Raw genomic sequence first — 72,089 nt, forward strand, 5'->3', positions numbered from 1 at the left:
GAAGGTTGACACAATGCAATAGTTGTGTGGGTTAATGTCATAAAGAGTTGACATAATGTAATGGAAGGTTGACGCAATGCAATTGTTGTGTGGGTTAATGTCATAAAGAGTTGACATAATGTAATGGAAGGCTGACAGAATGCAATAGTTGTGTTCTCCTATAAGGCAGTGACGGCGTTCCATACTTGTGCCTTGTTTTTGTTTACATACAGAAAATATCATATTTATAACAAAATGAAATTCAGCAAATCAATAGAAACTGTCGAATCGTATTTAAAATTAACTTTAAAAAAATATCTACTTTGAACGAACATATATTAGTATAATAACCTTTTGAAACTAAAACATGACACAAACCTTGTTTACATAAGGTTTGAAGCTCTAACGCTGTCTTGTATCTCGACAACTGACTTTCAAACTTTGATGCTCATTTGAAAGACCCTCGTTGAATATTTGTAAAAAATGGAAATTTTGAAATTTTAGCTGAAAGTGTGTCCATGCCCTTTACAGATAAATTGAAACTTAAGCTGATACCTATTTTATCCAATCAACGACTCTCTTTTAAACACGCCCAAACATAAATATAAATGCGCATGTGATAAATATGTTGAAGACTTTCGTATTTTTCATCAGGTGTTAATCGTCAATATCAAACACAATGTGTGTCTACAAAGTTTTAATTTTTGTTTTTATTGATTTTTGTACCGTTCATTGTCAGAACACAACTAACATAACGGACCAGAAAACCGTGACCGACCTGCGGAATAGAGTGTCCTTATTAGAGAGAACTATTGAAAAAATGTTAACCGGAAAGGACAACGTAAACATTACAACTATTAATAGGGCCAAAAAAGGTAATATGCCAAAATTTGTTCCATTGTTATATATCTATTTTATTGCTATACAAATGCCTGTTAAACAAATTGACATATTATCATATATATTTACATTTTATAGGAGTCCCCATGTTCAATAACACACCCGTGGTATTTTGCGCTTCGTCTAGTAGTAGTGTCAGCGGAATTAGCGATGGATTCATCCTAAAATTCTCTTCTGTCAACATCAACCTGGGGAACCACTACAACCCGACCAATGGAATCTTCATCGCACCTGTTCACGGCCTTTACATGTTCCACTGGACAATGCAATGTTACTACAGTGGCAGTATACATTGCAGTACCGGTCTAAGAGTTAACAATGCACTGAAAGGTCAAATACGATCTGGTGAAGAGGCTAGTGGTTATCTCCATATTGGATCCAACACAGTGTTCGTAGAGGTTGAAGCAGGAAACCATGTTTGGATTGAAAATGAGAGCTATGATAATGTCTACATTTATCATGATTCATCATTTGGAGGATTGCTTTTGCGGATCCTTTAGACAAAATTGAAAATGTTTTATGGTAACTGTGTGGTCGAAAAACTATTACCACTTCGCATTTTCCAATACTTTCTTGGGAAAACTGATGCAACTACATATACATGTGGTGTCATTGTATGTGACATGAATCATATAAAATGTATCGTTATATAACAACTGAAGCATCAATTGTTTTCCTCATTTTGAATTTTTGTTGCACAGAGTATCTAAAACGCATCAAATTGTCTTTGTTTAATTATAAAGGATGAATGCATCAAGAATTGAAAACAAATAACAATGATTATAATCTAAAAAAGGCTTGGTGCTCTTAAGGTATACCTTTACTCAGATGACTAAAAATTCCACTGATAAGAACGAAAAACCACCTATTGCACATTGTAGACCTATGATTCTTGTCTTAAATTTCAATTTTAAATAGCTAGGTCAATGACCTCGTTTTCATGCTACTGGCCCTTGAGTATTTCTCGGGAAATACTTCAATTTTTCACACTATGACCAATTTTTTCTTCACTCAGAAAATATTACAAGCAACAAAACTCTTTAAATAATGACATATTATAGCAATGAAAGAGAGTTGCTCCATATAAAGAAATGAGTAGAGTTTGGGCCTTAAACATGATAAATATTACTGTCCAAATTTGCTCTGTCATATTTATATTTCTTTCCTATTTTTAATCGAATCCTACAAAAATCTAATTAAGAAGGATAGGGAGATAACGAACAGTATTCAATCTCAAAGTCCATTAAACAATATATACAAAATCAGAGCAGAGCAAACACGGACCTCCGAAACATCAGAGGTGGGATCAGGTGCCATGGAGGAGTGAGCATCCCCTGCCGACCGGTCACACCCGCCGTGTGCTCGTTGTCATGATCAGGAAGTAATGGAAAGAATTCGTCGTCAATTCAATGTATAAATAATGGACTAACAATTGGTATGAAAAACGTCAGTCAGCATTTGACTCAATGATAAATTGTATTTGCTGACAAGGTCATTGTATCGACCATAGAATTTACGAAATGACGACTTTAAACGAGACTGCTGATATTCTTGTTTCGTCAACTTGCTTGTCAATAATTTACCTCGTTTAAGAAATTGTTCATACGTAGAGCATGCTCTTGCGTATCGAATCAACTGAGATATATATACTCCGTAAGCATGTTATGAAGGTATATTGCTGCATAAGTAAGGGACGTTGACGATAGAGACGTTAAAGTCATCACGTTTATCGTATAGCTTGGTTGTTAGATAACCATTAGTGTCTTTTTCAAGTAAAATATCCAAATATGAAGCAGAAGTGTCGGACTCTGTGGTATCTTTTATCACAAGCTCACCAGGATATATCGTATCGACGTAGGAATGGAAATTATCATTACTAATTGACAATACGTCGTCGATATATCTAAATGTCGAGTTGAAGGCCACAGCAAGTGTTTTCTTCTTTTCACGCATAAGATTTTGTATAAATTCTGCTTCATGTGAATATAAAAATAAGTCTGCTAATAACGGAGCACAATTTGTACCCATGGGAATTCCAATAGATTGTTGGAATACCTGGTCTCCAAATACCACATAGATATTTTCAATCTGAAATTCAAGCATCTTCTTGATGTTAACTTCAGAGTACTTATGTATGCAATCAGAATCTGTTTTAACAAAATAATTTTGCAAATAAAACTCTAAATTATTGATAGCCTCAGGTTTCTTTTATTACCCTGATTCTCATGGTATTATTGAGATATGTTGTCCGGAGTGGTTTTTGTGCAATTTTTTAAATTTCTTTTTTTTCATAGCATTCAATTATTTGAAACAATTTATGAGCTTAAACACATATAATATTTGCATAATGATGTCTTAAAATATATGTAACCTTTACTTTGTGATTAATATTTCAAGAAATAAAAATTTTGACAGAATTGAAAAATTAAGAAATTTGGTACGAATTTCCTCTGCATAACCGTACATTGATTTTTGTTCCTGTATATTTTCTTCAATTACAAACGTATTAAATTTTTTAAATGATATTGATATAAATCTTGGTTATTTTATCCATTTAGAACAATTTTTGAGTTAACATATTATAATTTATAAAATTTTCTTTCTGATTTCTCAAACCTGAGTAAACGTCATCCTTAATCTTAACAGTTTTGCTATGAAAGGGAGTGATAAATAATTACTAGTTAACTTGCCTAAAAGAAAGTCAGGTTAAGGCCATATGTTCCAGGAGGTGGCGTGTCCCGAAAATTTTGCCACTACATGTACAAAATTTCTATAGAAAATATTGACTTCTACGTTATGCCTGTACACCGTCAATAAAAACGTCTGATGATCTTTTCACTTTGCTTGTCAGGATTTTGTAACTTACAAGTACTACTCCAATTAAGCTGAAAATTTGTAGCTGTGTCCCAAAACTGAAATGATTGCTTTTTACTAACAGCACACATATTGGGTTTTTGAAAAGGTCGAGGCTTAGATGCCTCAAGAATAATGAACTATTCAAAAGAGTACTTTTTGTACAAGAAAGTACAAGAAACATATGGAAATAACGAATAGCTTTCAAGCTCAACAGTCCATTAAACAATACAAAATAGGAGCAGAGCAAAGACGGACCTCCAAAACATCAGAGGTGGGATCACGTGCCATGGAGGAGTTAGCGGCGGCAGTGTGCTCCTTGTCATGATCGGGAAATAACAGTTGTCAATTTAGTATGTAAATAATGGCCTAAAAGTCAGTATGAAAAAACTCCGGTCAGCATTTCACTCAATGATAAATGTATTTGCTGACCAGGTAATTGTATCGACCATAGAACTAACGAATGGTGACTTAAAACGAAGCTGCTGATATTTGTGTTTCATCAACTTGTTTGTCAATAATTGATCTCGTTTTACAAATTGTTCATACGTAGATCATACTCTTGCGTGTCGAATCAACTGAGAGATATAAACTCCGTATGCAGGCGATGAAGAAATATTGCTGCATAAGTAAGGGAAGTTGACGATTGAAAAGTTAAAGTCATCACGTTTATAATAGAGCTTGTTTGTTAGATTACCATTGAGGTCTTTTTCAAGTAAAATATCCAGATATGACACAGATATTTCATACTCTCTGGTAGCTTTTATCTCAAGTTCATTGTTATATCGTTGGGTCGTATTTAGGCTGACTTGTTTCATACTAATTGTTTTGCTTTATTATACTGATTTGACCACGGAAAGTTCCATCTGTCTAACCAAGAGACATGGCTCCTGGCAGGTGTGACCGGTCCTAATGGGGACTGGTGTCTATGGGGACTTCTCCTAGACATCTGGTCCTACTTCTAGAATGCCTAGAGCTCTGTGTTTTATGCCCTTTTAGCATTTTTGTGATGTTTATAGAATTTCATTATTAGATCGACCAATGTTTGCAATCATCACTTTTGAAATGAGATATGCAGATAACAATATTAATATTCAATTTCAAAGTCCATTTAGACAAAATAAATCCTGAGCAGTTCATGCATGCACCTCGAAAAAAATCAGAGTTGAAACCAAGAGCCATGGAGGAGTAAACATCCCCTGCCGACCAGTCTGACCCGCCGCGTGCTTCTTGTACATGTCATTATCGCAAAATAACAGGAAAAACGTATACAAGTAAGTGCGTAAATAATGGTCAACCATTTCAAAAGTCAGTCAGTATGTGACTTAAAGAAAAGTTTTTTTTTTTCCTGACATGGTAATACTGTATTGGAAGAAGAACTAGCAAAAATGATGAATTCAAACGAGACGGTCAATAGTTTCATCAACTTGTTTGTTTTTATTGAACATGGTTTAAGTCTATTAGCTCTAAATTATTTTTAAATGAGGATTTGATTATACATTACACATATCCTTGAACTTTTACGATGTAACTTTTTCTAAATACATAAAAAAGTAGAAACTCTGATGTGCATTATAATGAATTATTATTTTTCGTTATTGTTCTAACTATCTGATTGACTCAAACTAAATCACATGATCAAGTATAAAAAGTGTTACAGACTGGATGTTTCTATTTTAAAAAATTATAAACCTGCTGTTTCTGTTTCTGTGAAGCAACAATAGTGCTGACGTCACAATAGTCGTTATAAACTGCATGTTTCTAAAAACAGATACTGCAGCTGATATTCATTACTGTGAAGTCATAATGCAAATGAAATAACAATGCCTTATATGAGAAGGTTCTGAGTATTAGAAAGAAGGATTTAAGACATTTCTATTAACTGATAAAAAAAAAATAATAAAACAATTGTAGACTTTTGATTCGGTACAATCCCTCGATATATAGACCTTAGAGAAAGCATATTCGTGCTCGGTCGACCTGCTTTCTCTAAGGTCTATATATCGAGGGATAGACCTCATCGAAAGGCTATAATTATATAATATGAAAACTGTATTTCATAAGTTTATAAAAAATATTAAATAGCAAACCAACTCACTAGTGTTCTTCTGTAATGATATATACAAAGTAAACAAATTAAAGACACGGTAAAACGTAAAGGTTAATTAATAGCTAAGTTTATGCGCTGCCTATAGCCATAAGTGTTTGATGGTATGATTTCAAGAATATAGTTGCTATTGCGTTTTAAAAATGTTCTTCTCATTCATCAAACTAAAATATTTATTTAAAAAAAGTAACTGAACCTAAGATCCTCATGAAACACTTTGAAAACGTGTAAAACTTTCAAGACATTATTAATGTGCTGCCAAATTACTTCTCGAAATTTAATCTGGAGCATCTCGAAAAAATTAAAAAGCAAAAAAAAAAAAAAAAAAAAAAAAGACAAGTGTGTCCTTCTCATCTACATTGTCCTTAAAATTAAAATAGAAGTGGCAGTATGATACATGTTTAGTCTCTTTATAAAAAATACTAGATGTTTTAAGTCTTACATCAAGAACGAGGAAAACCGAAGATATTTTTAAGACTAACATCTGATACTACTGAGTGTTTCTATATGTCTAATGCTTTTGCCTAACTAACGATTGGGTTTGTTCTTGTTTTATAAGATTGAAAGCTGTTCTCTATCTACAAACATAACCAAGAATCTAACCTTGTAATTTTTCTAAAATCGGAAGGTCGTGGATTCAAGCACAGCCGCTCCAAACCTAATTCCACAAAAATGGTTAGAAACTGTACCTTTAACCAAGCGAATCTTTGAATTGATAGTTGTTGGACTTTCGAATGAACATTTCAAAAAATTTAAACCATGATCTTGTGTTATCAAAGCGTTGACATATAAAGATAACACTACCTGCTTAATGGTCCTGAGCGGTCCGTGTAACACTTAACAATTCATAAATTAATTCATTGATTCTTTGATTAAAAAAAAAATTCTAAAACCTGTTTTGAAATTTGAACATTTAATATTTTTGAACTAAAATATTAAATTTCAATATACCAAATCTGTTTGGGTTTTTGAAATTTAAAAATGTGAACTAATCTATCAACATTCTAAAACTCTACATCATTTTTAAAATTTTAATTGTTAAGTGTTTACACTGACCGTGAGCATTGATGAAAAAGGTATCTAACAGTGATCCATCTCATAATAACTATGAACAATACAATAATGTTCACAGAAACGAGACCCCTTAAAAATTCCAGAGATGGGTTTAACTGTATTGGAGATGTAAACATCTCCAGTTGACCGGTCAGGCCCGCCATGAGCCCTATGTAAGGATCAGGAAGGACGGAATTTTCAGTAAAAATACAAAAGCCTAACAAATGATATGAAACAGCCAAAATAAATTTATTTACTATGTAATTGATAATTTGCAAAATTATTATGTTAAAAACATTCTGATTGTACACATAGGTGCACTGAAGTTGACATCAAAAGGGTGCTTGAATTTTTAATTGACAATATCCATACTGTTTTTGGAATTCATGTCTCCAAAAAATCTACTGGAATTCCCATGGGTACGAATTGCGCCCGTTACTAGCATATCTATTTCTGTATTCTTATGAAGTAGATTTTATGCAAAATCTTATGCGTGAAAAGAAGAAAACACTTGCTGTGGCCTTCAACTCGACATTCAGATATATCGAAGACGTATGGTCAATTAACAATGGTAATTTCCATTCTTATGTCGATTCGACAAATCCTGGTGAGCTTGGGATAAAAGATACCACAGAGTGTATAACAACTATTTAATATTTTAACATTTTACTTGAAAAAGACTTATTGTTAATCTAACAACCAAGCTCTACGATAAACGTCATGACATTAATTTTTCTATCGTCAACTTCCCTTGCTTATGTAGCGATATACCTTCATCACCTGCATACGGTGTTTTTATATTTCATTTGATTCGATACGCAAGAGCATGATCTACGTATGAACAATTCCTAAAACGAGTTAAATTATTGACAAACAAGTTGATGAAAAAATAATATCAGCAGTCTCGCTTAAAGTCATCATTTCGTAAGTTCTATGTTTGATACAATGACATTGTCAGAAAATAAAATTTATCATTGAGTCAAATGCTGACTGACGTTTTCATGCTAATTGCTATTACATTATTTATACACTGAATTGACTACAGATTTGTCCGTTATTTCCGGATCATGACAAGGAGCACACGGCGGGTGAAACCTTTATTCGTAATTGATTCTGAAGCGAATATGGTTCTGATACCTTAAAAAGCTGTAACACCATCCAGGCTATCAAATTTAAATATATTTTTCAAACTAACAAATGGTTGCAACTTTCAAGAAGCGCATATATCAATACGAGATTAATCTCTCAGACGTTCCAAACAATCTGACAATTTCCTGGGCTGGTATCCTGGAATGCAGTTTGAGATCACTGTCAATTATTTTTTATGATTCTTGCTTCTTCGTCGACAGCATCAACAACATCACCATCGATATCTTTATAAAGATTATCCTCCTCGTCATTGAAATCATCGTCATCATTAACTGCATTGTCATCAACAGCAGCATTCAATACGTTGTGCACCTCAGCATGGTGCTAAATATTAACCCTCCTCAATTCTCAAATAAATTGGAAGATTTGTTTTGCCAAATAACAATAAAATATAAAGACAGAATTGTCTTAAAAAGTAAATATTATTTAACAAACGTAAAATTGTTGACAAAGAAAACCATTTCGAACATTCTCGATGTCGTCACATAAATACTGGTAGTTCACTTATTGATTGCCTTCGAAGGGGAATTAAAACAACGACTTGAAATGTACATTCGATAGAAAAAAAGAAGAAATACAATAAAATATACTCAGTACGGTCTGCTTTTCGTGCAAAAAGGTACAAACTGTTACTGTTAACCTTATTTAAGTTTTAGTTATAAGCAGATGCAAAATTTAGTTTCTGTCTGTTACAATGGGTGTATTGATGTGAAAAGAATTTTTAAATAATTTTAATTCCTATTTTACTATAGCAATTTCAGTCTTTATTATATAACATTTTAAAGTAATCAGAGATTTTAAATATGATTTATAAGCATGCTCTACGTGATTTTTCCAAATTTAGGATTCAAATATCTGAAACAGTTAAGTTTTAGTAGTGGTAAAATAAATGCGTTCTCGTACACTTGATATAGATAACGCCTTACCCAATCAGGTTGTAAAACAACTATTTGTTAACGCCTTTATTAAATGGATGCAAGGGAAACTATAAATAAAATACGAATTTGCTTTTCCCTGCTTAAATCCTGTTCTTTCAACAAGACATCATGCATTTAAAACTTTTAATGATATGCTTTCTGTTCTTAAGTGTTAATTGTATTTATAGTCAGAAAACAACAAATATTACCAACCAGGAAACCGTATCCGATCTACAGAATAGAGTGTCCATACTGGAGAGAACTGTTTCAAAAATGCTGACCGGAAGGGACACGACGAACCTCACAGGAATCAACACCTTAAAGGTAGCAAGTGGAGGTATGATGTCATGATATTTGCTATAATTTTTGAAACTTTTTACCGCTTTACAGTTTTGAGAATGGCCATTAACGGATACAATATCAAGTAATTTCTTTATATTGCAAATCAAAAAATACTTTCGGCAAATTATAATACTCTTTAATTCATAACTAAAAAGTTAAATAACACAAAGGTTAATTTATCAAATCTGCTTAAAACATATAAATTGTAGGGAAATATTTCCATTTCTATTTTTTTTCTCTGTGATTACTCTTTGAAAGATAGCGGAGTTGATTTCTTGATAAAAGTACCGGAATGTAAATTAGGCAGGTCGATAGGTCATGAGCTAAGGAGGCCTAATATACATGCAAATCTCGTACGCATCTGTCTCTTTGTCTCACGGTAAGGAGGCCAAATATGCATGTAAATCTCGCGCGGATGCCTTTGCGTTTGACGTGAGTGGCCAAAGACTTTTGAAATTGTCATGGGAGTCCTCGTATAGTTTAAATCTTCGCCCGTTATGCAAAACATCCTATTTTTCCCACTATAGTTGATGCCCTGACATACTATAGTACTAGGCAGTGATTCCTTAAATATTGTAAGTGAGATATTCCTTTATTGCATTCTTAAAAGAATCTTTAAACATAAAGTTTTGGAAATATATCTACAAGCAGAAGACTACTTAAATGCATGCATAAGAGTAACAAAGCTGAGCTAGAGGTCTTTATCTGCATATAGACACTTGTGTAACTTTACAGGGAAATTTTATCCTCTTTTAAAGAACATCATTCATATTCAAATTTCGATTTAAAAATCTTAATATGGAGTATTACATTTATGCATTCTCCGAGAAGGAAGACCAGATAACAAAATGATTTTCGAAAATGTAGGACAAAAATGTGTTATACTGGTGGAAAAGTATAGATCTCGATCTTTTCAACTAAATTTATTTGATACAAATCTCTCCTTCTTATCAATGCCGCCTACTTTCAGTTTTCAGGATTTTATTTCATTAAGAAATGACTTTTTTAATACATGTAAGACTGTATGTATGCATGTTCAATGTTGCAATTGAACAGAATGTGTCTGAAATAGTTTCTAGACATTTTAAAAACTTTTTAGGGATTCCTATCTTCAATAACACTGCTGTGGTATTTTGCGCTCGGACCAATAGTAATATGGGTGGCATAAGCACCGGATACATCCTGAAGTTCCCTACAGTCATAACTAATGTGGGAAAGCACTACAACCCGACGGACGGAATCTTTATCGCACCTGTTCACGGCATTTACCTGTTCTACTGGACCATGCAGTGTTACCACAGTGGAAATGCACACTGTGGAACCGCTCTCAAAATAGACAACTCACTAAAAGGGAAAATTCGATCCGGGGAGAATGCTGGAAGTTATTACCATACTGGGTCCAGCACAGTCATCGTTGAGGTGGAGGCTGGAGAGCATGTGTGGATTGAAAATGTAGATTACTCAAGTGCCGACATTTACTCTTATTCCTCATTCGGGGGATCTCTTTTGTCCATTTTATAAAGATTGTAAACGCCTGTAAATTATTGTGATCATGATATTACAAGTCCCAGATTAATTCTAGTTTTGGTTTAAATTTTGAATATAGAGTTTAAATTGTTTCAAATCATTTAGCAGGTGTTGTCAGTGTAACTCTATATGTTTTAATAGAAAATCTGAAATATATATATGTAAATAGTGTTTTCTCTAAGAAGATAGCAGCATAATTTTTTCTCAGAATTTGTGACATAAATGTTGCAAATTATAGGGTGCTGTCCGTTGGTTATTAAAATAAAACAAATGCAATTTACACTGACGAGAAAGTACAGCTGATTAAAAATCTATTCAAAATTTTTATTCATTCTTCTCTTTAAAGCTGCTGAAGGACTGCAAAAGTTATTTCAATAAAATTGTCTTAATCTGAAAATTGAAATTTTTACTTTAATCTGAAATATACTGGTATGTAGATAACGAACAATATTCAAATCCACCGAAACAATGCAAACACGGAACAGAGCAGACATCGACCTCTGAATTGTCAGAGATGATCAGATCCAATGGGGGAGTGAGCATTCCATGCCGACCGCTGTGTGTTTGTGAAAATTCCCCAACAATTAAGATGAAAAACGTCGGTCAGTATTGTGATTGCTCCGGTCATCGTATCAACAATGGAACTAAAACTATAATGATATTAATTATTGATATTCTTGTTTCATCAACTTTTTCAACAATAATTTGTCTCAATTTAAAAAGAAAATGTGAATTATAATACATGAAGCTTATATAAATAAGCAGAATTTAAAACATTTGACACGTTGAATAATTAGAGAAACGTGGCAAACTTTAAAAAAGATATTCCAGACTGGCTACTTTATAAACCACTCATTCATATGAGCTTTATTTGTAAATGAAAATCCTCCATGAACCGTGAATTTTCAAATAAAATAAAAAATATCGAATCGAAATGTAATCCTCTAAGTCCCGAGGATAGAACAAACCGACTGGAAGCAAAACAAAAACATAATTTATTTCCAATATATTCATAGAAAGTTTTTTTTAAATTAAACTGAAACTCGTAAAATAGGTCCCCTGTCAACATTCAATGTATCCCTTTGAACTCTAATTAAATAAAAAATACATCTATCACAATTTCTATGACTTTTTTTTTTTGATATTTACTATGAAAAAAGCGTTAGTTAAAACAAATAAAACAAAACTCTAATATAAACATGATGAATTTAAATTCAATTCAATTAAATTTAAGAGTCAACTGAAATAATTATAATTTGGAGTAAAGGAAAACACGGACTTCTGAAAAGATTAAAGCAAGGATCAAGTACCATCAAATGCAAGTAACCATTCCTTATCTGTCGGTCCCATCTGCCGTTTGTTTATTGTATGTTCGAGAAAAAGGAAATATGTGCATATTGTAGAAAATTCAGTGTAAAAATAATGAACTAATAATTTGTATGATAAATTTCAAACAAACTTCAACTAATACATTATAGAATTCATTTGTTCGTTAACTCATTGTATCAATCATAGAATTTGATATTTTCAACATATCTTTCAATGATAACGTCGCCCGCGTGGCGCAGTGGTTAGAGCATCAGTCTGCTCTAGAGTCACGGGGTAAAGAGTTGGTTCTTTCGTTACCGGTTTGAATCTACTGCACTGTTGAACGTGTAAACTGGTCTTTCGGATGGAACAGTACTGAGGTAACGTGTAGCTGTAGGTGCTGGCATTGGCAAATGGCGGCGTCTCCGTATGTGCCAAAATTCTTCAGATGGCATTTAAACGAAAAACAAACATATTGACAACATTTACGAGGGCTGTTAAAAAATTAATGTTCTGAGCTCTATGACATACAAAAAGAAATCATATGACATTAAGCTTGACTATCTCTCTTGAAAAAATCGTTAGTGAATTTATAACAGTTTATTTGACCACTTTTCATCACATAGTTTTTTTGTGAGAAGCTGGAAAACAAGGGCTATTCGAATCATTGCATTAAAAATGAATGGTAAAGAATCAGTAAACAAGAGCAAAGTTAAACGCTACATGAAAGCTGCTGTAAGACTCGTAAAGAATCCCAAAGAAAATTCCCTGAAATATGTATTTACAGCAACTAATGTCTGTTTTATAGACATATAAGTAGGTGGATTTCAATAAAAAAATGATATAATGGACATCAAAAATTCGTACCGTCCCTGTCGACAAATACTTACAACAACCAATGTACTGTTTGCGAAAATTCAAAAAATAATCACTGATGATGTTTAATTGAATTAAAAGCCTAGTACTTAATGGTCACCTTATTTTTGGAAAAACGAGTGAAAATAACAGCGTGTAAGAATATCTTATATTTTAAAAGAAAATCAAAAATTGAAGTTATCTACGTTTCTGAACTTCAAGCAGATAGTGAAATTTAATTTCATTGCTTTAAACCCTCAAAACAAATTAACAATCAGACGCATTTGACAAAAACAATCTAGGTCTGAAGAAAGCAACGGATGTCAAAAGCACAAAATTATTTTTATATATGTCATTTTCTTAAATATTAGTTGTCTTATTGTTTAAATTCTTATTTGGGGAGGCAGTTTAATATCTGGAGAAGTCAAGAAAGCAAATTTTTGTAGAAAAATCGAAAGGTTTTTGAGAGGATGGAGCCAGAATCAGGAATCCACTACTTCAATTTCGTCATGACAGCGTCAGAACCCACAGGCCAAAAAAAGTAAAGTAGTTTTGGGGATAAACAGAAAGTTAATATTATGTCAAACCAACAATATTCGCCAGATCTTTCATCCTTTTACTTGTTTCATTTTCCAAATTAAAAAAAAAACACCATTCAGAACGAAGAAACAAGTCAAGGATATCATAGGATCTGCCATATTCCTGTATACGAAGGCCAATACTCAAAAATGCGTTATAAAAACAATAAGAAATTGGATAAAAATGTTACGGACATGTGTTTCAATTAAAAACAAATATTTAAGTAAAATCATTAAGGCTAAATCCTTAAAAAGCGCTCTTTGTTGCTTTCCGAGCACCGAGGACATTATTTATTGAACAGCCCTCTTATCTAGATAGTATGTAAGAAGCAATTCCATCTAATGATTAACTGCGAACGACTTCCAAAACAGTATCTTATAAATAAATATAATTTTTCCATCTTAGTAAATGATATACATATTATGGAGAAAGTAAAGTGAACAATCAGTTTTCAGGATACAAAGAGACATATCAGTTACTCTTTTAAAAATAAATATAAATGTCAATTTTCCTGAGCTTTTTTCTTGTATCTATTTTTCAAATTTTTATATCATAGGATACTAAATAGAGTTTTGAAATCCGATTGAGAAAAATCCTGAATTTTCATTTGATCTATTTAGTGCATAGAAAAAAAGGAAATTGTGTTTACACTTTTATTTTGTTACATATAAAACAGAGGGATTACTTGGAAGAATTAGTATCAGAATACAGCACGTTTTGTTCCAATATACGAGGGTTATCCCACAAAAACGCGAACATTTCAATATCTTTTGTTTCACTAGGACTATAAAGTTAAAGATTGGCATATATCATTATCAACATTTTTTGAATGATGCCTAAAAATTCCAATGAAATATCTCTATAAATATTTTTTCCTCTCAGGAAAACGAATCTAACAAATCAGCTGTCGGCGCAACACTGACGACGTCAAAGCTTATCTTATAGTGTTTATAAATTTGTTCTGGAAAATGTGCCTATAAAATATTCATTGAAGCATGCATTCGGCAATGTATTTAATTTTGTTTTAGCTACCAAGTTAAACATCTCAAATACTAGTGTTCCAATCCCGCCCATAAACCTTTCTGATCGAATTACTGGTATTTAAAATTAAACTAAAATTAAATTAATTTTAGTTTAATTGATCATAAAGGATTAAGTTATATGCGAATTTATCATAATAACACATTTTAACAACAAAATAAAATTTTCAGAAATGCAGCTCATATTGCTTTAAGTCCATCGGATAATCAGTCGAGTCAACCTCAAACCTCTTCTACTAGAGATAAATCTGTTTCCCATGGTTATGTTTGTGATTTTTTATTGTTAGCATCTCTTTTCTCTATATACAGGAGTCGTATCCCTCTCAACATAGTGTTGCTTGATAATTTGTTGCACCATATACCACCGCTTAACGTCACGATTTACAATGTCTATTTTAAAGCGCTTTGGCACATATCGTCATATATCTATCATTACTGATGTCAAATAAAGAGTACATCAAATTACTGAGTATTTATGTTGGAATTTTTTTGGACATTATATTGCCGTATTGCCCGATGACGAAGAAATCTTCAATGACAATGCCATTTGTAAAAGTCAAACAATTGTCGTGCGCCGACCACCGATATTTAACATCATTTAAATGCTGTTTTTATATGCATATGGCATCACAAGCCTATAATATTTTGTCAAAATATCTAAAAGATGATTTTCCAACAACATGTAAAAAAAGATATTAGTTTGGGTTGAATAGTATTTGGAATATTCAAAAAGTCTTTTCTGGGCCTTTTTAATTATCAAATCCATAATACCTTTAAGACATATGGTGGGATAGAAGGACAGACGAATAGACACACAAACAGACGACGGGCAAAGTGTTTATTAAGTGTCACTTTGTTCTGCAGGCGTCACAAAAAGAATGAAATAAGACATTGTAAAGTATACTGAAATTAAACAACATAAGGACTTCAGGGAAGTAAAAACATGTACCTGGGATCTTTACAATTCACGAATGTATTTTTTATGTATTTCCTTAAAGATTGTATTTCGATTTTACAATGAGGAAATCCTTCAAAAATATGTTCAAGAATTTTTTTTTCTTAAGATATTTTCCTTAAAGTGTCGTTTTTATTAAAAGTATACATCTTAAAACCATTTGTCAAAAAGAAGCACAAGATTATTTCAACATACAGTTGTTAACTCAAAAGACTCTAATCCGTCTAATAATACGAATGAAAACAAAATAAACAAACAGAAATAAGAAGATTTGTTCAATCGAGATTTTAAAAGAATCATATCAATATTGATTTCGCAAAACAGATAATCAGAATTTATTCTTTACTTTGTATTAAATTCAAAATAGAATAATCTATGAAAAGAAAATCCTTTTGATGTGATATAATGAAGGTCTAGGAGCGAGTAAAATGGTCAACATACAAGAATAACGAGACCTGTATTGTAATACCTATAGATATTGCATAAAGATGTAACTCACAAATAAATTCAAGCAGACGCTACTTTGTAAATTTATCAAACCCAAAGTATTTTGTTTGTTGTTTGGCGTCCCTTTCAAGAATATTTCACCCATATGGAGATCTCACCACTTGCTGGTGGAGGGTTGCAAACTTATACCTATTCTCGACAGTAAGGGCCTTTGGGCTGCAATTGATCTTTTGCGTGCCAACACGTACTGCGACATGGGACCTCGCTTTATAAGGTCTCATCCGAAGGCCCGGTCTTCACATCCCGCAGTGGTGTAAGGATCAGCTTCTTATTCCGCGACTCCAGAGAAAACACTTACCCATGAGCCACATAGAGAATAGACCCATTTGGTGCAACTATTTCAAATTAAATCTTTCATTAATTTAGTCTTAAACACTTTAAAAATTGATGAAGATATCGTATAAGTGTTGTTGAGATACTTTTATCCAATCAGGATGAAAAACAATGATTGTAAACTCCCCTTCCGAAACAATACAGACCGACCGCTATAAATAAGAAAACAAATGAAGTCCTCCCTAATTCCGATCTCGCATTTGAAAGAATCATGTTTCTCAAACTATACTGTAGCCTTCTCATCCTTTGCATTAGCCGCGTTTTTTGTCAGAATACAACAAACAGTTCTCAACAAGAGACCGTATCCGATTTGCAGAATAGAGTGTCCATACTGGAGAGAACTGTGTCAAAAATGCTGACCGGAAAGGACAACACGAACCTCACAAGCATCAACACCTTAAAGGTAGCAAGCGGAGGTATGATGTTTGCTTATTGCTTTTTTCCACAGCGATAATCTTTTTTGACTTATTTTTAAATAAAATTATAGTCATTATTAGATTTTTTTTCTTTTTAAACATTTTTCTTTGCAAATTATAGCTCTTATAAACATGATAAAAATGCAGATAAAATTTTCTGCAAACTCTGAAACCCTATATCCTAAATGCACAAAAAGAATCCAGAACTTTTTTTTTTAATTTATGGTTCATTTATTATTACATGTAGTTTTTTTTGCATAAATGTTTTAATTTCATTTTCAATTTCAGAAGTATGATAGTATTTGATATGCAACTTTATTAAGATTATTGATATACATGTATATGAAACTATCTTCAGTAAAATTTAAACAAAAATTATTTAAACTGTATTAGGGCACAGGTCTCTTTCGAGAAAAAAAATACTTGTTTCATAGAAATGGTTACGTCTTCTTCTACTAAATTTGACTACGGAATGTTCTGTCTACCTTATAAATACAGAGCATATGTCACTGGCCGACAGAGGTATTTACTACCCCACTGCACCTGATCCCAATAGGAATTTCCTGGAGTCTACGTGTTATGCCCTCTTCACATATTTGTATTGTTTATAAATTATTTGAGATCGATTACCAATCTTTTTTTCACAGAAATGATTTGTATCGCCTTGCTATCTTCCTTTTATATCGTCTGATCTGCAAAGTTGAATTAATACTTAATTAACATTAAGAGAACACATTCCATTCAAGCAGAAAATTTATAAACGGTCAAAAATATACAAACAGGTTGCTATCTTAACCTCGAAGAAGGATTACTCACTTAAAGTAAAAATTACCGAAGCATGAGATTTGAACTTTATAAAATGATTTAATTTTTTTTTTAATTTTAGGTATCCCTGTTTTCAATAATACACCGGTAACATTCTCTGCGAAGTCAAATAGTAAATCTGGAATAGGACCTGGATTCATTCTTCAGTTTCCAAATGTCATTAACAACCGGGGAAAACATTACAACCCGACGAATGGAATTTTTATCGCTCCTGTCCACGGCCTTTATTTGTTCCACTGGACCATGCAATGTCGCTATAGTGGGAGTACTCATTGTAGCACAGCTCTTAAAATAAATAATTCAATAAAAGGAAAAATTCGTTCAAGTGAAAATGGTAGTAATTATTACCATTCCGGGTCTAAAACAGTGTTTGTAGAGGTTGAGGCAGGAAACCATGTGTGGATTGAAAACATAGACTATTCTGACGTTTATATTTATTCCGAGTCCTCGTTTGTTGGATCACTGTTGTTGATCTTGTGAACAATTACACTTGCAACCCCAAGCTCAATGACCTGACAAATAATGCTTTTTGATTATTATTATTATTATTATTATACAATATTCAAAATATCGATAAATATCTAAGATTTCTATTATTATTTTTGGTATAGTCAAAACTATTGTAAAAAAAAAAAACAACAATGTCACAATTTTAACTGTTTTGGAATATAGGTGTAGATATTTTGGGTGAAATATTTATAGACTCATTTGAAATTCGTTTTCTTTTTACATACTTCTAAAACATTGTTAACACAGATTATGAATTACAGAAATTCAATGAAACATCAACATTTCAGTCTTAAATCAATACAGTATTTACCAGAAAGATTAATATATTTTGCTTAGCGTTCAACTTGCACACTGACTGCAGTTTACAAAAGCCAAAGGGTAAATTATTTTGAAGCATAAATCAGATCTCATCCATTTTATATAGTCTCATTATGTTTTATCTTTTTTTTTAAAAATAAATGTGGTTTCTGAAATGACTTTTTTAAGGCAGCATGCGCAGTGGTGATAAAAAGCGCCATATTTTCAGGAGGAATATGATAATGGTTCTCTCCATACAGGATCAATGATTAATGCAATATATCACTAAATCTGTTTGACGTTTTTTTAACTAATTTTTAGACCATAATTTACACACTGATTTACCTACGGATTTTTCTCTGTTTTTCTTAAACATGACAAGGGGTACACAGCGCGTGGGACCAGTTAGCAAGGAATGTTTACTATTTCATGGCACCTGATCCCACCACTTCTTATGTTCGTGTTTTCTCTGTTTCTGATTTTTATTGTTTGACTTATAAGCTTCATACTGTTCTTCATCTCCATGTTTCAATGTAGCCTTTACAACATGAAATATGAAATAAACAAACAATAACTAGGTTTGGAAGTCCATCAAAATGTTGATGTTCTACAAATTATAAAACCAAGTAGTTTTGCTGAAATCTAGCGAGACTACAGCGAGAAATGGTAAATTATTCACCAGTTTAAGACTAGGAAGTGAGTACTACGTCACCCTTGCTAATGTGTTCGGAACCTGCACGTATGCTTATGAAGCTATCTTAAGACAAAGACATTTCTTGTGATAAACATGTCTTAGTTATAAGCGGGGTCAACGAAGATATCTTATCTTAGGAGAATCTTAATCTTCATCTTAGTCCTTACTTTAGGACAACTGCAAGCTTTTCTTAAAACATAATTGGTGATTTTTAAGAAGCGTTGGTACCAGGAAAACAATTTAGCATTAAGTGTTTACGAAATTGAAAATTTAATATCTGTTAATTATTTGATTAATTCATTACTATTAACAAAATAAATTTATAAACAATGTACAGTACAAATGTATGCGTATGCATGTATTAGTGGAAATGGAGAGGGGAATACAAGAAAAAAAGTTGCTTGAAAACATTTATGCATTTAAATTAAAGGTGGAAACATTCTAAAGAATATCTATTAAAACCCTTTCAAAGTATACAAAATACGACAGCGTATTTTAGGGGTTCGAGGGTTGGGGTGGGGGTATAAGGATGCAGTCACTGGCAGGCGTAGCCATTAGGAAGCAATTTCAATTTTGGGGCACAGCCATACATTTGCAGTGGGGGGCACTCTCAACTACCAAAAATCCCTTGCAAGTAAAAAAAAGGCATCAGACATTTTCTTTGAAGGGGCACAAGTATACTGCAGCTATTTGTATGCCACCCTTCGAAGAAGGGATGGCAATTTGCTTTGTTGCTCTCTGTCGTCAGTCTGGCGGTCTGTCCACCATCAGTTTCAGTTCATTCTCTCTGCAGAGGTTGCACATATTGAAATGAAATTTAGTATACAGATTTATCAAAAGAATATCTTGGTCAAGTTTTATATTGAGTACGACCAATTGAAAGCCATTTTTGACAGTTATGCCCTTAAGAAGAATTCCAATTACTTGGGGGAGGGGGCATAAGTGTTTTACAGACATTTCTTGTTTCTATAACTTTGAATATATTGGCAACGACTTTGCTGTCTGAGTAGAATCTAAGAATTACTCTTTATATATATATAGGATTCCGAATCTTCATAAAAATCCTTACAAACAAAGATACATTGCGGGTTCCAGTAAATGTTCAACGAAGCCTCTTTCGTTACTCCTTACTAAGATATTGATAAACAAGTTGATGAAACAAGAATATCAGCCGTCCCGTTTAAAGTCATCATTTCGTAAGTTCTATGGTCGATACTATGACCTTGTCAGCAAATACAACTTATCATTGAGTCAAATGCTGACAGACGTTGTTCATACTAATTGTTAGTACATTATTTATGCACTGAAATGAGGACGGATTTTTCCGTTATTTCCTTTTTATAACAAAGAGCACGCGGCGGGTGTGACCGGTCAGCAGGGGATGCTTACTCCTCCATGGCACGTGAACCCACCACTGATGTTTCGGAGGTCCGTTTTTGCTCTGCTCTTATTTTGTATTGTTTTATGGACTTTGAGATTGAATACTGTTCGTTATTTCCATATCTTTCTTTTATACTATTTATACTATACTAGGAAAAGTAGTAAAAAATATGTTGGGACAAAACTCTATATAAGTACAAGTTAGTAATTTGATACCTGTATATTGCATCAATCTCTTGCATGTATTGGTAGTCGCCGGTGTTAAAGGTGGAGACGAAACATCATAGGAAATGTATGTATTAAAGGAAATCTATGATTAAAGGTGACTTCCTCTTTCCCTCGAATTCAGAGAGAGAGAGAGAGAGAGAGAGAGAAGGGGAGGAAGAGAGCTCTAAGGTTAAAAATAAACATAGATGCTCGACATAAGTGGTTGAACTTATTACTTGATAGATTCGTCGAGGGTTACTAATTACCTTTCACTTTCGCTTGTTAATCGGAAAACCTATTTGGTGAGAGTGTGGAGGCAACCAGTCGTACGTTACTGACTAAAGGTCAAACGTCTGTATTAATTATTCACAAGGAATAAAAAGAAACTACATTCAAGGATTGCAAATTGAGATAATGAATTTGGAGATAATTTTCAAAATAAAAGTGTTGGAAGACAGTTAATTTGGAAGATTAGGAAAATAAAGAGTATGGCACAATTTTATCATAAACTAAGCTACATTTATGACAAACAGAATGATTATAGTTATATGTCGTTAACACCCCTAACATAAATGTAGTAATTATCCCTTATCAAGTATGAGTGCAAATGGTGTTTTCATCTCCCGATATAATATTCCAGCATGCTTTTAGTGCAACTAATTTTTAAGATGAAGGAGAGATAACAGAAGTCTTTTTCGAATGTTTTAAAATGAAACATATTGAGATAAAAAAAACAGTATTAAAGATCAAAATTCCATAAAACAATACAAAATAGGACCAGAGCAAACACGGGCCTCAAAACATCAGAGGTGGGATCAGGTGTTATGGAGGATTGAGCACCCCCTGCTGACCGGTCACACCCTCCGTGTGCTCCTTGTCATCATCGGAAAATAACGAAAAAATCCGTCATCAATTCGATGCTTAAATAATAGACTAACAATTGGTATGAAAAACGTCAGTCAGCATTTGACTCCACGATAAATTACATTTGCTGACAAAAAAAAAAAAATAAATAAAAATTAAAAATTAAATCATGTTTATTAAAGTAAAATAATTAAGTAAATTCTAATAGATTTTAAATGAAATATTCATTATTTCACAATAATAAAATTTGTGTAAAGATTAATCAGAATAGTCGCAAACATGTGGAATTTGAACAATAAAGGAAGTTGCTACTTTTTATATTTTGAGAAATTATTATTCTAATCATGTACACTGTACAGATAAATAAGCTCCAGAAATCCAGGCATCCCTTTCTTGTTTGTGTCATTTCTCCTTCAAGTAATCTACTTACAAATAAGCTGATATCAAAAGACTTTTATTTACAATAGTCTCAGTCATCATTTAGCCAATTGAATATTCCTTTATATAACCATTTTTTTATTTTGAATGTATTCTAATACCATGATTATTTATCGATTGATTAAAGACGGGAACGTTCATAAATCGACGGAGCCAAATCTTCCCTGTCTTTGACATAAGAAGGTAAATTTGTGAAATTATGAAATTGAAAATATGTTTTATCGATTGGTGTTTTGATTTTAATGTTTTTAAATTACAACAGATAAATTCAATTCAATATTTTTTTGCAGGTTTAATTGGAGAATTAACTTTATTATGGCAAAATTTTAAGCCGAGGAAGGCAACGCACAACTAAGTTTATGTTACTGGGATTTCCATATCATCGATCGTTTGACGGAAGTACTACCTAAATTCCATGGTCGTTTTAATGAGCCTCGTAGTAAACATAACCTTTCATGTGATTGTATATTGGCTGGCCTGTATGAGAACAATTGTTAGTTCAAAATGATCGATTCATAAATAACTCAAGGAAGGTAAGGTCGGTTTTAAAGATTCTTTACCTGCCTAGACCCCTAATCCCACCTCTAGATTTTCTGGGGGTCCTTGTTTATGTACTCTTCACAGATTTGTATTCCTTGTGTAATTTTTTCACATCAATAATTATTGTGTGTTTTTGTCAATTTGTATTTTATCAGCAACTAATAAGATTTCAAGTCACACATGTATCTGAAATATGAAATTACAGTAATTATTTAGCCCCATAAAGTTATGTCAATTCAGCTTTTTGGAAAAATTTAATCAGAACCTTGAACCTTGTTCAATAATCAATTTATAAAAAAATATAATATAGAAAAAAAAACTATCAGTATGATGAATGTAATATTTCTAAAAATACCTGATGTAACTCATTTCACAAGTGACAGAATCGACAGTTAAGGTAAGCATTATTAAACGCGAAACTTAAACTGGAACGTTAAGAATTGTAGGCGTAGAATATTGTGCTTGTGTAACATTTAACACAAATGTGTTTCAGGTGCAAGGTTATCCAGGTAAAAAGAGTCAGCAAAGGCATCAAAATAAAAATATAATAGATGAATTAAGCTCTTAAGACAAGAATGGATACATGTGGTTGAATTTTTTACCTGAACGACTCCTTGAGCGTTACTATATATTTGCTTTCACTTTCAGTTGTTAATTAAAAAACTATTTGGTAAACATGTTAGGGCAAACAGTCGTTCATGACTGATTAAAGGTCAGTCTGTTGTATTAATTAATCACAAGATAGAAATGAAAACATTCTAAAAGAGTAAAAAAAAGGAAAAATAATTTATATAGAGGTATAAATGGGTTTTAAGGTGTATTTCAAAATAAAAGTGTCATAAACAAAGCTATGTACATGACAAACAGAATAATGTAATGTATATATCGTCAACGCCCCTTACATACATGTAGTAATAATTCGTTATCACGTACGTATGCACATGTTTATACATGTGTATCTCTTGATATATAAGAGGATGCTTTTACTGAAACTATTTTTTAATTAAGAACAGGTTACGTCACCATTATCAAAATCTTTTTTTAAAATAAATTCTTGAATCATGTAAACATATGTATAATTACGAAAGCCTATTAGGATCAATCTATAATAAATAAAAAGGCGTTATAACGCCTTTCGAAAAGGCGTAATAACGCGAAAAAGGCGTTATTACGCCTTTCAATTCCAAAAGGCGTTATTACGCCTTTCCATTATAAAAGGCGTTATTACGCCTTTTTAAAGGCGTTCTTACGCCTTTCCAAAAGGCGTTATTACGCCTTTTTAAAAGGCGTTATAACTCCTTTCCAAAAGGTGTTATTACGCCTTTTATTTTCAATACATGACTAAACATATTTAGCCAAAACGAAAGGGGGGGGGGTGTAGATAGAAATCTTACCTTTTGGACATGAATTTCACAATTAGATATAGAACTAATTTAATTCTCAAAAAATAATTTAAACAGATAGCAATTAGATTTCTAGGAAAAAGAGATTTTTAAATGCGTTATATATTTTCAATGTTGAACCGAGTCAATCTTTATTTATATACACTGCACACCTCTACCAAAGGTCATTGCTCATTATACCCATGCAAATAGTTTGCCGGCTTTTTTTTTCCAAGAGAGAAAAACATCTTCAAATGACATGAATTTTAATACATGGCAAGCTAAGCTCCAAGATACATCTGCCTATATCCTAGATCTTCGCAAGTAGAGTGTTACCTTCTCTTAATACGAATGCAAACAGTTGTCAGTGAGATGTGCAGGAATATATAGAATTGCATAAATAACGATGGTTTGAATTAAATCTTTCATATATTTATTAACATAAAATAACGCCTTTCCATTTTCCTTTTCAAGTAGGCCATTAGTACGAGTGCGAATGGGGTACCCCCCTCCACACAGACATACTTTTTTGGGGAAAAGTCTTGCTAGAGTTTAAATTTCATAATTAACTATTGGTTGCTTGGTTCCTGAACATTTTCTTGCAGTATGTAAAACTGTGGCAAATTATTACATTTGAATAAAGTTTTACCAAGAAGTCCCTCCACGAGTTTGGCCAGTAGAGGGGGGGGGGGGGGGGCTATTAAAAGCACGAGCCTGTTGAATGCAAAATAATTCTTATTCAAAAAGCGTAATGACCCTTTTGGAAAGGCATAATAACGCTTTTAGAATGGAAAGGCGTAATAACGCCTTTTGGAAAGGCGTTCTAACGCCTTTTAGAAAGACGTAATAACGCCTTTTGGAAAGGCGTAATAACGCCTTTTAAATTGGAAAGGCGTAATAACGCCTTTTAAATTGGAAAGGCGTAATAACGCCTTTTTTATTCTATAGATTGATCCTAATAGGCTTTCGTATACAATGAATGTCTAACCGTTTAGATAAAAAAAAATATAATTTTTCAAAATCTGAGAATAATTAAATGTGTAGTGACAAAATAATGTAAAGATTAATAAAGACGGTCGAAGAAAGGTAAAATTCCTTTTCTCCCTTTATGTTGTCAATCGTCAGCTCTTCAGAAAATTTTGTGTCATATCATTAAGCGTCAAATGTATTTGTTACAATTGAAATTTTCTTTACATTCAGTTTTTAAAAATTGCTCACAAATACACAAGGAAGCAAGATTAGAAAAATAATTGTTAAATTTAAAAAAAAAAGGTCAATCTAATTCCTCCTTAGCTCAGTAAGATGCACACAGACCGCAATGTACAAGATAGGGTAAGAGCCGAATCTGGCTCCCTATTTGATATAAAAATCAGAACACAGGTAAGATTGTTATAGTTTGTAGTTAAAAAGTTGAAATGATGCTTACTTTAAGGCAGGCACTAATTTTGATTCAAAGCTTACATGGAAGCCACTAGAGGGTGCAGAAATAGGACGTTTTTCCGAATTTCCTCAATTTTGGTGGAATTTCATCATATTTGGGATACATTTCTCTTCGGAAAACATAGAGCACACGCTTGCCTATCTGAGATTTTTACACATATACTGCATCTGATATCAGAGTATAAAATATATAAATTTGGTAGATAGGCAAGCGTGTGCTCTATGTTTTCCGAAAGAAAATATGCTGTAAAATTAATGAAAATTTGCATAAAAATGAGAAATTCCAAAAACTGACCTATTTCCAGAGCTCACTGTGACCCCTGTATATTTTAAATCTTAAAACTAACAATCATTTTGTGGCAGGGCTGAAAACAGGTTTTCATGGATAACCTGTTGGATCATTCTGAAAGACACCCAAAATAGGGGGCCAAATAATGGTCTTACCCTATCTTGTCCTTTCCTTGCGATTTTGTAATATGCTGTATGAGAACTTATCTAAATATACTTCCCTAAAAATCCCTGATGTTACTTATTTCACCAGTGACAGAATCGACCTTTTAAAGTGAGAATAGCGTTATTGCACATGAAAATCAAACTGGAAAGACTTAATTTATATCAGTGCAGAGTGTTTAAATAAAGCATCTTTCACAGGTTATTGTTTTGTTTTTGGTCATTTATTTGTTAATATTACTGCGAATGCTGGGATGTTTGGGGGCGTTTTTAAGGTGTATGGGAGGGTGTATAAGGGTGAGTGTGTTAAAGAGAAAGAAAGAAAGAGAGAGATTTGGAGGAGATTAAAGAATTCAAAGTGTTCACAAGTATTTCTATTTTCTGACGTACAATCTAAAGTGTATTAAGCTCTTTGTCATCCAAAATTTCCTACTCATTAATCGCACCAAAGTGGAAATCCCAACATTTATTTCTTCCCTAGAGCTTTCTTTTAAAGCAAAAGAGAAAGAACCAAATTTATTCTGAATACTTAAGCGCAAGGTTGTCAACACCTTAATGTAAGGTAAGGCATTTATATATTTTTCTTTTAAAGCAATTGTTTCAACATGCTTGTTTCTATGCATATCCTAGAATTCTATATCAACAAAGATAATTATATTAAAGCTAAACCAGTGCCGATACCGGCTTCTAATTCTAATTATTCTAATAATTATTTTATTTTGAATTTTAGAAAATGCCTTCAAAAGCGTGTATTTTACTTGTTATCTTCTTTATAGGAAATGCAGGTAATATCTAAAAATATATTTTGTAATTTTTTTTGGTTCTTAAATAATTTAATATTTTTGTTTCTGATTTTGTATTTCCGTTTTTTTATTTAGTTTCATATTTTTTTGTTTGTATAATTTTTTTTATTCACTAATTTTGGTTTTTGTTTAATTCTGTTGTAAAATATTGGTTTATACTATTAGACTTTAATTTTTATGAATTCCCACGTATATACAATTTCTCAATAAAATAATCGTGATTCAAATATCTGGAAAAGTTAGGGCACTTACATGGGAAAATTATCTTCTTTCAACGTTCTTTGCACTTTATAAACTATATTAGAAAATACTTAATTAAAGCTCCATGGCTTCATTGCAGTAATCATATTCCTTTTCTCCTGATAAATACATGTCTCTGTTAAAAAAGATATCGCGATTTCAAATAATTCGAAATGACTTTTTTACATTTTTTTTTTAGATAACAAAGAAGCAGAGAAAGCTGACTCTGTCACACAATCTGATAATTCAAATCACAGCGGTATTGAAAGGTGAGGACCAAAATAAATTCATAAGTGAAATGTATGGAGACAGGAACATAATTTTAGATCAAAATTCCATAAAACAATACAAAATATGACCGGAGCAAACATGGATCACCAAAATATCTCAGGTGGGATCAGGTACCACGGAAGAGTGATCGAGCATCCCCTGCTGACAAGCCACACCCACCGTGTACTCCTAGTCATGCATCGAGAAATTACGGGAAAAAACATCGACAATTCTGTGTGTAAATAATGGCCTAACAATTAGTATGATAAACGTCAATCAGCATTGGACTCAATGATAAATTTTATTTGATGACAAGGTCATGACACTTGATCCCACCTCTGATGTTTTGGAGGTCCGTGTTGGCTCTGCTCCTATTTTGTATTGTTTTTTGGACTTTGATATTGAATACTCTTCGTTATCCCCATATCTTTCATCGACCAAAGAACTTACGTAGTGATGACTTTAAACGAGACATTCTTATTTCATCAACTTGTTTGTCAATAATTTACCTCATTTCAGAAATTGTTCATACGTAGAGCATGCTTTTGCTTATCAGATTAAATGAGAGATAAACCCTGTATGCATAGAAAAAAATTCATAGCCTGCTAAAGAATATCAATTTCCTTCGGATTGAAACGTTGCACATTGCTTGCTTTGATTGCAACACGTGACTGTAGGATGTAAACATGTATTTCCATATGTCTTTTGGATGAGAATTCATATCCGAGTAGTTTTGGCGATACTTTCTGCAATCACTTGTTCTGGGGAGAAATTCTGTTAGTTTTTTGAAATTATGTCAAAATAATGTGATTGCGTCACTAGTAAGGATAGCGTCGATATATAGACTTGGACAATACCGTAGTTAAACAGAATTAAACAAAATCAAATTATTTAAGCAATTATTGGTTATTGGTTGCTCACATATCTATCAACATTACGTGTATTAAAAAAGGACATAGTTCTTTTTGAAGAGTTAAATGGCATCTGAGCCTTGACATTTATGAAATTAAATAACCTGATTTGTTTATGAAGATGGCCAGTAATTATATTTTCAGCTATTTAAACACATCAAAAACAGTACATGTAACTTGTCAAGTTCTTTCAACATTCATATACAGTCATAGTTATAGAGGGGAGTGGTTTTATGTATGTTTCAATGTCGTAAGATCCTTTTTTTTCAAACGATCATAATTCATTGTTGTCGGCCTCAGCAGCAGCAGATCTATTTGTAGTTTTGTTGTGTTACATTGTGCACACGGGGAAATGTTTTTATTGTTTTGATAAAAAAAATTCTTTATTGAAAAAATACTTATTTGTAATAAATAAAAGATATTAAAAAAAAACCTTATGCTAAATTGAAAATTCGTTAACATGCTTCAATTTGTTTTTATTTTATAATTTTAGAAAAGTTGTTACATGAACTGCTCCCAAATATGAGTGTGCGTAAAACATATATTAAAAAAATTATTTAGCTTCCGAAAATGAATAACAGTAAATAAAAAATAAATGAAATTTAAAAGAAAATAGTAATATCAATATGACAGTCCAATTATTTATTTTGATTAATGATAATATAAAAATTATCACTATAAAATATAGTATTAAACAGTTAAAGATACGCAGAAAAGTTAGGTATGTGTTATTATCATTTTACTTTTTCTGCATGTAATTTTTTCGTTTTTGATGTAATTCTTGTGAGAAAACTTCAAAATGCTAAATATATTTTTGTGGATTATTTAATTCAATTTTCTTTTCATTCGTAATGTAATGTTTTATATAATATAATGTAATATTTCATATGATATATTATATAATATTATATATAATACTCGTAGATCCTAGCTAGGTATTACCAATCTTTGATATCCTGAGTAATGAATCCATTTCGCAAATTGTAAAGCAATTCATGATTGCTATCCGTAAAGTTGTAAGAATCTTCTGTTGTAGACATCGATATAAAAGGGGTCTTTTTGGGGCTGAGGATCAATACTTCCGGCAGTATTTCCAAGATAAAGGACTTCTCCAAAACTACATTAACGCTAGAACATCAGATGGTAGAATAACAAACTGGGCTTCGCTGGGCGATGGATCGACTTCATACACTGACGCCATTCGAAAGTCTACAAATTATTACAAAGTCCAAGCAGAAAGCGGTGTGTATGATGTAAACTTTAAATAATTTATATAATCAATTTAATAATTGATAGTATGGAAATAAGATAAAAAATTTTAAACCTAAATGAAAATAAATGTTGCTTCAAATACTATGTTTTAATAATTATCCAAGGGACTTTGATTTAGGGTGCATTTTTATCTATATTAAAATCTAGGGTACAGGCAAACACAAGCTTTTTTTACCAACACCTAATCTACAGAAAGGAATACCTTATAGTGTAACGTAATAGAATCATGAAATTCATTCTGTTCACCTATAACAGAAATAGAACTAGAAATTGGGAACTAGAAAAACGCCATATCAATAGAACCTCATATAATGTATATAGTTGTGCAAAATATCAACCCAATTAGTGTGTGTACCAGCCACGTAGCATCGTTTTTTAACGTAGGGGGGGGGGGGGGCAGTCCGAGAAAAATGTTTTGACTTGAAAAAGTTGACAGGCAAAAAGAGAGAGAGAGAGAGAGAGAGAGAGACTGCCCAAACTCGAAAATTGTATGTCGGGAGGGGGTTGAGTAGATGCAACATTTTTTCCAATGACAACTTTTTCTGGTACCAATTTTTTCCCATTCCATACCACATTTCCCTGATATCAATTTCCTGTACTATAAGGTGGGCGGGGGGATGCAACCAGACTTTAAATGAACATTTCCAATAGTAAAAGTATGGTTGAGGAAAAAGTTGGGGCCAGGCACCCCCTGGCCCCCCTGTTGCTACGTGCCTGTGTACCGATTATATCGATATGTTTTGTAATTTTCAATGAATTTTAAAAATTTTACATAGGTCAAAATGTGGATGCTCAGTTAAGACGAGTTCAGCAGATTGTAGATGATCGGGTCGCCCGGGCTAGCCGTCATGGAGGCCCAGATAGGGGACATAGCCACGCAATCAACAACTGGCGAAATGGACAGGAACAAATTCAAGGAGGCCAGCGGACCTATTGGGCCAGGTGTGGTGGCTCTAATGGGCGCAAAAAGAGAGGGATTGGTGCATTATTCCGGGGTATTGCACGAATTTTCGGTCGCCGAGGTTTAAGACGTTCACGTAATGGATTTAGACGCACAAGCACTGTCAGAAGAATTAGATGTTAATTAAGACGAGAATGAGATTTTGAATCTTGCAACATTGCCAGAAGCTTATATATCAACATATAAAACAACAATATTCCAGACTTTACTCTGATATACTAATACTGGAGTACTATGTCAAACTCTCAAATGGATAGACACATTATTTTCTTTTCTCAACTATTTTTCAATTATGTATCTAAACATTTTTTGTGTAATTAGCTTCTTCAAATTTCATTTAAAATCATTTACTCAATAAAAGTTTGCTATGAAACAAGTTTCGTTGTTAATTTTTCATAGAATCATCGGGAATTAAAGGATAAAACAGAGAATCCTTATCATACCTGGATGTTCAATATCCTAGATTTTTTATAGGAGCTTCTAACTCTAAAAACAATCATAATGACAAGAACCTTTTATATAGGAATAATTGAAGAACATTAGTCTTTCCATCTAAGCAACCTTTCCACCAATTGTTGCCATAAATCTACAATTTACAAAATGTGTGTGTGTGTGTATGTTCAGATTAGTCTGTAGCCGTTAAGACCTTAAAAATAATAAACTAAGAGCCGGTGTAAAATATCTGAAGTTAACAATAATAATTTGATCTTAAGATGAGTTTTCTAAAGAGGGTTTAAAAAGAGAAAAAGTCAAATGTTGTTTTTTTTTTAAGTTTAGTTTGTCAGGTGCACGGGTATTATTCGGAATTGCTGAATTGTTTTCAACCGATTGAATGTAATTTTTAATGCATGGTAATTTAATGTGAAATTTAAAATGTTTAGATACCATTTAACATGGCGGCTTTCAAAAATTATATCCATTTGGGTTGAGTAAATCTCTTTTCAAAGCCATGCACACCTAATAAACTTCTTCAAAAACAACTACCACCACCAATTACCTGTTTTTCATGCCATGTGCAGATAACACAGGATTAAGTAATTATAAAATATATATGCTGTACTCACACAATAAATATTTACAGAACTGCGCCTAATTTTCATCAGCCTGTTTCTGCTATTACTTTACTAACTGTATCGTATGGTGTCAACTGGTAATATTAGTAACATAGTGTTTTAGTGACAAAGCTCGAGATTATACCTTTAGTTATTAGTAAATTTCATTCCTGCATGGGGAGTCGGAGAACGTAATGCTTTTATCAAAATTTGAACAGAATCCGAACCATGGTCACTAGTAAAACACATGTAACGGATTAAACCCATCGATGAATCTGTGATTACCTGAGATTAGCATAGGACAGTTAGAGTTTTCTCTCGGCGAGAACAGTTTTGACGGTGATTACTTAGATTTAATAAAATTAAGACAATCGTGGCATTTATGGTTGTGTCGATAAATTATTTTCTCCTTAACACCAACCCCACCTCTTATGTTTTGGCGGTCCGTGTTTGCTCTGCTCCTATTCTATATTACAGATATGTCAGCAGTCTCGTTTTAAGCCATCATTTCCTACGACTTAGTTCTATGATCGATACAGTGAAATTAGAGCAAACTATCATATGTCATTCAAAATTTACTACCAAAGATGAAATTTTGTAAATTAGGTCAATCGTGCAAAACAAGGTCATGGGTCAGAAATCATAGTTTGTTCGGAAATACCTTGGCATAGGTAATGCATATTTCAAATGTGAAAGCCCCATCTCTTCTCAATCAAAAGTTATGAAGAACGCTTAAAAAGAAGGTCAAACTTCAAGCTTAAGGCCCCGAGATCAAAACTCAGTTTACTTAGAAAGAACTGCTCACGAGTAATACACAGGCATAATATGAAAGCACTATCTCATTTCTTTAATCAACATTGATAATCAACTGTTTTTGGAATGAAAAACTTGATGATTTGAAACAAAGCTGGAATTCATTATACAAATAATACTTTTATTGTCTTTGACGATAGAAACGTAATGATCTTCGCTTTAATTTATTGGAAAGAACACTTCTTTCAATGTACTTGTCATAGAGTCTGAAACATCTGTTTTATATTTGGATATTTTAACAAACAGGCTCTATGATGAACAGGATGACTTTAACTTCCCTTACTTATGCAACAATATACCGGTAATTTCATCACCCACATATGGAGTTTATGTACCTCAGTTGATTCCATACGCAAGAGCAGTCTCTACGTATGAGCAATTTCAAAAGGAGGTAAATTATTGACAAACAAGTTGAATCAAGAATATCAGCAGTCTCATTTAAAGCCATCATTTTGTAAGTTCTTTGGTCGATACAATAACAGCAAATACAATTTATCTTTGACTCAAATGCTGACTGACTTTTTTCATACTTACTGATAATTCATTATTTATACACTAAATTGAATTCCGTTATTTACCTATCATGCCAAGTAGCACACGGCGGGTGTGACCAGTCGACAGGGGATGCTCACTCCTCCATGGCACCTGATCCTACCTCTGATGTTTTAGAGGTCCGTGTTTGTCCTGCTCCTATTTTGTATTGTTTTATGGACTTTGATATTGAATATTCTTCTCCATATGGTCATTTAATTGACTGGTTCTTGATAATCATTTTTCAATACTAATGTAGGCTTTTATGGAAAAATAGATGAAATATTTTAAAGCTCAATACTAAGGTATTTGAGTGTCCTTTTTTAACGAATCGTTCACCCCTCAGATTTTGTGATTTCATTTTTGGAAGTTATTCAATTTTTTTTTCATTATTTGAACCCTTTCCTACTAGAGTTTATTTTCAGATTGTGCATGAAATCCATCCCTCACTTCTCATTTTTAGCTCACCTGAGCCAAAGGCTCAAGTGAGCTTTTCTGATCAAAATTTGTCCGTTGTCTGTTGTCGTCGTTGTCGTCGTTGTTGTCGTTGTCGTCGTTGTAAACTTTCACATTTTCTTCTTCTTCTCAAGAACCACTGGGCCAATTTCAACCAAACTTGCTACAAAGTATCCTTGGGTGAAGGGGATTCAAGTTTGTTCAAATGAAGGGCCACGCCCTTTTCCAAGGGGAGATAATTATGAATTAGAGAAAAATTAATGGCATTTTTAAAAAATCTTCTTCTCAAGAACCACTGGGCCAGAAAAGATCAAACTCGTGTGGAATCATCCTCAGGTAGTGTAAATTCAAGTTTGTTCAAATCATGACCCCCGGGGGTAGGGCGGGGCCAAAATGGCCGATCAAAGTTTTACATAGGAATATATAGGAAAATTCTTTAAAAAAATTTCTTCTTAATAACCACTGGGCCAGGAAAGATGAAACTCATGTGGAATCATCCTCAGGAAGTGTAGATTCAAGTTTGTTCAAATCATGACCCCCGGGGGTAGGGCGGGGCCAAAATGGCCGATCAAAGTTTTACATAGGAAGATATAGGAAAATTCTTTTAAAAATCTTCTTCTTAATAACCACTGGGCCAGGAAAGATGAAACTCATGTGGAATCATCCTCAGGTAGTGTAGATTCAAGTTTGTTCAAATCATGACCCCCGGGGGTAGGGCGGGGCCAAAATGGCTGATCAAAGTTTTACATAGGAATATATAGGAAAATTCTTTAAAAATCTTCTTCTCAAGAACCACTGGGCCAGGAAAGATGAAACTCATGTGGAATCATCCTCAGGTAGTGTAGATTTAAGTTTGTTCAAATCATGACCCCCAGGGGTAGGGCGGGGCCAAAATGGCCGATCAAATTTTTACATAGGAATATATAGGAAAATTCTTTAAAAATCTTCTTCTCAAGAACCACTGGGCCTGGAAAGATGAAACTCGTATGGAATCATCCTCAGGTAGAGTAGATTCAAGTTTGTTCAAATCATGACCCCGGGGGCAAGGGTGTGGCCAAAATGGCCGATCAAAGTTTTACATAGGAATATATAGGAAAATTCTTTAAAAATCTTCTTCTCAAGAACCACTGGGCCAGGAAAGATGAAACTCATGTGAAATTATCCTCAGGTAGTGTTGTTTCAAGTTTGTTCAAATCATGACCCCTGGGGCAAGGGTGGGGCCAAAATGGCCGATCAAAGTTTTACATTGAAATATATAGGGAAACCTTTTAAAATCCTCTTTTCAAGTACACCAAATTCATGCTTAGTGATATTTATATGGAATCATCCTCAGGTAGTGTAGATTCTAGTTTGTTCCAGCCATGACCCCCTGGGGGGTTAAAATTCAAGCCCCCCCCCAAACTTAGTAAACTTTCAGTTCTGATCTGATATGTGCTTTCTCTTAGCAAATTGCTCAGGTGAGCGATGTGGCCCCTGGGCCTCTTGTTTAGTTATTATTTGTATATTCAAATGTAATGCTTATACAAATCTCATGTAAAACTTTTTTGGATTTCACTTTGATATCTTATAACATTTAATCTTGAATAGAAAGAGCCATAGCTGCCTTTCTGAACATGTACCTTCAATTCAAGATCAAACTACATGTATGTAATCGTTTGTGGGCCAGTGTTATATTTTCATAGTTGCAAGTTTGTTACATGACAATCATTTTACTTGTTCAATACTCTTATTCTAAACAAGATTTTTAGAAAATTTAAAAAAAAAAAAAAGCTAGTGGCTATGGCTTTGGGTCATTAAAATAGTTTAGGACTGTTTTTTTCCCGAGATACTTTCAAGGCGTAATGCTGTATATATCTCTTATATTATCTATACATGTATTATAAAATTAAAAAAGAAAACATTGGAAAAATGCACCGAGAGAAACAAAATAAAGGCATAGATAAGAAACACACACTGTGAGACTCAAACTCACGAACATTATGTCTACAATCCAGCAATCATACAACTACGCCACGAAGTCATTGTAAACGTATGGCAAAATTTAAGACAGATTGTTGAATCTAAAAAAATTGTTGAGAAGAAAAATTAAATACATATTTTCAAAATTTTCAATATGAAGACCACTTTTAACCAAAATTATCTAAATGTAATGAAATGCATATCCAAATAAAATTATTCAGAAGTGGTGGTCTTTTGCTACTTGCTAGTTTGTCATTGTTTAGAGGGATACCTCAGTATTTACTATATTCTCCATATAAACTGAACGATTTTTATATCTATCATATGAAGGAACTATTAATATTTAAATATTATTTTTGTGTGATTTACTTTAAGGCATGTATAAACTAACATTGTATAAAAAATTTTGGTTAAACAATGTATTTAAAAAAATCACTACTAGAGTAGGCGAAAATGACTATCAAATGCACTATGGCTCTTTACAAATTCGACAAAATAAATTTTCCATTAAGGTGATAAATCTCGAGAGGGACGTTAAACAACACACAAGCAATATATTATTGGATATTGATTTTATGAACAGAAACAAATGCATACAACAAATAATAAATTATTCTGCACTAGTGTAGAGATGCCCTTAATTTCTTCTAAATTCATAGCTTTCTTTTTAGAATTGATATACTAATCCAATAATAATCTATCTTGTGAGAAATAGACAATATAACAGTTGTATTGGGGGGAAAATCATCTGACATTTTATTCTCAAAGATAAGCAGCTACTGTTACTACTATTTCTGGCGAACACGGTAAAATCCCCTTGTAGCTTGGAATGGACCAAAACTCATAACATTGAATTAAAAAGCCTTTTCTTGAACAAAAAAAAACTAAAAAGAACTTGTGATGACCTTATTATCTAATTGTTCTATTTCTCCAAATTTGATAACTTGAATAACTTTGCAGAGTTTTACTGCTCTTGAACATAACATGCCTAGAGTAATAATTTATAATTGGTCTCATATGCTCAATATTTTTATATTCACATTAATGATCTATTTCTGTTTTGAAATTAAATGCACGAAATTGGTACTATTGCACCTTAGAAAAAGTTGCTTCCTATTAGTAAATAGGTGCAAATATCTGCCTTTCGTATTTCAAAAGTTTATCATAATGAATTCGATAAGTTTAATTGTACATTTTCTGTCTACAGAGTTCAAGTTACATGTGAATTTAATTTGTGCAATTACTCAATAAGAAATACGAAGTACAAGTAACAGGATTTCAGCGGCAACGTTTACCATTTCCATCTATTGTGTAAGGTTATGCCTTTTACACCTTTTTAAAAGATCTGTACTTGTCTACAACTAGTTTTGTATTAAAAATTTTGTTTTTGCTATAGTTCCTGTTTTATATGCAATTTGTGTATTCTGAAAAATTTATTCACCTTTCGTCATGTTCGTGTGGTGTGGTCTAGATGGTTACGATATAGTATGCATGTACTATTTATTTTCCTTTTTTAAGTCAATAATAATTTTATGAATGAAGTATGTTATGTATGGACAAAAACATTTTTAAAAGAAAGTAAAAGCATATCAATATATATTTTATATCTAAATTTCTTTCCAGACAATTGTACTATGAATATAATAGGTATTATTTTTTTATGTATTTCCAAATTTTCTTTACTTTTGTTTTATTAAACAGAAAATCCATTTTGATCCAATATGTTTGTAAAAGAAGAAAATAACAATCATTGTTTAATATAGAAATCCAGTAAAGAATATAATAGTTGTTTTTAAAGATTTTTTTCTTAACATTACCACATGTGCTTTGCTATACTTACTGATAGCAATGCGTGTGAACTACTTCCACGAAAAGGTAAAGCGATATTTTAATGACTTTATATAAACAAACATCTGTGGTATAGTGGTTATTGACAGGAGATACATTGCGGATGTGAGTATGTAATTTAAGAATATAATTTCTGTTCCTTTTTTTATCTGAAATTATGATAACATGAAAATCATGGTCTTTTAAAGAAAATTCTTGAGTTCAATATAGCATCCATTCAAGTCTACAGCAATTTTTAATACAAAAGTAACCAAACAGTTCCTTCTAATAACATCTTGAGTGAGAAATTACAAGCAAAGATCCATTTTAATGAGATTCATGATTCTGAGTTTGTAAATTACTCAAAGAGTTAGAACTACAAATCATCAAAATATGCCTGTAATAAGTCTATTATGTGTTCCTTTAAAATGCACATTGTCATGTAACTCTTCATGCATTTCTAAAAGAAAAACAAGCTATGAAATACTGATACCCTCGTAGGACAGGCTGTGGCGAGAGTTGAAGTTTCTTTAGGTTCTTGCGGACAAACAGATAGACAGACAAACAGACAGAGGGACAGATGAGGCAAAACTATATACCCGCAGTCCTAAATTACGGGGCCTTAAAAAATAAATTCAAATAATAGTACGTGTTGTTTTGGGGAGAGAGTGAAGAGCCTTGAATGTTTCTGTTGCCTCACATCGATAACTATTGTACACAAAACTGTATGGCACCGGATCCCAGCTCTGATGTTTTGGAGGTCCCTTGTTGTTTTGCTTTTTTTTGTATCGTTTTATGGACTTTTGAGCTTAAGTACTGTTTGTCTCAATTCATTTCATGCATACCTCAATATCTAATATACACTTTTAAAAAACTATATAAAATGACAGAAAAAATTATTAAAGAAAAACTTGTGTACTATCTGAGAAGGGCAGATTCTCTGGAATAAGGGTCGATACCAACACAAGTCACAAAGCAGATTTACCACCATTGTAAAACAAACTAAATATCGTGTAAAATATCCTCAGGTGGCCAGACAAGCTAAACTTCGACCCGGCATTCTCCGAATAAGACGTCCCAGGTCATTTTGGGGAACTTTAATCCATTCCCTCTTGCAATGCTGCAGCAATTTCCTGAGCATTGGCAGGAGGTTGTTTACGTTAGCGTGAAATAAATGGAGATAACGAACAGCATACCAGCTCAAAACTCCATTAAACAATACATTATAGAAGCTGAGCAAACACAGAACTACGAGACACCAGAAGAGGGATTAGGTGCCATTGAGAATTGACCATCCATTGTCGACCGGTTACACTCGCCATGTGCTCCTTCATGATCAAGAAATAATCGAAAATTCGTCGTCAACTGAGTGTGTAAATAATGCATCAAAAATTAGTAGGAAAAACGTCAGTCAGCAATTGACTCAATGATAACTTGTATCTGCTGATAAAGTCATTGTATCGACCGTAGGACAAACGAAATAATGACTTCAAAAAAAGTGATGATATTATTGTTTTATAAATATTTTTCTCAATAATATACCTCGTTTATCATAGAATGTGCTTGTTAGATTACCAAATTTATTCTGAATGTCTGCGCACTAGGTTGACAACATTTAATGAAATGTAAGACGTTTTTCCATTTTTCCGTTGAAGTGTTTATTTCATCATGCTTGTTTAACAAATTATGTTGTTGGAAATTTTAGGAAATGGCACCAAAAGCGTATTTCTTACTTGTGCTCCTCTTCTTGGGAAATGCAGGTAATACATTTCAATAAAAAAAAAAAGAAAACCATATACTGATTGTATAAACATAACGCCAAATAGATATAAACTATGTACGAGTTTTTACACCTCATAAAGATGAGTACATTTGTATGAATGTTCGAAGCAATTTGTGATCAAACTCGCAATTGCGTTTGCTTTTGAAATTCATTCAATAATCAAGTTTTGAATACATTTTGTCTCTTAAATTGTGTATTAAATCTGTATAATTTTACATTTTCTCATTTATATAAACAATCATGATTCAAAATATCCCGTAAAGTACGACAATTGAAATGGGCAAAGTCCTGTCCAATTTTCTTTGTAATGTATGCACTTAGAATTATTTTAACTCAACTTCCATATCTAAATGGAAATATCCATTTGACTTTTTAAGAAATTTTTATAGATAAATATGTGATAAAAAGTATTGCAAAGGTTTTGTGTATCAAAATGACAGTTATTAATTTTAGCACATTTGTTAGATAACAAACAAACAGAGAAGGCTGAATTTATTACACAATTAGAGGATTCTTATCATAGTGGCATTGAAAGGTAAAGTTTATAAATAATTCTGATAATTTTAATTTATCAATCTAGTACAAACAAGCTAATTCAGAGAATTTATGCCCTCCGCTTAGGGAAAAATTAGGGGGGGGGGGGTTTGGATCCCCCTGACTGAATTTGTAGAATTATTTAATGTATACTAAAGCAAATAAAATATGCCAATATTGATACAAAGATTTTCTTATTTTTTATCATGCGTATAGAAGATTCTTTTTTAAATGGAATATTTATCACATCGTAGTGATGATTTTATGAGTTTGTTCAAGCCACACCTCGTAATTTTTTTTTATTTTCCGTGCTGAATACTATCATATAGAAAAAAAAAAGTATTTTGGAAAAAAAGTGGTCCATCCGAGATTCGAAATCGGAACCTCTCACATGGGAATCGAGAGACACCACTAGACCACGGAATCGCGTTACGAAGAGTAAAGTATATGCAAAAATGAAGTCACATACATGTATATGTTCGATATTGTCAAAATTTTACACAATCCATGGTGTTTTAATTATTTAGCCTTTATCAAACAGTTCTAATAGATGTAATTAGAATATAAAGTCCGCCGAGAACCTGTATTATACGTAATAACGCTCATCATACCTTTGTGCTTAAAATAAAGACATGTAATACTATAAATACTTTTTTAAAAAAACAAACAGGGTTGGGCACTATGAGATGTGTGAGAGAGGTCCTAGGGAGTTTTGGAGTAAAATTACATTGCAAAAGATAAAAATCTTCTTGAAATATCGCCCGAAAATGATAGTATTACACACAGACAGAATGTATAAATTTACGACCTTGAACTTTGACCTTTTGACCTCAAAATCAATAGGGGTCTTTATTAGGCCACAGGGAATTGTTATGTAAAATTTCATTGCAAGAGCTCATAAGTTTCTGGGGATATCGTGTAGAAATGAAAGTGTTTTAACAGACAGAATTTACTTATTTATATCCTTGACCTTTGACCTTTTGACCTCAAAATCAAAAGGGTTGTTTTTTAGTCTTTAGTTTTATGGAGTTGCTATGCAAAATTTCATTGGGAAAGCTCAAAGGGTTCTCAAGATATCGTGTGGAAACAAAAGCGTAACAGACAGACAGAAAGACGGACGGACGCATAGACCCAAATTAATATCTTCCACTTTTCAAACAGGGGACAAAAATTGTACTACGAAATGCTGAGGATTATATTTTCCTTCGGATTGAAATGTCGATTTATTTCTGATTTGATTGTAACACAATATTGCTAGGTATGTCATGTCCGGCGGGTAATAATTAATATATGAGTTGGATGGCCGATGGTTCTTTCGAAAAATCATATATTATGGAGTATATGGAGATAACGACCAGTATTCAATCTAAAATGTCCATAAAACAAAACAAACAAGCTAATTCAGAAAATCTGTGTCCCCCGCTTAGGGAAAAAGTCGGATCCCCCGGACTAAATTTGTAGAATTATTAAATGTATACATGTATACTGAAGCAAATAAAATACATGTATATCGATATGCATATAAAGATTTGATTGCTTATTCTTTGTTATGTGTATAGAAGATTCTTTTTATACAGAATATTTATCACACTGTAATGATGATTTTATGAGTTTGTACAAGCCAGACCTCATATTTTTTTTCATTCCACATGCTGAATACTATCATTTAGTAAAAAAAGTATTTTGAAAAAAAAAGTAGATGGATCGCCCGGGATTTGAACTCGGTACATCTCACATGTGAAGCGAAAGACATACCACTAGACCACGGAACTCCTTTACACTGACGAAATTATATGCAAATATGAAGTCACATACATGTACATGCTCAACAAGAGATGAGTACCCTAAAGCGTAACAGACGGACGGACGGACAGACGGACGGACGGAATTAACGATTACTATATACCTCCCGCTTTTCAAGCGGGGGTATAATAAGTAAAGGGAAGTTGACGATGGTAAAATTTAAGTCATCTCGATTGTTATAAAGTTAAGTTGTTTGTTTGATCTTATTGTCTTTACTGAGAAAACATACAATAATGAAACTGCGATATATCGAGTCAACACATGAATAGAATTCAAAGCAACTACTGTTATTTATTATATCCCCCGCTTGAAAAGTGGGAGGGTATACTGTAATCGGTATGTCCGTCCGTCTGTACGTCCGTCTGTCTGTCCGTCCGTCCGTCCGTCCGTCTGTTACCCTTTAGGGTACCCATCTCTTATACCACTGAGTGAAATTAAATGAAATTTTCACAGAATCTTTATTACATATTGCATTGTGCACCTCCTATTTCACATATTAACACCAATAACATTCAAAGTTTGGAGTAGATAATTAAAAGGGCGAGAATAGGCAAAAATGAATCCTACTGTGGGACATGAAGAGCATTTCTTATGATGAGACTGAATAAGATGAGGTAACATGTCGCAGTAGCTGTTTTCACGTAAAATACCTCCCACTTCTTAATGACACTGACTGCCGAGTAGAGTCTAAATTTGGAACTCTTCACCTGCAAGTCGTGGCGTCTTTATAAGAATGAATAATTGTGGAGAGGGACATTGAAGAAGAAAAACTATTAGAATGTGTAGGTGGTTCTTTATTTTTGCTTTTTGGTCATCTGATAGAACTATGACTATACCAAGATCACAAAACAACTAAAAAAAATGTTAATTGTGATTAATCTAAAACAAACTATAAGCAATCCTATGAAGCAGGATATGAAACACTGACCCTCATAATTCAAGAAATTAGTTTCATATCAGGGATTATGAAAACCCTCGAAGCATAACATATTTTGTTAGGGAAATATTTTCTTGGACTCTTTTGGCATTAATCTAAATTTTACATTTTTTTTTACATTGACATAGGTCAAAATGTGAATAGGCAGTTAACACGGGTTCAGTAGATTATAGATGAGCGGGTCGCTCGGGCTAACCGTTACGGAGGCCCAGATAGAAGACATAGACACGTAATCAACAGCTGGCGAAATGGACAGGAACAAATCCAACAAGGCCGGCGGACCTACCTGGCCAGGTGTGGTAGATCTAATGGGCGTAAGAAAAGAGTATTCGGCGCAATATTCCGTACATTTATACGAATTTTCGGTCGACGAGGTTTGAGTCGCACACGCACCTTTCGAAGAACGAAATGTTAATCAAAAGAAGAATGAGATTTGGTGTTTTATGCATCAACATAAATAAAATAACAATAGTCTTAAATTTACTCTGTTATATCTGTCAAACTCTCAAATAAAACGTTTAAAGAATTAATCTTTCACTGATTTTTTTTTTTCATTATAATTATATTTTTTGTGCAATTAAGCATGATTAAGCATATTCAAAATAAATAAGCAATTGGTTTCTCAATGGAAATCACTATTAACTGGATTTTGTTGTGGATCTTTAGTTGGAAAATGAATTTATAATATATAACAGAGAATCATTACATTATACCTGGCTCTTTGATACAATAGAATTTTACTTTCATTCGAGCATCAACCTCTACTAAATACCGTATTGAGTAAAAGCTCTCATAAGATAATGATATCCGAACAAAAGTGTTTACCTCTAAGTATACTCTCTATAAATTACTGGAAAAAGCCCCAATAAATCTACAATTTACATAAATTTTTGATGCTCAGGTGAGGTAGGGGCCTTTGAACCTCTGAAAGTACCAGTGTGAATAATCTGAATTTAACGATATCAATAATATTTTTTTATTTTTATCTTTTTTTTTCGAAAGAAGGTCTGTCAAAAGAGAAAGACAAATGGGGATCTTAAAGTTTAGCTTGATAATTGTAACGTGCTGAATTGTTATCAACCCATTACATGTAATTATTTTAGTGCATGTTTTTTTTTGGTGAACAATATGTTTCACATACCAACATGACAGGTGTCAAACATTTTATCACTATTTGAGTGAAGAAATAAACATCTTCAAAACAACCCCGGTCCTAATGGCATACTTTCTTCCCATCTGTATTAAAGATATCAGAATATTATGCAAACAACCGTATGTAATGATAAAACATTATTATTATAAAATTTGAATAGCGCTAAATATAATTAAAATTACTCTAAAGCGCTTAAACATTAAAAATAAAGATAAAAATATGCAACAATAATTCGAATATAATTAAGAATCTGAAATTAGACATATAGTTATAAAAATAATAAAAATAATCATAAAAAATTATTTGAAAAATTAGCCCCTATAATCATGAAAGTAGGAACAACTATGTGCATTATTAAATTGAGATAAATGGCCACAAATTATAAAATAGTATTACAAAATAAAGAGAGTCCATAAAGTGTGCTAAGACAGGAACACAAAAATTTCAATAATATTTATATGTCAAAGATAAAAAGCCATTTTCAAGAGATGAGTCTTTAAACATTTTTAAAAACTTTTAAGATTTTGTTCAACTCTCATAACTGATGGGAGACTGTTCCCGAATGTAGCTGCTCTAACATCTAAACGACGATTTCTATGTGACTTGGTTCGAGCACGAGGTTGAACTAAACACCTGGAATTCTCTGAACGCAATGACATACAAATTAACGAGGTCTTTTATATATACTCAACCAAAAAAAAAAAAAAGAAACGCATAATTTTAACTCAACAAAAAATTTTGAAAAAGTATGTGGAACAATTATCCTTCTTTTCATTTAATAACCGTTACCTATTTAAAGTACACAAACCCCAATCGTTGAATTATTTCCCTTGAATAATAAGGTTTATGAAAATAGTGTTTTGAACGATTTCTTGTAAATCGGGGGTCTATTTTCAATGAAATTTTGGATTTAGAGAAACAATAAACACTCCTATTAAACCCATATTTTTGCTTTGATTGCAATGTTGATGCTGCAATGCCACGCCTAAACAAAGATGAACACAATAGGCACCAACAATGATTCTAACCAGAACTATGCAACTGGAAGTTGCAATCGCATTTGGTGTACATCCATCTGCTTTGCAGCAGTAAAACGCACGTCTGTATCAGCTAGGAACACAGATGACAGACCAAGAACTCGCCGTTCGCGGGTTACCACACCCAGAAAGGACCGTCAGATCCTCCTTCAGAACCTGCGCAATCGACTAGGAACTGCTGTACAAACTGCTGAAATCAGCATAAAATGCACAAATTGTTCGCAAAAGACTGAGAGGAGCTGGTATTCGTGCACAACGTCCGTACACTGGAAATGCACTAGCGCTGAGAGGTCGCAAAGGACATATGGTTTGGTAAAGACGTATGCATGCCTCTAGAATTTGGAGGCGACGTAAATGACATCAACTTAACAGCCAACTTGGAACATAGGACATATTTGAGTTTTATCACAACACACTCTAAAATCACTTTTAAAAGTTAAAGTTTAAAATGAAAACTTATATTATCATGTTTAATCTGAATATGCGTTTCTTTTTTTTTTTTTTTTTTTTTGTTGAGTATATGACGGTAAAACCCCTTGCAGTGCTTTAAATACTGTTATTAATATTTTATACTGGATGCGGAATTCCACTGGCAATAAATGCAAAAAAAAATCAGAACTGGGGTGATGTTATCTTGTTTCTTGGTCCTAGTTATTATTCTCGCCGCAGTGTTTTGAATTCTTTGTAGTCTTGATTGGGAGCTCGAGCTCAACCCATATAGCAATGCTTTGCCATAATCCAATCTAGAGGTGACGAATGAGCACACTAAGTTTTTGCAGGCACTCTCTTTAATATATTTACGTAGCCGACCGATATTACTCAGCTGATAGAAGCACTGTTTAGAAATAGAACTTATCTGGTCGTCCATACTTCGTGACCAATCAAAACATACACCTAAATTTTTAACACAGGACGATACATATATGATTTGACTATCAAAATTCAAATTGTAATTAGCAAAATCACGGGATCTCTTTTTTGGCGTAAAGCGTAAAGAAGTTAGAAATCCATTAAATGATATCTGACATGCATTTTTCTAACCGTGCCGCTACGGATTCCCAGGTCGCAGTTGATTTGATGATCATATATACCTGAGTATCATCAGCGTAGCTATGAAAGGACATTCCATGTCTGCGACAGATTTCTGCAATGGGTTTTGAAAACATGCAGTAGAGCTTAGGACCTAAGACAGATCCTTGTGGAACTCCGAACGTTACCTGAAAATTAGATGACAGGGATGAATGAACTGCGACTCGTTGACATCCTGTTGTTTAAGTAAGATTCCATCCAAAGCAGAGCGTCACCACAGATGCCTTAGGAAAATTAATTTAAGAGGGATAGAATGATTGATTGATTGATTGATTATACACTGTTTAACGTCCCTCTCCAGAATATTTCACTGATATAATTCGAATAGGTGATATCACCTATTCGAATAAGTGATATCACCTATTCAGATAGATGATATCAGTTTTCGTCAGTAAATACCAAAACGGCGCCTCATACGTATCATATTTGCCGACATTCTTAGAATTTATTGTTTACCGATCCCGCATATTGAGAAATTGTACATTTATAATTATAAATAAGAGTAACTTAGCTTAAACCACTGCAATTTCATTCAAAGGGTGACAATACAGACGTAACTGTGCATGCTCGCTTAAGCTTTTTCATTGTCATCCGAAGGGGGACAACAGTTGTCACCCTGCGCGTTAGGGAGACATCAGGAATTATCACACCTCGCGTGACATGCACTAAACTAATCAGATCGACTATATAATTCAGAAGGACAAAAATATACATTTATTGCATGATAGTGAGGGTGACATGAAGATTTCTTCTACCAAGAAAAAAATCACCATTTCTAATAGGAGACGATATCTTCAAGTCTCCCGAACATTCGCGCAATGAATTTTTTATTAATTTGATTACGCGTTGGATCGACACATTCAATCAAAAGTAAAATCTTCCTACGTGTATTAACTAGATAGTAAACCATGTATGTCGCTGCATTGTGACGTCACATTCGTGAAATATGACCTGAAACACGACGTTTTGTTGCAGGGCAAAAACGAAGGTCACGTGACTGTCTCGGTCAATCAGATTCAATTTACTAATGATTATTTATCTAAGGGTTTATAAACAATTTATTGCATGAATGTTCGGCGATGCCCTCAGAGAATATGATTTTTCATGGACGAAGAAAAAAATCTTCATGTTTGTATTATGTAAAGTTGGAGGCAGCGGCAAGATTTTAAGCACTTGAAAACAAAAATTGGTCTGATAACATTGGAGCGCAATTGGTTCACATGGAAATTCCAAAAGAACATTGAAATACCTGGTCTCCAAAAACCACATATAATTTGTCAATTAGAAACCCATAAGATTGTGAGTGAGCAAAAGGTTAAGTAGCCTTAATGCAAAGTTTTAACATACATCTGATAAATTTAATTAATTCTGACAACGTGTCATTACTACGCATGCAGTGGCACTGGACCTCGGTTTTGAGGTCTCCTCCATTGAACGAGCAACAATTTCTTTTTTTATATAATAAATGGTCACTACTTTTTGCTTGTTTTTTTTTTTTTTGTTGTTAATGACTAAGGTCAGTTGATGCCAGGGTTTGAACACACGACCTTCTGCCATTTAATGAAAGAAATATAGTTTGACATCACAAGTGTATTACAAATTCAACATCTATCGGCATGCTAAACAACAATTAAAAATTGGTTTTAACAAGAGTTGAGTAGATGGATCTGATAAATCAATAAAGAATATGGCATGAAAGATATACATTCTGAAAATTAATTTAGTACATTTCTAGGCTTAATGCAGAAAATCCTCAAAATGAATCATTTCTGTTTTTATTTTGCCTCTAGAAAATGTACCTTGTTCTTTGAATAGAGTTGATTTGACGGAAGGATATATAAAATACATTGTTACTGTCTTGAAATATAAGCGATATTTGGGCGAGGGTAAAAAAACGTGATAGAGGGCGAGGCTTGCCGAGCCCTCGTACGTTTTCGGCCCGAGCCCAAATATCGCTTATATTTCAAGACAGTTATCATGTATTTTGTTTATCCTGCAACATATTCTTTACATTTGAACGTCCAAAATCGAGCTATTTTCGACAGATTTAGGCATATCCCTGCAGTTGAAACTATGACACCTCGGCGAAAACATTGCAATATATATGACGTCACAATGCTTTTAGAACGTCGGAATACATGCACGAGGCTTTATTAGGGCAGTGACCGGATAAAGCTTTGGTTTATTAGGTTACCTTTATTAGGTCAATGCAAGGGGAAGTTGCAGGATAAATGGAGTTAACGAACAGTATTCAATATCAAGGTCCGTTAAACATAACAAAATAGGAGCAGAGCAAACACGGACCTCCAAAACATCAGAGGTGGAATCAGGTGCCAGGGAGGAGTGAACATCCCCTGCCAACCTGTCACACCCGCCGGGTGCTCCTTGGCATGATTGGGTAATGACGGTAAAATCCGTCGTCAATTCAGTGTATCAATAATGGACTAAAAATTAGTGTGATAGACGTCAGTTAGCATTTGACTCAATGATAAATCATATTTGCTTACAAGGTCATTCTATCGACCATAGAATATTTCAATTTACTGTTTGATTAAAAAGAGATGTTTGAATATCCAATTTATTTTTAACAAAATTATTATAAGAACGAAAATCTTCATGTTTGTATTTTTTCTGTGCTGAAAACTTGCATTTAGAGTATGACATTCAAATTCTATACGTCGCCCGCGTGGCGCAGTGGTTAGAGCGTCTGCTCTAGGTCCGAAGTAAGGAGTCAATCCTTACGTCGCGGGTTCGAATCCTACTGTGGGACGTAGAGACCGGTCCGTCGGATGAGACCGTATAAACCGAGGTCCCGTGTCGCAGTAGATGCTGGCACGAAAAAGATCCCTCCCTGCTCAATGGCCCTGAGTGCCGAGTAAAGGACAAAATGCAGCTCTCCACCGGCAAGTGGTGGCGTCTCCATATGAGTGAAAAATTCTCGAGAGGGACGTTAAACAATATACAATCAATCAATCAATCAAATTCTGTACATTTGTACACTACGTGTATCCCAGAAACTAAATAGACAATGCCAAGTTATGTATAGAGTTTGTTGCGTTGAACACTGCACTTGCAATTCTTTAGGATATTCCTATCGTTAGATGACTTTGAATCATTAATTTGCTCTTTTGCTACCATCAATGCTTATTATATGTTTATGAGCAAAAGGTGTAAGTAGTGAGGTTTTTTTTTTATTTCACATGGAATAAAAATCAAAGTATTCTCTAAAAACCAATATGTGAGCATATTTGGATTGTACTAACATTTATTTATCAGCACTTATTTGTCGTATTCTTTGATATCCTGTCATTTAGCTGGAACACTTTACCTTCTGGGACTCTGAATGGAGTATTGAAGATTTTTTTCATACCAAGAGGTCGCCTTCTTTATTATCTTCTTCACAAAATGCATAATGACCATTGATAATTTTGTTATCGATGTAATAATTATGTCATATTTGTATTCTTATACTTGTCAAGATGTCCTGCGGAATTTTTAACATGTAGTTCTAAAAATGATATACATAAAATACATGCAAGCTTTAAGGTAATGTAGATTAATGCATAATCAACTTTCTTCTCTCACATACTGTACCTACCAATCACATTCTCTGACGTCAATTTAACAACCCACTTCGCCCAATCACAACAGGATAAAAATGTATAAAATGGTAACGGAATATTTTTCGAAAGTTCTTTTAACATCAGTCATGTTTGTGTAAATACAAATACTTGGGATTATATATCTGTACTTTAGATTTGTTGGCAGTCAAAAGACTACAAACAATTCACATTCAAACAATATTTCTGACCTTCAGAAAAGGGTGGACATGTTAGAAAGGACTGTTGGGAGAATTCTGACTGGGAAAGACCACGCAAATGTCAGCGCTTTGAAGATTTATCATTAGGGTAAGTCATGATTTGGGTTAAACATAATGTGTTCTTTTTTATTTTTTATTTCCTTTTACCTTTTCTTACAAACGGATAATCTGTTCAGTAGATGAAAATAAATCTATCTAGATTTATAAAATTGGGGATTCTTAAAAGAACTCTGTGTTCAATAATCCAGAAGTGTTTGCTCTTCTCCTATTTTATATTGATTTATGGACTTTGAGATTGAATATCGTTCGTTATCTCCATATATTTCTGTTTTCATTGTTTTAGGCATTCCAGCATTCAACACTTCGCTCGTAGCTTTCAGTGCCCGATACGAAGATAGATCAGGACTCAGTAATGGATTGATACTCAAGTTCTCTCATGTCATCACTTATCTGAGGAACCACTACAATCCGACGGACGGAATATTCGTTGCACCTATTCATGGACTTTACATGTTTCACTGGACAATGAACTTTATACGTCTGGGAGTAACCACTGTGGCACGTCTCTAATGGTCAATGGTTCTGGAAAAGGTTACCTATACTCAGGGGATAATGCTGCTAATCATCACCATACCGGTTCAAATTCGCTGATTCTCGAGGTTCAAGCAGGAGATCACGTGTGGATTGAAACCGCTTCTTGGTCCAACGTCCGTTTTTATCACTGGTCTTCTTTTTCTGGACGTCTTATGTCAGTCTTATGAGAATGAATATGAAAATAGTCTTCTTGGCGGATTAAAGATTCAGGACCTTGATTAATGACTTTTTAATTAATTTTAACTTGAAAAACTCTGAAAGACCTGGATTTTACAAAAGCGGATGCACCAATTCCTCTTTGTAATTGTGACATCATAGTTGGTAAGACGTAACAATGCCCTGAATGTGGATTGACTGTAAATTAATAACATAGATGTTTAATATATTAATCATAAGCAAATGAAGCGTTTTAATGTTAACATTTCTTTAATTATTTATTTAGCATAAAAGATACGCAATGTCATTAAAACAGCATATTTTGTTTCGATGTTTAGTGTCCATATCCTTAGAGAGACGAAAACTTTATTCTTTTTAAATATTTGTTTTGTACGAAAGCCGGATAGGCTCATTTCTGAAAAGATAAAAAAATATTTAACTCGTTATAACGAGTTAATTATCTCGTTATAACGACTTAGTTATCTCGTTATAACGAGTTAGTATCTCGTTATAACGAGTTATTATCTCGTTATATCGAGTTAATTATCGCGTTATAACGAGTTAATTATCGCGTTATAACGACTTAGTTTTATCTCGTTATTACGAATTACTTATCTCGTTATAAGGAGTTAGTTATCTCGTTATAACGATTTAATTATCTCGTTATAACGATTTAGTTATCTCGTTATAACGAGTTAATTAAGTCGTTATAACAACTTAGTTAACTCGTTATAACGAGTAAGTTATCTCGTTATAACGAGTTAGTTATCTCGTTATAACGACTTAGTTATCTCGTTATAACGAGTTAGTATCTCGTTATAACGACTTAGTTATCTCGTTATAACGAGTTAATTATCTCGTTGTAACGAGTTAATTATCTCGTTATAACGAGTTAGTTATCTCGTTATAACGACTTAATTATCTCGTTATAACGAATTTATTATCTCGTTATAACGAATTAATTATCTCGTTATAACGAGTTAATTTACTCGTAATAACGAGTTAATTAACTCGTTATAACAAGTTGATTAACTCGATATAATGAGTTTGTTATGTATTAAAAATGGCTGTTGTTTTATTGCCATTGATGTTTAGTTGATAATTATCATTCATACTTCACTTTAAAATTGATAAAAAGTTGCAAATTTAATTTGCGATATGGTTTAAATAATATTAATCCTGAACTATCTTGCTGTCAATAATCACAATTTGATAAGTTTAGCAATTTTTTATTTACACATTTATACGTGAACGTCTCCAAGGACACATTATAAAAAAAATCTATCACCAAATGTACTTGCTTCAAAGTTTGGCAATTTATTAATGACAACTTTCTTCGCTAAAAGTCACTAATTTTTCTGATATGTTTTGGATGACTTATTAGCTTTCATTACCAATGTCTTAGTACCTCCTAAATTAATTCATTATGATAGGAAGCTAACGCAGGCGTTAATGCAACATATATTATATACACTTACAGTGTGATATATATTATTTTAAGAGTCAGAAATGTTTTGAAAAAGGGGGATATGGAGACATCAGCAATGAGGACATGGACGTTAAATTCGGGGGCTACTGCCCACTCATAACACAGCATCAAGTGGCAGTCATAAGTTTCCGTATACATGTGCATTTATTTGTCTTCGGTCTTTTAAGTATACAATACAAATCAACTGCATCGTTTATACATAAACAGAATACAATCACAGGCACAACACCTCGGGAAAAAAACTAGTTTGCTGGTTTTTAATAAAAGTCTTTATCATACAAACTATAAATAAACTTATACTACATTACTTCCTATCACTTAGATATATCAACTTTAGATCAGTTTTTAACTCGTTATAACGAGTTAGTTATCTCGTTATAATGACTTAGTTATCTCGTTATAACGAGTTAATTTTCTCCTTATAACGAGTTAATTAACTCATTATAACGAGATAACTAACTCGTTATAACGAGATAACTAAGTCGTTTTAACGAGATAATTTACTCGTTATAACGAAATAACTAAGTCGTTATAACGAGATAACTAAGTCGTTATAACGAGATAATTAACTCGTTATAACGAGATAACTAAGTCGTTATAACGAGATAACTAAGTCGTTATAACGAGATACTAACTCGTTATAACGAGATAATAACTCGTTATAACGAGATAACTAATTCGTTATAACGAGATAACTAAATCGTTATAACGAGATAATTAACTCGTTATAACGAGTTAATTTTTTTTTTATCTTTTCAGAAATGAGCCTATGAGGCTTTAGTAGTTTTGTTTATCTAAAAAAAATAATATAACAAATTTAGCCCTTCCATTCGGTCAGTCCATAGATATAGCGACTTCACAGAAAAGCATATCGAGCGAGAACGATATTTTTTCTAGAAATATGCAGTTTTTTTTTCAATGGTTGGCACTGTAGCTCTCCGGTCTGTCAATATATGTTCTCTCGGAGAACTTCAGTTCTGCAGCTAGACAAACCATAGATAAAGTTTGAATGTTCTATATTATTGTTTTTTAATCATGTAAAATGAGCTGTTTTGACCACAGCATATATTTACGTATAATGATAATCATTGAGGTCTCTCTTTAGATTGACTAGACATTTCATTCATAAACAAGTAATTACCGAAATGTCCAAATTTTGTTGGCATATTTTTTTATAAACAGGATATTATGAAATAACATCCTACAGAGAAAAGGTGAACCCGGTAGGGGACATGTTTTGCTTTTTCAGTATGATTCGAAGAAGAATGTACTACACTTGTGGTCAACAATCTACTAATTTTCAAAAAGGAAAAACAAGGCGTAGCCAACAGTTGATGTGTTTATCTTTTTACGGAAGTAGATATTTTGAGTCTTACAGACCTAATGACATCTTACAGTTTTATAGAGACTGATATTATGTCAATTGGTCTTGTTTTTATTGCTTTTTTGTAAACACTTGACTAACCTTTTTGCAATAATTATGCACATGGCACACAGATCTAAATCAGTTAAATCTAAGTTCTTTTTATCTTGACGATGTGAAATAAAGTTAAGTGGACTGTTTGAGATTCTACTTAGAAATAGGTTATTGTTAATTGAATACTTGTCTTTTGACGACAATTTAAAAAAGTTTCCATGTGTTTTATTATTCATCTTAGAATATATATATATATATATATATATCTATAGAAAAGACATTTTCATACATGTCAAGTACTTTAATTCCTTTACTTAAATATATACACTGAAGTTTTTTGTAACAGGATATAAGAAAATTAAGGTATAAGTACAAACCTGAAAATGAAAATGTGTGTTTCTAGTATTTCTATCTGTAGTTCATGAATTTCTATATTAAAAATTCTTCAAAATGTCCACAATTTCTTATTTTCAGTAAATACGTACAAGGTTGGCTAAGCTTTTAGAATATTGTCAGAAGACAACCAGTAAGAGAGGATTGACTCTCAATAAACACTCTGGACCGATTCTCGGTTTGTACTCAGACATGTTTCCCCGCCTGTACCTCCACAATCACTGTTTTAGATCCCGTGTAATGATAACGATTCCTGTTCTCTCCTGATGAGGGGGACCCTCAAAAGTATCATAAACTCTTAATGAAGTGCCCCAGGAATTACTTTTGGAAAGAAAACAGAACGTGTGCAATATATAGATTCCACGGACAGGTGCAACAAAAAGTCCATTCCACAGTTTGTAGTGGTTCGCTTAATTGGTGATAACAGAAGCGAATTTCAAAATGTATCCCGGGGTCACGATATAAGAACCACGATATGCATTAAAAGCCAGTAATGTTTTGTTAAACCAAGGGATACCAAGCCGTGAAAAATCTTGAAAATACCATTTTTTTCTTTAGCAGAGGGCAACGTGTACTTACTTACTTATTCTTATAACTTTGCAGTACAACATTTCTTAGTCAACCCTTTGTTTGAAGATTGTTTCATTCGTAAGTAACATTGTTCACGTTGTGGTTCGTTCAGTTAAGCAGATAAGAAACTAGTGCTAATTGTAACGGGGACCGTTACAGATGTTCCCCGAACGCTCCCCAACTCCCTTTTGGTGTCATATTCCCTGTAAGTTTCATTGAATAAGACAAACCGTATGCATTTGAGACTTTAACAACTTTTACCCAGAAGTGTACCAAGTTCATTCAAATTTTAGCATTGCACGCGTGCATTTGAATGCATGTGCGTAATGACCATATCATCATGTCTACACAATCTGTATAGATAAATAAACTAAATATTAAAGTATTTAATCCAAAAGTATTAAAAAATACGATTAATCAAGTGTATTTTTTATTTTACTCATTTCACGTGCACGCACGTGCATACATAAGCATGGTGACCATGCCTTCTTGTAGAAGTCCATTACATCTATCTGTGTTCTAAATCCCACCCCGTTTGGTTGAAAATCAAGGGAGTTATAGCTGTTTAAAGTTTCAGCCAATTATATTGCAGCGCACGTACACGCACGTGTATGCATATGCATGGTGACTATACCTTCTTGTAGAAGTCCATTATATCTATCTATTTTCCAAATCCCATCCTGTTTGGTTGAAAACCAAGGGAATTATAGCTGTTTAAAGTTTAAGCCAATCAGATTGCAGCGCACGTGCATGCACGTGTTTTCATGATAATTGCTATATATCATATTGTAGGATATCCTAATGGATGTCTATGTTCAAAATTTCAAAGGATTTCGTCAAAAAAACAAGAAAGATATTGAGACTTTAGTTTCAACCAATCAGAGCGAAGCGCACGTGCATGCGCGTGAGATCTATTTTGACCATATATATTGTCTATGCCACTAATATATCTTTATATTATGAGTTTCAAAGTATTTCATCAAAAATGTAAAAAGTTACGCCTATATCAATTAAATCGGTCATTTCACGTGTTGCACGTGCGCGCAAAATGACCTTCGTTCCGCAAATCTACATAACATGCCTACTGACCGTAAAAAGGTTTTACCTAAGTCGGATGTGTAGTTACAAGATCACTCCCGGACTAAAAAGTACCCCGGAAGAAGAAGAAGAAAAATAAGAAGAAGAAAGAACAGAGTAAAAACAATATGTTCCCCAACTTCGTTTGGGGAACATAATATAAACAAGGCGTTTTATCACCTCGACCCGCTCAAAATCATCGGTCACAGTAATTAATTTTCATTGCTCATTGGTAACGGAGTAATTAGCGTGGCTTTTGCCACCGCGCTCCAGACAGAGAAAAGCATTTACATAAATAAGTTTTCAAAAAGCCATTGAGAACGGAATTAAGATACATTTATTTGGATATTAGTTTTATAAGAGGATCATTTACGATACATATTGTAATATTTTTTTATAATACACATTTTAAAACACATTGAATTTAGACCGTCAGAATCTGTCTCCTAGAAGTGAAGCATGCGGTGGGGCTTGAAGAATTCCATCGAGATCGACATTGTTTTGACTTGGTTAGACAGACGAGCGGACTAGACGGCTAGACATTGTGAGAGACAAATGTTCGTGGAATTCATATATCACCCTTATCCACGAATTAACTTTCCCTGGAACAATACATTTGTCAGTAATATTTATTGAATCTTCTAAATATACTAGTTCCCGCAAAATTACGTCCCAGTGAACCAACAAAATATGCTAACCTACGAATACTGAACACCCCTATCCCGAATTAAAATGATTTCACAATAGCAGGTCTCTGAAACGGGTATTGATGTGATTTTTACAGCAAAATTGTTCGTTTTTACTGTGCTAGTTAAAAATTTATATTAAGCAATGTAAAACTGTTTATCGTTGGAATCATTAGACTTAATTGTGTATTTATACCTCCTTGTTTGATGTGAATATTTATCTTTAGAAAGCATGCCCTAAGTTATAGTTGGTTTTTATAATGAATGTAAATAACACATAATTGTAAAGATTCAAAAGAGAAGGGTCCAGAAAAGTAACAAATCCATTTACGCGCATACCAACCAATCATATTCTCTGATTTTATTTAAGACAGCCCACTTCGAGCAAATAATCAAGGTTAAAAAAGTATAAAATGGTAAACGAATTTCTTTGCTAGAGTTCCTACAGCAACCATCATGTATATTTACATACAATTACTTGGAGTAATCTTTCTGTACTTAAGTTCTGTTTACAGCCAAAAAACTACTAACAATTCAGATCTAAATAATATTTCTGACCTTCAGAAAAGAGTAAGCATGTTGGAAAGGACTGTTGGGAGAATCTGACTGGAAAAGATAATGCAAATGTAAGCGCTTTGAAGATCAGTCACCAAGGTAAGTTATGAATGAGATTGAAACATGCTGAAATACTTTTCACTAGGTTTTCTTTATAGAATTATTAGCGTAGTACATAATGATTAAGATGGTACCTAATCTAGGATTCATTAAACATTTTCTGTTTCTTTTCCTTTCAGGCATTCCAGCATTCAACACCTCGCTTGTAGCTTTCAGCGCACGATCCGATGATAGATCAGGACGCAGTAATGGATTCATTCTCAAGTTCTCTCACGTTATCACTAACATGGGAAACCACTACAATCCGACGGATGGAATCGTCGTCGCACCTGTTCATGGACTTTACATGTTTCACTGGACAATGAACTGTTATACAACTGGGAGTAACCACTGTGCCACGACTCTTCAGATCAATGGTTCTGAGAAAGGTATCATATACTCATCGGAGAATGTTGGTAATCTTCATCATACCGGTTCAAATTTGCTGATTCTCGAGGTTCAGGTGGGAGATCATGTGTGGACTGAAACAAATACTTGGTGAGACATCCGAATTTATCACTGGTCTTCTTTTTCAGGATGTCTCATGTCAATATTTTGAGAAGGAATATGCGAACATAGAGAAGTCTTTTTGGTGGGTGAAAGGTCGAGGACTTCGATGTGGGACCATAATGGAATAGTTATATAGTATTGACTTCAGTTTCTCTTAAATAATACTATTAGCCTTATTTAGGAGGTCAGCTGTAAGATCTGGATAGGTAACTTAATAAACCTATATATTTTTAAAATAATATTTAAGTTTTCATTCATATTTCCTATGAAATTTTCATTAACAATGACGTTTTTAAAAAATTGTGATTTTACACAATTGCTGTTTAACCTCTAATATTCTTGTTCGGTGACGCAGAATGTAATAAAATCTTACTTTATCTTTTGCTTTTATTGGTTATTTGATGTTTTACGTCCCATTGGAGAGTTTAACATTGGTATAGAGACGTCGCCATGTACTGGTGAAGGCTTCAGGTTATGACCTTTACTTGGCACTAACGACCATTGAGCAGTGAGTGATCTTTGCCAACGTCTGCCCTGAGACGGGCCTCAGTGTTTAGGTGTCATTCACATTTCTTATTAAAATGCTGAGCGCATGCCGAAGGAACAGTTGCTTCCTATTTGTTATCGATTTATGTCAGTCGAGGCCGAGATTCAAACACACGGCCTATCGATCACGGGGTGCACTGCACTTTGAAAGTAAGTATAGATGTAGTGTTGTGGTATCCATCAAATTTCTGCGACTTTTACTACCGTATTCAAAATATTCCTTTATTTCAGTCTGTTTATTTGGTTAACATTGATCTCTAGGTTGACTTCATCAAAACATATTTTTATCCTTGTAAGTAATTAGATTTAAAATCATATCCCATATATTCGAATGTCTAAAAGTTTTCCTTTTTAAAATGTTTTAATCCTTGTTTGTATGTCTTTATAGATACTGAAATTATTTCATTAGATCTTGTTTTTACTGCCTTTTTGTAAACACTTGAATTTTCTTTGCAGTAGTTATGCACTTGACACACAGATCTAAATAATTTTGATCGACATTCTTTTTATCTTGAAGATGTGATATCATGTAAAGTTTGAGATTCTACTGAGGTTTTTATTAATTGAATACTTTGTTGTCATCTGACAAGATTAAAAAAAACATATTTTCCTTTTTGTTTAATAATTCATCCGAAGCATGCATTTGATGCATGTCATCAGACACTTTCATTTTTTTCTTATTTTTTAATATACACGGTAATACTAATCATGCTAATTGCACGTCCTGAAGCAGAACTATGAGTGATCTGTAACAGGTATGAATATAAAGACTCGAATAAGACGTTGTATTCTTTAATATTATATCGTAGGATTCATTTTGTTCAAAATGAAGTTATGAGTATGCGCTTGTAAATGAAATTTCGTATTTCTTATATTTTAATTAAAGTTCAAAGAATTTATGTTTACAAGTTATTTTGTACATGAATAGTAATTAATGTGTAACAGTTATTCACGAATTTCTTTATTATATGTAGTCTTCAAAATGTCCGTAAACTTATATTCAAGTAAATATCTACAAGGTTAACTCAGATTTTAACCTTTTAGTGTATTGCCAGAAGACAACCAATAAGAGAGGATTGACTCTCAATTAGCACACTGGACCAATTGTAGGTTTGTATCCAGACATGTTTTCAGCCTGTCTTTAGAATCACTGTTTTAGATCCTGTGTAATAATAGCCTTTCCCATTCTCTCCTGAATAAAGGGAGAAACATTCACTAACATTATTAAACCTTAATAAATATCAGAACTACTACTTCCGGAGGTAATACAAAAATAATATAATCTATTAAAACATATAAATTTCAAGGACAGTTGCAACAAAAATTCCATTCTACGGGTTGTAGTGGTTCGCTTAATTGGTGATAACAAAACCGAATTTCAAAATGTATCCCCGGCTCACAATATTAGAAACACGATATGCAATAAAAACCACCAATGTTTTGTTAAACCCAGAGATACGAAACCCTAGACATTTTATGAAAATAACATATTTTTTCTTTAGCAGAGCGCAAGGTGTACTTACTTACTTATTCTAATGAGTGTGTTGTACAGCAAAAGTAACATTGTTCACGTTGTGGTTAGGTTCAGTTAAGCATATAAGAAATATCAACAAGGCGTTTTCTCATTTCGATTGGCCATTTACAAAATTAATTTGTTAAAACACATTCTGAATGTACAAACAAGTACTCTGAAGTCGACATCAAAAAGATGCTTGAGTTTTTGATTGACAATATCTATGTTGTTTTTGGAGACCAGGTATTCCAACAATCTATTTAAATTCCAATGGGACCAATTTCGCCCCGTTATAAGCAGACCTATTTTTGTATTCATATGAGGCAGAATTTGTGCAAAATCTTATGCGCGAAAAGAAGAAAACACTTGTGGCCTTCAACTCAAAATTTAGATATATTGACGACGTATTGTCAATCAACAATGGTAATTTCCATTGTTACATGTATGTCGATACGATATATCCTGGTGAACTTGAGATAAAAGATACCACAGAGTCGAACACATCTGTTTCATATTTAGATATTTAATTTGAACAATACGTAAATGGTAATCTAACAACCAAGCGTGATAAACGTGATGTTTTTAACTTTTATATCGTTAACTTCCCTAACTTGTGTTAGCCATCACGAAACGGAACGGAACGGAACCAGTTGTGGGGCACCCTATAGGGGCAGGGGAATAAAAATGAATATATTACATATAATAAAAATGAATATAATATGTTACTTTATTACAAATTATTCTGCCATTTTATATCTTAGAAATCAACCAAAAAAGTGTCAAGTGTCTGAAGTAGAGGAACATAAAATAAAATGTCTTTAAGGTTTGAATTATTTTGTCGTTGAGTTTTTGATCTGCTGTGTCATCTGTAGTGACTCTTGAACTGTATTGAATGAGAGACGTACACCAATCTTTGATGTAAGAATTTATTAATGTTTTTCTTTCAAAGTTTATTGTCAATAGATTATTATAAAAAGAATATCGTTCACGTGCAGTCTAAAGTTAAAGAGAATTGTCGCGCTCTGAAAGTACGGTCATTCTCTGGTTCCGTTTCGTTCCGCTAAATACAAATATCTGTGTGGGTATTAAATACATGTATATCATTGCAAATTAGAAAATGGTAATGGTGTACGTACATGTGCCAGTGAAGAATTTCTGAAGAGTTAAAAATATGTTATAAAAAACACGAAAACTCAGGCTTATCCTGAATGTCCGTTTAAATAATTTTTCCTTTTTAAACAAAGATTCTTATTTTTTGTTTGTCTCTTTAATATCGCTCTTCAAAATTATAAAAAGTTTCATTTTTGATAATTTAATTGACTGCTTGCCAATCTAATTAGAATCAGATTTCTTAGATCCGCGCCATATACACTCTTACATAGAGTGTATATACGGCGCGGATCTATGATCTTCTAGATTGAAATGCTTGCATGCGTATTGACGTTTTCATTTCAACTTCGCTGCGTTTCGTTCCGTTTCGCTGGATACTAACATCCACATGGATATTGATATTTTTTACGAAACGAAACGGAACCAGAGAATGATCATGCAGGCAAAGCGTGACAACTCTCTTTACCATAGAGCCGTGATAGTATATCAACAAAATAAGCGATGTACCAAAGGTCCTGACGGTGAATTTGGGTATAGTATGAATATAATTTTACATCAATAATAGATGCATATCTATCATTCAATACAGTTTACTTACAAGTCACTCAGATTGGTTCTGTTTCGTTCCGTTTCGTTCCGTAAAGTACCATTAGGCAATAGCAGCAATATCATACCTTCATCACCTGCATACGGAATTTACATATCTATGTTGATTCGATACGCAAGAGCTTGCTCTATGTATGAACAATTTTTACAAAGACGCAAATTATTGATAAATAAGTTGATGAAAAAAGAATTTTACCATGCTCGTTTAAAGTCATCATTTCGTAAATTCTATGGTGAATACAATGACCTTGTTAGCAAATACAATTTATCATTGAGTCAAATTGACTGACTTATTTCATACTAATTGTTAGTCCATTATCTATACACTGAATTGACGACGGATTTTTCCGTTATTCCCGATCATGCCAAGGAGCACACGATAGGTGTGACCGGTCGGCAGGGGATGCTCACTCCTCCATGGCACATAATCCCTACTCTGATGTTGACTTTTGATCTGAAATACTGTTCGTTATCTCCATATGTTTCACTCGACAACCTCAAAATCATCGGCCACAGTAATTAATTTTCAATGCTCAGTGGTAACTGAGAAGTCAGGGTGGCTTTCGCCGCCGCGCTCCGGCAGAGAAAAGTATTTACTTAAAGATGTTTTTACAAGCCATTGATAACGGAATTAAGATACTGTTATTTGGACATGAGGTCTATAAAAAACGATACATATTGTAATAATTTTTATAATACATATTTTAAAACACATTGAAATCTTGACCTAGAATCTGTCTCCTAGAAGTGTAGCAGGCGGTAAGGCTTGGAAATTTCCATCGAAATCGACATATTTTTGAGCGGTCTAGCCGGCTAGGCACCATGACAGACAAATGTTCGTGGATTTCATAGATCACCGTTATCCACGAATTTACTTTCGTCTTTCCGTAAAACAATAAATTTGTCAGTACGTATTCATTTAATCATCTGCCCCGTGGGGATCCGGGTTAGAATAGGTCCTCAGTACCCCCTTGCTTGTCGTAAAAGGCGACTAAATGGGGCAGTCCTTCGGATGAGACCGTATAAACCGAGGCCCCGTGTCACAGCAGGTATGGCACGATAAAGATCCCTCCCTGCTCAAAAGCCGTAAGTGCCGAGCATGGGCCTAAATTTGCAGCCCTTCACCGGCAATGGTGACGTCTCCATATCAGTGAGATATTCTGGAGAGGGACGTTAAACAGTATACAATCAATCATTTAATCTTTTAAAATATACTATTTACCCACAAAATTACGTCCAAACGAACCAATTAAAAATGCTTACCCACGACTGAACATCAACCAATCTAGAATTAAAATGATTTCATAGTAGCAGGTATATCTTTAACTGCTGGATCTCTGAAATGGGTATTGATGTGATTTTTACAGCAAAATTGTTTCTTTTTATTGTGTTAGTTAAAAACTGTATTGAGCAATGTAAAACCGTTTATCGTTAGAATTATTAGAGCTATAATATATTTATACTTCTTTGTTTGATGTGAATATTATCCTTTAGATAGCATGCCTTGAGGAATAATAAGATTACGAATGTAAATAACACGTAATTGTAAACTTTTAAAAATAATAGGGTCCAAAAAGATTTTTAAGATACTATTCCGCACATTCCAACCAATCATATTCTCTGCTTTTATCTAAGACAGCCCACTTCGAGCAATAATCAAGGTTGAAAAAGTATTAAATGGTATAACACGAATTTCTTTGCTAGAGTAAATCCTACAGCAGCCATCATGTATATGTATACAGTGGACCCTCATTTATCCGGACGCCTTGGTTCCCAGTCAATTTGTCCGGATATGTGAAGCGTCCGGATATCTGAATCACCAGTTAAACAAAACAATATAACATTTAAAAATTCTGTCCCGGTGGAAAAGCGTCCGGATACTGAAGCATCCGGATATCTGGCGTCCGGATATCTGAAGGTCCACTGTATACAGCTACTTGGAGTAATTTTTCTGTTCTTTAGTTTTGTTAACAGTCAAAAGACTACGAACAATTCGGATACAAACAATATTTCTGACCTTCAGAAAAGAGTGAACATGTTGGAATGGACTGTTTGGAGAATTCTGACTGGGGAAGACCACGCAGATATAAGCGCTTTGAAAATCAATCACCAGGGTAAGTCATGAATGAGGTTCTCCTGTGTGTGGTTTCTTTTTTTTTCGGTTTTGTTTTTTTTTTTTTTTTTTTGTTTTGTTTTTTATTTTTTTAATAGAATTATTATTGCACATAATAAATAAGATGGTACCTAAAATCTTTATGTGAATGAATAATTGTCGAGTTTGAAATTTAAGAACAAAAATCAAGTAAACGAAACCTTCATGAGAATGTGTAGATTGTTCTTTACTTTGGTTTTTTGGTCATCTGACAAAACTATGACTTTACCAAGATAACATGTCCATTACAAAACAGCCAAATACAAATGCAAAATGTGATCAATCTAAAACAAATTATTAACAAGTACTAATAATGGATATGAAACACTGACCTTCAAAATTCAAGAAATTAGTTTCATATCCTGGATTATGAGAACTCTCTAAGCATAATTTATTTTGTTAAGGTAATATTTTCTTGAACTCTTGAATATTTTCTTTGGACAGTAGTCTCGTTTAAAGTCATTATTTCGTAAGTTCTATTGTCGATACAATGACCTTGTCAGCAAAATACAGTTTATCATTGAGTCAAATGCTGACTGACGTTTTTCATACTAATTGTTAGTCCATTATTTATACACTGAATTGACGACGGTTTTTATTTTGGTTATTTTCTGATCATGACAAGGAGCACAAGGCGGGTGTGACCGGTCGGCAGGGGATGCCCACGCCTCCATGGCATCTAATCCCCCTCGGATGTTTTGGGGGTCCGTGTTTGCTCTGCTCTTATTTTGTATTGTTTTATGGACTTTGAGATTAAATACTGTTCGTTATCTCCATATCCTTCTTGGATCTTGACATTTTTGGCTCTAATCTAGTTTTGTTTTAAATTGATAGGTCAAAATGTGGATAGCCAGTTAAGACGGGTTCAGCAGACTGTAAATGAGCAACCCGCCCGAGCTAACCGTCACGGAGGTCCAGATCGAGGCAATAGCCACGCAATCAACAACTGGCAAAATGGACAGGAACGAATCCAAGGAGACCAGCGAACCTACTGGGCCAGGTGTGGTGGCTCTAATGGGCGGAAGAAATGAGTATTTGGCGAATATTCCGTAGGATTATGCGAATTTTCGGTCGCCGAGGTTGGAGACGTACACGTACTGTATTTAGACGCACATGCACCTGTAGAAGAACGAAATGTTAATCAAAAGAATTAGGAAACATCACGAATTATCACACCTCACGTGACATGCACTAAACCAATCAGATTGATTGTATAATTCTGAGGGAAAATAATGTACATTTATTCGTGATAGTGAGGATGACATGAAGATTTCTTCGCCCATGAAAAAATCATATGATGTTTAATGGGCGATGATATCTTCATGTCTCCCGAACGCAATGAATTCTTTATCATACCGAATCAAGCTCAGTGTAGGAAATAAATACAGAAAATCCAATGAATTAAGTAAACATTTGAAAAGAACGATATGTAACAGTTGTAAGTTAAACCATTAGCCGTACTTCATAAAAACATTCATTCGTGACAGGTCAGTGTAATTTACACACCAGTAATATTTGAACCTCACCTATAAAAACATTTTTTTCAAAATATTTATATTACACGTTTGGATCGACACAATCAATCAAAGGTAAAAACTATCTTACTACGTAGTAAACCATCTAAGCCGCTGCATTGTGACGTCACATTCGTGAAATATGATATGAAACACGACGTTTTGTTGCAGGGCAAACACGAAGGTCACATGACTGTCTCGGCCAATCAGATTCAATTTACTAATGATTATTTATATGAAGTTTTATAAACAATTTATTGCATGAATGTTCGGCGTTGCCCTCGGAGAATATGATTTTTCATGGACGAAGAAAAAAATCTTCATGTTTGTATTATGTAAAGTTGGAGGCAGCTGCAAGATTTTAGGCAAATTCTGTTTCACTTGAAAACAAGAATTGGTCTGAAAACATTGGAGCGCAAATGGTTCACATGGAAATTCCAAAAGAACATTGAAATACCAGGTCTCCAAAAACCACATATAATTTGTCAATCAGAAACCCATAAGATTGTGAGTGAGCAAAAGGTTAAGTAGCCTTAATGCAAAGTTTTAACATACATCTGATAAATTTAATTAATTATGACAACGTGTCATTACTACGCATGCAGTGGCACTGGACCTCGGTTTTGAGGTCTCCTCCATTGAACGATGCACAATTTCTTTTTTTATATATATAAAATAGTGACTACTTTTTACTAGTTTTTTTTTTGTTAATTACTTAGGTCAGTTGATGCCAGGGTTTATTCACATGACCTTCTGCCATTTAATGAAAGAAATATAGTTTGACATCACAAGTGTATTACAAATTCAACATCTATCGACATGCTAAACAACAACTGAAAATTGGCTTTAACAAGAGTTGAGTAGATGAATATGATAAATCAATAAAGAATATGGCATGAAAGAGAACCATTCTGGAAATAAGACGTCATTAATTTAGTACATTCCTAGGCTTAATGCAGAAAACCTCAAAATGAATCATTTCTGTATTTATTTTGCCTTTAGAAAATGTACCTTGTTCTTTGAATAGAGTTGATTAGATGGAAGGATGTGGAGATAACGAACAGTATTCAATACCAAGGTCCGTAAAACATAACAAAATAGGAGCAGAGCAAACACGGACCTCCAAAACATCAGCGGTGGAATCAGGTGCCAGGGAGGAGTGAACATCCCCTGCCAACCTGCCACACCCGCCAGGTGCTCCTTGGCATGATCGGGTAATGACGGTAAAATCCGTCTTCAATTCGGTATATAGATAATGGACTAAAATTAGTATGATAAACGTCAGTCAGCACTTAACTCAATGATAAATCTTATTTGCTTACAAGGTCATTGTATCGACCATAGAATATTTCAATTTACTGTTTGATTAAAAAAAGAGGTTTGAATACCCAATTTATTTTTAACAAATTCTGATAACGAAAATCTTAATGTATGCATTTTGTCTGTGCTGAAAACTTGCATTTAGAGTATGACATTTAAATTCTATACATTTGTACACCACGTGTATCTCAGAAACTAAATAGACAATGCCAAGTTATGTCTAGAGTTTGTTCCGTTGAACGCTGCATTTGTAATTCTTTAGGATATTCATATCATTAGATGACTTTGAATCATTAATTTGCTCTTTCGATACCATCAATGCTTATTACATGTTTATGAGCAAAATGTGTACGTAGTGAGGTTTTTTTTTTATTTCACATGGAATAAAAATCAAGGTATTCTCTAAACACCAATATGTGAACATATTTGGATTGTATTAACATTTATTTATCAGCACTTATTTATTGTATTCTTTGATTTCCTGTCATTTAGCTGGAACACTTTACTTTCTGGGTCTCTGAATGGAGTATTGATGATTTTTTTATATATATCAAAAGGTCGCATTCTTTATTTTCTTCTTCACAAAATGCATATTGACTATTGATAATTTTGTTATCAATGGAATAATTATGTCATATTTGTATTTTCTGAGTTGTTAAGATGTCTTGCGGAATATTTAACATGTAGTTGTATGAATAATATATATAAAATACATGCAAGCTTTAAGGTAATGTAGATGAATGCATAATCAACTTTCTTCTCTCACATACTGTACCTACCAATCACATTCTCTGACGTCAATTTAACAACCCACTTCGCCCAATCACAACAGGTTAAAAAAGTATAAAATGGAAACGGAATATTTTTCGAAAGTTCTTTTAACATCAGTCATGTTTGCGTACATACAAATACTTGGGATTATATATCTGTACTTTAGATTTGTTGACAGTCAAAAGACTACAAACAATTCAGATTCAAAGAATATTTCTGACCTTCAGAAAAGGGTGGATATGTTAGAAAGGACTGTTGGGAGAATTCTGACTGGGAAAGACCATGCAAATATCAGTGCTTTGAAGATTTATCATCAGGGTAAGTCATGATTTGGGTTAAACATGTCATTCTTTTTTATCTTTTATTTCCTTTTACCATTTCTTACAAACGGATTATTTGTTCAGTAAATGAAAATAAATATATCTAGATTTATAAAATTGGGGATTCTTAAAAGAACTCTGTGTTCAATAATCCAGAAGTGTTTGCTCTTCTCCTATTTTGTATTGTTTTATGGTCTTTGAGATTGAATATTGTTTGTTATCACGACATCCTTTTGTTTTCATTGTTTTAGGCATTCCAACATTCAACACCTCGCTCGTAGCTTTTAGCGCCCGATATGAAGATAAATCAGGACTCAGTAATGGATTCATACTCAAGTTCTCTCATGCCATCACTAATCTGGGTAACCACTACAATCCGACGGACGGAATATTCGTCGCACCTGTTCATGGACTGTACATGTTTCACTGGACAATGAACTGTTATACGTCTGGGAGTAACCACTGTGGCACGTCTCTTATGATCAATGGTTCTGGAAAAGGTTACGTATACTCAGGGGAGAATGCTGCTAATCATCACCATACCGGTTCAAATTCGCTGATTCTCGAGGTTCAAGCAGGAGATCACGTGTGGATTGAAACCACTTCTTGGTCCAACGTCCGTATCTATCACTGGTCTTCTTTTTCTGGATGTCTTATGTCAGTCTTATGAGAATGAATATGAAAATAATAAGAAGTCTTCTTGGCGGATTAAAGATCGAGGACATTGATTAATGACTCTTTGATTAATATTAACTTGAAAAACTCTGAAAGACCTGGATTTTACAAAACAAAAACCCAGATGCACCAACTCCTGTTTGTAATCGTGATGTCATAGTTGGTAAGATTAACAATGCCTTGAATGTGGATTGACTGTATATTGATAACATAGATGTTTAATATATAAATCATAAGCAAATTAAGCATTTCAATATTAACATTTCTTTAATTATTTATTTAGCATAAAAGATACGCAATGTCATTCAAACAGCATATTTTGTTTCGATGTTTAATGTCCAAATCCTTAGAGAGACGAAAACTTTTATTCTTTTAAAATATTTGGTTTGTTTATCTAAAGAAAATAATATAACAATTTAGCCCTTCCATTCGGTCAATCAGTAGATATAGCGACCACACAGAAAAGCATATCGAGCGAGAACGATATTTTTTTCTGTGAAATATGTTTTTTTTTTCAATGGTTGGCGCTGTAGCTCTCCGGTCTGTCAATATATTTTCTCTCGTCGAACTTCAGTTCTGCAGCTAGACAAACCATGGATTAAGTTTGATTTTTCTATATTATTGTTATTTAATCATGTAAATTGAGCTGTTTTAACCACAGCATGTATTTATGTATTTTGACAATCATAGAGTTCTCTCATTAGATCGACTTATTTCAAAGACATTTCATTCATAAACAAGTAATAACTGAAGTGTCCACATTTTGTTGGCACTTTTTTTATAAACAGGATATTATGAAATAACATCCTACAGAGAAAAGGTGAACCCGGTAGGGGACATGTATTGCTTTTTCAGTATGTTTCGAAGAAGAATGTACAACACTTGTGGTCAACAATCTAATTTTCAAAAAGGAAAAACAAGGTGTAGTGTTTATGTTTTTAAAGAAGTAGGTATTTGAGACTTACAGACCTAATGGCATTTTACAGCTTTATAGAGACTGAAATTTTGTCAATTGGTCTTGTTTTTACTGCTTTTTATAAACACTTGACTAACCTTTTTGCAATAATTAGGCACATGACACACAGATCTTAATCAGTTTGAGCTAAGTTCTTTTTATCTTGAAGATGTGAAAGATGTTAAGTGGACTGTTTGAGATTCTACTTAGAAATAAGTTATTGCTAATTGAATACTTGTCATTTGACGACAATAAAGAAAACAAAGTTCCGATGTGTTTTATTATTCATCTTAGGGTTAAATTTTCATACAGGTCAAGTACTTTAATTCCTTTACTTAAATATATACACTAAAGTTATCTGTAACAGGATATAAGAAAATTTAGGTATAAGTACATACCTGAAAATGAAAATGTGTGTTTCTAGTATATTTATATGTAGTTCATGAATTTCTATATTAAAAATTCTTCAAAATGTCCATATTTTCTTATTTTCAGTAAATACATACAATGTTGGCTAAGCTTTTAGAGTATTGTCAGAAGACAACCAGTAAGAGAGGATTGACTCTCAATAAACACTCTGGACCAATTCTCGGTTTGTACTCAGACATGTTTCCCCGCCTGTACCTCCATAATCACTGTTTTAGATCATGTGGGATAACCATTCCAATTTTCTCCTGATCAGGGAGACCCTCAAAGTATAATAAACTTTTAATGAAATGCCCCAGGAAAGAAAACAGAACGGGGCCCAGTGCAATACATAGATTCCACGGACAGGTGCAACAAAAAGTCCATCCGACTGTTTGTAGTGGTTCCCTTAATTGGTGATAACAGAAGCGAATTTCAAAATGTATCTCGGGATCACGATATAAGAACCACGATATGCATTAAAGGTAGTAATACTGTGTTAGACCCAGGGATACCAAGCCCTGAAAAATCTTGAAAATACCTTCTTTTTTTTCTTTAGCAGAGGGCAACGAGTACTAACTTACTTATTCTTATAAGTTTGTAGTACAATATTACTTAGTTCCTTTATTTGAGGATTGTTCGTTCGTCAAAAGTAACATTGTTCACGTTGTGGTTACGTTCAGAAAATTAAGCATATAAGAAATATCAACAGGGCGTTTTATCATCTCGACCCGCTCAAAATCATCGGACACCATGAATGATTTTCAATGCTCAATGGTAACGGAGTAGTCAGCGTGGCTTTCATCGCCGCACTCCAGACAGAGAAAAGAATTCTTGAAAATATTTTCACAAAGCCTTTGAGAACGAAATGAAGAATTACCGTTATTTGGACATGAATTTAATAAGAGGGTTGTTTACGATACATATTGTTATGATTTTTTATAAGACAAATTTTAAAACACATTGAAGTCTAGACCTTCGGAATCCGTCTATTAGAAGTGTAGCACGGGGTGGGGCTTGGTGAATTCCATCGAGCTCGACATGTTTTTCCCTTGTCTAGACAGCCGAGCGGTCTACACTAATAGGTACTGTGAGAGACAAATGTTCGTGGATTTCATAAATCACCCTTATCAACGAATTTACTTTCCTTAGAACATTTTCAGTATTTATTGATTGAAACTTCTAAATATATTAGTTACTCATAGTATACGTCCCAGGAAACCAACAAAATATGCTAACCTAGGAATACTGAGCATCACTCCTATACCGAATTAAAATGATTTCACAATAGCAGGTCTCTGAAACGGGTATTACTGTGATTTTTACGGCAAAATTTTTCGTTTCTACTGTGTAAGTTTAAAATTTATAATCAGGAATGAAAAACTGTTTATCGTTTGAATCATTAGACTTAATGTATATTTATACCTCCTTGTTTGATGTGAATATTTATCTTAAGAAAACATGCCCTAAGTTATAGTTAGTTTTTATAACGAATGTAAAAAACACATAATTGTAAAGATTAAAAAGAGAAGAGTCAAGAAAAGTAACAAATTCATTTACTCGCATACCAACCAATCATATTCTCTGATTTTATTTAAGACAGCCCACTTTGAGAGCAAATAATCAAGGTTAAAAAAGTATAAAATGGTAAATGAATTTCTTTGCTAGAGTTCCTATAGCAACCATCATGTATATGTACATACAATTACTTGGAGTAATCTTTCTGTACTTAAGTTCTGTTTACAGCCAAAAAACTACTAACAATTCAGATCTAAATAATATTTCTGACCTTCAGAAAAGAGTAAGCATGTTGGAAAGGACTGTTGGGAGAATCTGACTGGAAAAGACCATGAAAATGTAAGCGCTTTGAAGATTAGTCACCAGGGTGAGTTATGAATGAGATTGAAACATGCTGAGATACTTGGTTTCACTTGGTTTTCTTTATAGAATTATTAGCGTTGTACATAATGAATAAGATGATACCTCATCTCGGATTGGATTCATAAAACATTTTCTGTTTCTTTTCCTTTCAGGCATTCCAAAATTCAACATCTCGCTTGTAGCTTTCAGTGCCCGATCCAATGATAGATCAGGACTCAGTACTGGATTCTTCCTCAAGTTTCCTCATGTCATTACTAACATGGGAAACCACTACAATCCGACGGACGGTATCTTTATTGCACCTGTTCATGGACTGTACATGTTTCACTGGACATTGAATTGTCTTACGTCTGGGAGTAACCACTGTGGCACGTCTCTAATGGTCAATGGTTCTGAGAAAGGTGCCATATACTCAGGGGAGGATGGTAGTGGCTATTATCATACCGGTTCAAATTCCATTTTAGTCGAGGTTCAGGCGGGAGATCACGTGTGGATTGAAACCAATTCTTGGTCCGATGTCCGTTTTGTTAGCTGGTCTTCTTTTTCAGGATGTCTCATGTCAATATTTTGAGAAGAAATGCGAATTGAACTTAGAGAAGTCTTTTTGGTGGGTGAAAGGTCGAGGACATCGATTAGGGAACATAGTCGAATAGTTATATATTCAGTGTTGATTTCAGTTTCTCTTAAATAATAGACTCATTAAGGAGGTCAGCTAGAAGAACTGAGTAGGTATTTTAATAAACCTATATATTATTTTATAATAATATATTTCCTATAAAATTTCATTAACAATGATGTTTTTAAAAAAATGTGATTTTACAAAATTGATGTTTAACCTCTAATTTTCTTGTTCGGTGTCGCAGAATGTAATAAGTGTGATAAAAGCTTACTTTTCTATTTGCTTTTATTGGTTATATGATGTTTTACGTCCCATTGGAGAGTTTAACATTGATATAGAGACGTCGCCATGTACTGGTGAATGCTTCAAATTCTAACCTTTACTTGGCACTAACGACAATTGAGCAGAGAGTGATCTTTGCCAAGGTCTGCCTTCAGACGGGCATCAGTGTTTTAGATGTCATCCGAAGGATCCGATACTTTCACCTGAAAGTGCTGAGCTCATGTCAAAAGAACAGCTGCTTCCTATTTGTTATCGATTTCTGTCAGTCGAGGCCGAGATTCGAACTCACGGCCTATTCATCAGGGGGTGCACTGCTCTTTGAAAGTAAGCATAGATGTAGTGTTGTGGTATCCATCAAATTTCTGCAACTTTTACTACCGTATTCAAAATATCCCTTTATTTCAGTCTGTTTATTTGTTTAACATTGATCCCTAGGCCGACTCTATTAAAACATTTTTTATCTAAGTAAGTAATTAAGTATAAAATTATATCCAATATATTCGAATGTCAAAAAGTTTTCCTTTTTAAAATGTTTTAATCCTTGTTTGTATGTCTTTATAGATACTGAAATTATTTCATTAGATCTTGTTTTTACTGCCTTTTTGTAAACCCTTGAATTTTTTTTTTTTTTTTTTGCAATAGTTATGCACTTGACACACAGATCTTAATCATTTTGATCGAGGTTTTTCTTGAAGATTTGGTATATTGTAAAGTGGACGGTTTGAGATTCTACTGAGGTTATTGTTAATTGAATACTTTGTTGTCATCTGACGAAA

General features: G+C 33.4%; 5 protein-coding genes across 6 annotated transcripts; all 5 read left to right on the top strand.

The window, feature by feature from the left end:
• The first annotated feature begins 616 nt into the window (after positions 1-616).
• Positions 617-1,600, top strand: LOC134253678 (complement C1q-like protein 2). Its single transcript, XM_062736260.1, has 2 exons — positions 617-854; positions 958-1,600. The coding sequence occupies exons 1-2, from the start codon at positions 659-661 to the stop codon at positions 1,377-1,379; spliced, it is 618 nt and encodes a 205-aa protein (XP_062592244.1). The 5' UTR covers positions 617-658; the 3' UTR covers positions 1,380-1,600.
• A 7,449-nt stretch (positions 1,601-9,049) lies between these two features.
• Positions 9,050-10,979, top strand: LOC134253676 (complement C1q-like protein 2). The gene is made up of 2 exons (XM_062736258.1): positions 9,050-9,295; positions 10,400-10,979. Exons 1-2 carry the CDS (start codon positions 9,088-9,090, stop codon positions 10,819-10,821), a joined length of 630 nt encoding a protein of 209 aa, XP_062592242.1. The 5' UTR covers positions 9,050-9,087; the 3' UTR covers positions 10,822-10,979.
• A 5,636-nt stretch (positions 10,980-16,615) lies between these two features.
• Positions 16,616-19,030, top strand: LOC134253675 (collagen alpha-1(X) chain-like). The gene is made up of 2 exons (XM_062736257.1): positions 16,616-16,820; positions 17,707-19,030. The coding sequence occupies exons 1-2, from the start codon at positions 16,616-16,618 to the stop codon at positions 18,123-18,125; spliced, it is 624 nt and encodes a 207-aa protein (XP_062592241.1). The 3' UTR covers positions 18,126-19,030.
• A 7,244-nt stretch (positions 19,031-26,274) lies between these two features.
• Positions 26,275-30,686, top strand: LOC134253680 (uncharacterized). Of its 2 annotated transcripts, none has more exons than XM_062736262.1 (5): positions 26,275-26,409; positions 26,578-26,632; positions 27,090-27,159; positions 29,108-29,313; positions 30,120-30,686. In XM_062736262.1, exons 2-5 carry the CDS (start codon positions 26,581-26,583, stop codon positions 30,425-30,427), a joined length of 636 nt encoding a protein of 211 aa, XP_062592246.1. In that variant the 5' UTR covers positions 26,275-26,409; positions 26,578-26,580; the 3' UTR covers positions 30,428-30,686. The 2 variants fall into 2 exon arrangements, with proteins under 2 accessions (XP_062592246.1, XP_062592248.1); XM_062736264.1 differs by having other exon boundaries at positions 26,302-26,404.
• Positions 30,687-66,235: 35,549 nt separating this feature from the next.
• Positions 66,236-67,512, top strand: LOC134253679 (complement C1q-like protein 2). Its single transcript, XM_062736261.1, has 2 exons — positions 66,236-66,494; positions 66,748-67,512. The coding sequence occupies exons 1-2, from the start codon at positions 66,254-66,256 to the stop codon at positions 67,164-67,166; spliced, it is 660 nt and encodes a 219-aa protein (XP_062592245.1). The 5' UTR covers positions 66,236-66,253; the 3' UTR covers positions 67,167-67,512.
• The last annotated feature ends 4,577 nt before the right edge of the window (positions 67,513-72,089 follow it).

This window comes from Saccostrea cucullata, unplaced genomic scaffold, assembly GCF_032062105.1.
Source record: "Saccostrea cucullata isolate Sc308-1 unplaced genomic scaffold, CSIRO_AGI_Scuc_v1 ctg1499, whole genome shotgun sequence".
NCBI lineage: Eukaryota > Metazoa > Mollusca > Bivalvia > Ostreida > Ostreidae > Saccostrea > Saccostrea cuccullata.

Bases quoted from the DNA above. Each gene is read 5' to 3' on its own strand.
- LOC134253678 (XM_062736260.1), top strand. From the start codon at position 659: ATGTGTGTCTACAAAGTTTTAATTTTTGTTTTTATTGATTTTTGTACC. The intron at 855-957 runs GTAATATGCCAA...TACATTTTATAG, and splicing joins TATTAATAGGGCCAAAAAAG to GAGTCCCCATGTTCAATAAC.
- LOC134253676 (XM_062736258.1), top strand. From the start codon at position 9,088: ATGCATTTAAAACTTTTAATGATATGCTTTCTGTTCTTAAGTGTTAAT. The intron at 9,296-10,399 runs GTATGATGTCAT...AAAACTTTTTAG, and splicing joins CTTAAAGGTAGCAAGTGGAG to GGATTCCTATCTTCAATAAC.
- LOC134253675 (XM_062736257.1), top strand. From the start codon at position 16,616: ATGTTTCTCAAACTATACTGTAGCCTTCTCATCCTTTGCATTAGCCGC. The intron at 16,821-17,706 runs GTATGATGTTTG...TTTTAATTTTAG, and splicing joins CTTAAAGGTAGCAAGCGGAG to GTATCCCTGTTTTCAATAAT.
- LOC134253680 (XM_062736262.1), top strand. From the start codon at position 26,581: ATGCCTTCAAAAGCGTGTATTTTACTTGTTATCTTCTTTATAGGAAAT. The intron at 26,633-27,089 runs GTAATATCTAAA...TTTTTTTTTTAG, and splicing joins CTTCTTTATAGGAAATGCAG to ATAACAAAGAAGCAGAGAAA. The intron at 27,160-29,107 runs GTGAGGACCAAA...CTTCTGTTGTAG, and splicing joins AATCACAGCGGTATTGAAAG to ACATCGATATAAAAGGGGTC.
- LOC134253679 (XM_062736261.1), top strand. From the start codon at position 66,254: ATGGAAACGGAATATTTTTCGAAAGTTCTTTTAACATCAGTCATGTTT. The intron at 66,495-66,747 runs GTAAGTCATGAT...TCATTGTTTTAG, and splicing joins TTTGAAGATTTATCATCAGG to GCATTCCAACATTCAACACC.